At 38.7% G+C, this 72,089-nt stretch overlaps 3 protein-coding genes across 7 annotated transcripts; 1 reads left to right on the forward strand and 2 right to left on the reverse strand.

Annotated features, from left to right (window-relative positions):
- Positions 1–15,066: 15,066 nt before the first annotated feature.
- On the forward strand, positions 15,067–17,956 carry LOC131002490 (protein SCARECROW-like). Of its 4 annotated transcripts, none has more exons than XM_057928970.1 (3): positions 15,067–15,352; positions 15,678–17,276; positions 17,360–17,956. In XM_057928970.1, exons 2-3 carry the CDS (start codon positions 15,775–15,777, stop codon positions 17,799–17,801), a joined length of 1,944 nt encoding a protein of 647 aa, XP_057784953.1. In that variant the 5' UTR covers positions 15,067–15,352; positions 15,678–15,774; the 3' UTR covers positions 17,802–17,956. The 4 variants fall into 4 exon arrangements, with proteins under 4 accessions (XP_057784953.1, XP_057784955.1, XP_057784952.1 ...); XM_057928972.1 differs by having other exon boundaries at positions 15,742–17,276; XM_057928968.1 differs by having other exon boundaries at positions 15,081–15,352; positions 15,738–17,276.
- Positions 17,957–18,016: 60 nt separating this feature from the next.
- Positions 18,017–28,137, reverse strand: LOC131002491 (uncharacterized). 2 transcript variants are annotated; one of them, XM_057928973.1, is made up of 15 exons: positions 27,742–28,137; positions 27,539–27,666; positions 27,341–27,473; positions 21,476–21,632; positions 21,320–21,398; positions 21,103–21,143; positions 20,851–20,967; positions 20,677–20,757; positions 20,492–20,554; positions 20,352–20,403; positions 19,945–20,019; positions 19,165–19,212; positions 18,959–18,994; positions 18,807–18,881; positions 18,017–18,273 (listed from the first exon to the last, which is right to left on the reverse strand). In XM_057928973.1, the coding sequence occupies exons 1-15, from the start codon at positions 27,899–27,901 to the stop codon at positions 18,217–18,219; spliced, it is 1,302 nt and encodes a 433-aa protein (XP_057784956.1). In that variant the 5' UTR covers positions 27,902–28,137; the 3' UTR covers positions 18,017–18,216. The 2 variants fall into 2 exon arrangements, 1 of the variants encoding a protein (XP_057784956.1); XR_009094319.1 differs by lacking the exon at positions 18,017–18,273 and having other exon boundaries at positions 18,843–18,881; positions 18,959–19,035; positions 27,742–28,051.
- Positions 28,138–40,643: 12,506 nt separating this feature from the next.
- On the reverse strand, positions 40,644–42,349 carry LOC131002492 (uncharacterized). Its single transcript, XM_057928974.1, has 2 exons — positions 41,164–42,349; positions 40,644–41,068 (listed from the first exon to the last, which is right to left on the reverse strand). The coding sequence occupies exons 1-2, from the start codon at positions 42,345–42,347 to the stop codon at positions 40,657–40,659; spliced, it is 1,596 nt and encodes a 531-aa protein (XP_057784957.1). The 5' UTR covers positions 42,348–42,349; the 3' UTR covers positions 40,644–40,656.
- Positions 42,350–72,089: the final 29,740 nt, after the last annotated feature.

Below are 72,089 nucleotides of genomic sequence, written 5' to 3' on the forward strand. Positions count from 1 at the left end.
GGTCAAGGATGGGCATTTATTATAATTTCATGTGTTAATGGCGATAACTATACACCGCATAAATTCACAAAAATGCTAATGGAGAATATATATATATATATATATATATATATTTAAACTTTTTCCGAGTTCAATTTACTTAACCGAATTTGGTCTTATTGAGATATTTAATCACATAATGGTTAAACACATAATGGTGTCATTTAGTATTATGTGAATTATCGGGAATGTATTTAAAAAAATGTGTTATAATGCCATAACTTTAGTATGTGATTGTTAGATGTTATCTGGGTTTGAGTATCTAGGAGTTTGTTCCTTAATAGACTGTTTAGACTTAAAAATTTGGTGATGAGTTGAGAGTAGAAACGATGAATATTTAGGAAGTATTATTATTATTATAAGAGTAATTAGTTACAAGGAACCAATGGGAAACGAAGAGTAGTACTAAGATGAGAACAGTGAACCTAGTGAGGATTTGTCTGATCGGCGTTTATTTTATTACATGAACCGTCTACGTCAATGATGATAACTGAAGATACGAGTCGAGGGAGCAATTGAGATCACTCCAAAGTACGAGAACCAAAGCTAGGATTTCCAGGTGGGCATTACTTTCTAATAACCTTATTACTGATTTTCTAAATGATAATTATGTTGATGTTTGTGAGCTTTAAAAATGATTTGAGATAAATTGATGTTTGAACTAATTAACTTGCCAAGTTTCGATGACGACGAGCCTGTACGTTACCCTCTACGGATGAAACGATTTCGGGTCCTGCCAAAAGCGGGATTGTGTACACGGAGGTAACCGTGAGCTGTATACCGGGTTGGCCTGTCAGAAATTACTGTGAGCCGACTGTCAGGTCGGTCGGTTACGGTACTTGAGAAGGAGGCCTATTTCTCAGTACCTTGATGATAATGAGTTGTAGAAGTGGTACTATATGCTAAGTATTTTTTACTGCAGTCTATCATTCATTACTTTATGATGCTCATAATTTATCAGTTGCTTACACAGGTTCTTTTGAGTAAAACCCCTGTGTAAAGTATAAATGGCAAGTTAAATTTATAGCTCTAAGAGCGAGATTGTTTATTCTTCGACTTATGTCCACTGAGTATTTTATACTCAGCCCTGCATGTATTTCTAAATGTGCAGGATAAGCAAGGAGAGAGATTGGAGGACTGCTGGAGGGTTTGTTGTTTCATACGATTTTTGAGTACCGTATTCTGCTCGTATACGGTAGTGTGAGTAGTGGAAGACTATTTCCTTTGAACTTAATTAGGATTGTCACTCTCAGCTATATGTCTTCATACATATAATCTGATCACGTTTTGCTGTGCTACCCTGAACAATAAGAATCCCTGTAAATATTTAGCTATACTTCCTTTGTTTTTGTTGACTAGAATACTGATGCTTTTGGTTTTATAAAGCCGACAATAGTTCTATTAAGGTTGATGATATTTTATTTATTTTAGCATTAATTATTAGTAGCTTCCGCTTGATGAGTCATCTAGTTTCACTTGTTTTACCTTATCATTTTATTAGTCGTATCAATACCCGATCTACGCTATCATTGGCTAGATGGCGGGCTGCGACAATCAGATAAATGACTATTTTCATACATTATAAGTATTACATTTTCTTGACGTAATGTTTACTTTCATTAAAAATAAGTAGTACTTTTCATATTATTAATTAAAAAGTGCAAAATACTAAGAAATTTTAAATTTAATTTATTAAAAGAAAATTTTAAAAAATTACATTTATGCATATCAATAATTACTTTTTTTTAGTATAATATAATATTTACTTCACCAAATAAATAACAATACAATTTCTCATTCATAAAAGCAATAATTGTTGTGAACACATGTAGTAATTTTAAAAAAATTACATTTATGCATATCAATAATTACTTTTTATTATGATAATACTTCATCAAATAAATAAAAGTACAAATTCTCATTCATAAAAGTAATAATTATTATGAACAAATGTAATCATTTTAAAATATTACTTTTTTTCATGTTAATAATTACTTTATATTACAACAATAATTACTACATGACAAAATTAACACAAAAAAAATTATAAACCACAATAATTTAGAAATAAACAAAAAATTATCCCCCAAAATCAAAGCAATCCAACACTAGCCAAGATCTATTCTCAAAAAAAAAACACTAGCCAAGATCTATTCTCAAAAAAAATTATAGAAACTGCAGATTGCTTGAATTGGGGCATTTGAAACACCATCCTCACTTTTCATACCAACACTAAAATAAAGATCTTGCTCCGCCACTCCAAATTCACTTTTCATACCAACACTTTCCCATTCCAGTAAAAAATCTAAGTAATTCTTCTTGTTGTTTCTAATTGAAGAAAAGAAGGGAAAAAGGGCAACAACCAAAAGATAAATTGAAAAAGAGAGTAAAATTGAAATATGTATACTTAAAAATCTGAACTTTGTACCCATTTATTTCCAAGCTAATCAAGACTTAACAAATATAGTGAGAAGGAAGCTCTGCAAATTGGTCGATTTCCAGAAACTATCGTAATAAGTTGGGTCGCACGTCGCCCAGAACGAGCGGCTCCCTCTCCAATCCGTTGTCCAAGTCCTTCACTACGAGCAGCTCCGCATCCGCAGCCCTTGTTGTGCTCTTTCCAGACGAAGACGCCGCAAAAATTAACAGAAATTAGGAAAAAAAAAAGAAATACCGTCGCGATCTTCGTGACTTTGGTGAATCGAGAAATCGAAGAACAACAAACAACAATTTTTCGACACAGATTGAAGAACAAGACGAGCGAACTCTGGAACGAAGAAGAAGACGAGAGAATTCTGGAAGGAAGAAGAACACGAGCGAATTTTCGGAAGAAAAATACCCACAAAATGAGAAGAAAATCGGAAAAAGGCTTTTATATTTTACTATGTTGGGTCGGGCCGGGTCTGTATTCGGGCGCGGGTCAACCCGTCGCATACGGTGCGACGGTCGCACACAATATTTTGCGTAGTATACCACTCGTGCGATGCACACAGATTATATATTTAAAATATAATAGTATTAAATTTATGTTTTTAATATTTATGGATTTGAAATAATAATAAGAAATAAATACAAATCATATATAGATACATTATTAAACTATATTTTGTAGTGATTTGTTGTGTTTGATGGTACTGCTGAAATAGAAATTTTATTAAAGAAAAAATAAAACCCTTGAGATGGTAATGTTACTTTGTCCTATTAATAAATTTTATACATTAAATAAATCTAAATGCATAATATAATAATCAAAATGTCATAAATAAAAATTAAAAATTTGAACCCTGGTAAAAATTTTCGCCCTCCATATAAATATTAGTCATAAGATAATTTTAGAAGTTTTTATACGATTCATACATGATATTTTTTCTATTCTGCTTTTAATTTCATTGACTCAACTAGAACACCTCTAGATTGACTTGCAATAGGACAAGGACACTCTAGCAGTGGTAAGCTAACCCAATGTCGTCTCTCAAGAAAGATCTTTAAGGGCTTTTAACTATGTCACAAGAAAACAGTAAACTATGGATTAAAAGTTGTAAAATTAACTAACACTTGGAAAGTAAACTTAACGTGAATTTAAACTTAACTTGAATTTAAACTAGAGAATTAACTAGGCAAATTAAACTATTAAACCCTAGGCAAGATTAAATGGACTTAAAGTAAAAGCAACTTGGAATTTAAATACTAACTAGGAATTTAAAGACTTGTAAATTAAAACTTCTAATCTAATGAGCATAAAACTAAATTGCATAATTTAAAGGAAAGCATTAAAAAGCATAATTGAAATTGCATAATTGAAATAGCAGAATTTAAATAAACGCATAATTTAAACAAAGCAAGTAAATTAAATTAAATACCGAAATACCGTAAAACGTCTCGAGAAGCAACCTGTCACGTGATTACAACTCTAAACGGGAACTAACTAAAACATGAATTGAAAGAACTATAATAAACTAACTAGAACAGAATTCGAAACTAAGAACTAAGAAAGCAATAAACCTAAGTATTTGGTTGCCTAGCGGAAACTAAAGATTAGGGCAGAGGGATTAATTTTACAATGAATAACAAGGCCCTATTTATAGACTTCAATCCAATCCTGATCACCATCAAACTTGCCATGCAAAACTGGACTCTTAAGGAAATAGAATCGTGCAAGAGAAGGAAAGTCCATCTAGATCGTGCTCTGCAAGTCATCTTAGCTCTGGCGAGAATTGGCTACTCTGGAAGTTCGGCTCTGGAAAGGGTATGATAGAGCTAAAAGTCAGCTCTGAAAAAGGCAGAGCTAAAAGTTAGCTCTGATATGTTCAGATCTGCAAAGTTCAGCTCTGGAAAAATATGTTGACTCTGGAGAATAGTCAGCTCTGTCGATTCTTCCCAGCTCCGCTCTGTCAAGTTTACTCTGGCGCGTAAGTCAGCTCTGATGATTTAGCTCTGCTCTATCGAGTTTAGCTCTGCTCTGACAAGTTTGTTCTGCTCTGGAGATTTCAGCTCTGATAGGGAAGTTCAGCTCTGGAGATTTCAGCTCTGACTATGAAGTCAGCTCTGCTCTGGCATAGACTCATCCGCGCAGCTCTGCTCTGCGCGGGCTTTTTCAGCTCTGGCTCGGGCTTTTCAGCTCTGACGCGGGCTTTTCAGCTCTGAACACCAGAGTGCGCCTAAAAACGCCATTCTAACCCAAAATCTCCAAAATTACACTATTCCATCTATAAAACCTAAATCTCCTGCAAAGCATAAAACAAACCATAAAACGCATCAATTTCCAGAATATTTAACTTAAAGCATGCACATGCAAACCCCTAAAATTAGAACAATTAAGCATAAATCATTCATATTCTAACATATTGTGATAAGCTAATCGTTTAATAATTAATAACTAACCATCGTCATTATTAAAACCTAATTTCTAGTAAATATTTCATGTTTTGTGCTTAACTTCTTTTAGTTTAAATGAGTGATTAATCAGTTAAAAAAATGTGAGCGCTATTACTATTTTGAAATGCATCAACGAACATTTTTTAGTTTACAATGTGACACTTTTATAATTTTTTAAATAAATTTACAAAATAATCTATATATCTTTATATTAGTTACATTGGGTTCTATTAAAAATAAATCATTACTATAACATAAATATAAATACATAATTTGAAATTAAAATATTATAATTACAGAAAAAATGGGAGGACAAAAATAATTTTTTTTAGTTTTTAAAAAATATCAATACTTAAAAATATTATAACTTTAAATTATCATTACATGCTTATTTCATATGGTGTAACATATATCAAATTAATGATAATTTCGTGATCTTTCATTTTAAATAGGGGGAAATCTTTTTAAATACCTCATATAAAAAGTTAGAAGTTTTTTACACCCATTCATAAGAGATTAAGAGTATAAGCTTTTTATACCAAAATCAATGAAAAGACTAAAACACCCTTATTATATATTAAAAAAGAAAGAAAAATAAAGCAACAACTCACAACACACAAACCCTGCGGTCCCCCCCACCCCAAATCCGTCCCCACCCTTTCTCTCTCTCTTTTGTTGAGTTCAATTTGCAAACACAACACACGATAGACTTTAATGAGTAGAAATCGAGCAGAATCCGACCATTAATTTGAAGTTGAGAACAATGTACATGATTGTATGAGTATAGGAAGTGTTATTGCTAAGATTCGTTAATGAAATTTGGTGTTGAATGGTTGAAACTGTGGCTGCACATTGTAGGAGTTTATCTTCACACGATGGTCGTGAGAAGATAAACCCACCGTGGGCACCCATCGTGAGGAAGAGTATAAGGAATATTGAGGTTTGCACACGATGGCAAGACACTGTCGTGTAGTCACCGTGTGCACAATTAGAGGTTCTTAATTATGCACATGATGGTTGTACACGGTGGATACACGACCGTGTCTTAAGTCATCGTGTGCACAATTAGGGGTATGTATACGTGCACACGATGGCTACACGGCCGTGTCTTGAGCCATCGTGTGCAGGGCAGACTTTGTCTAATTTGTCTATATTTTGTCTTTTGTTTGGTTTGAGCACTTGATTTTTATTCTTATGGTTTGTATGTTTATATTGTAGCTTAGTCTTCAATGGATGAGACAAATATTGCGCTGTGTTACGCTATAATTAAATCTTTACATGCTTGAGGCCTGAAGATGGTTGATGGGACGGAAGGAGGGTCAGCAAATTCTTGGTTTAATTCTAAACATGTTAGTTTTTTATTTTTAAAAATTAATATTGTATTTAAGGTTAATTATGTTTTTATTTATTTATTTATTATCATGTTCAGGTTATCATCACAGTTTGCAACGTGGGAGGCAATCGTTGGGTCACCATACGTATTTGTCTTACAGATTGGACTATTGAGTTGTACGACTCATTCATTCACTACAATAGAGGGACTTAAGTTCGTGATCAACAATTGGAGTGCGTGACACACCTCTCACCTCGACTCTTGGAGACATCACGATATTGGGAGCAAAAGAGCAAGGCACTATTCAAGCTAGTGAAGATGCTAGAGTCGGAGCAGTTCCTCCAGACTAACGGTACTAATTGTGGCCTCTATGCCCTTATGTATGTTGACCGTCTCATCAATGAAGTAGCCCAACATCGTGATGTGTCAACTGATGACAAGTACATTACGACCTATAGGAAATATGTGGCAACTAGAATATATTGGTTAGCCGTTAATGGTTCTCAATGGGTTTGAGAACAAGATTTAGGTGTTTTTAAGTATTTGAACTTGTAATTTTATAAGTATGTGCTCAATAACTTTTTATGACTAGGTGTTTTTGAATATATTTGAACTTCTTATGACTTATGTGTTCTATAAGTATGTGTTGTTTGTATAAATGGGCAGAAATTATACGTTATGATCTACACACGAAGTATGTCGATCGTGTGCAGAGACCGTGTGGACAATGTTGGAACCCTAATTGTGCACACGATTTTTGCACACGATTGGTGCACACGGTTTCATTACACGATGCAATATATCGTGTACACGGTAGTAGCCTGCATCGTGTGCACAATAAATCTCACCTAGCGCCATTTTTGATTCCTTGTGTTATCGATTTAAGTGTTTGTCGATTCTCTTATAGATTATTTTAACATTTATAACCACATAACATCTAATTTCGAACGTTTAATGCATAACCTTCGTCAAATTCATTAGTATAAGTGTTACTTTGTACATAACAAGATGTTATACTATATTACTAATTTTCTCATTATCTCTAGATTATACACTATATGCTATGAATTTTGTTAATTCAACATATAATGCTACAATATATAAATATTTGTTCGAATTAAACGCACATACATAGTCAATCACACGTAAATTTGTTATTTGGCATCTATTTAATGAGAATTTGATAGTGTTCTTCTGCACACCGTGTAGGCCACCACCGTGTGTATAAGAAACGTAGTCGTATGAACACGTGGCACATAAGGTTGACGTGTGCCCACACCGTGAGCATCTAAGAAAATGCCACATTGCACACGACCACTGTACACGATCTCCTTTACCGTGTGCTTGTGTCGTATTAATCAATCATGCATACGGTTCACGCACACCGTGACACGTGGCACACAACCGCATGACACAGTTGTTCCGATCGTGTGATTCACGACCGTGTGCATGGCAGGGACAAAACAACACAATACATCCATAAAATGTCACATAATGTCTGAAAAAGTCAATAAAAATCACAAATAGTTGCCTTTAAATATGTAGCACAACGAACCCTCACTATTCAAGTCCTCAAAATAGATTGAAGTCCTCGTGACATGTGTGATCCATGCTCAACTTAGCAATCCTCCAAATGGATGCACCCTCTACAGCACACACTCTGAAGTTGCAATTATGTCTACCACTCTTGCAGTGGAACGTCATCCGTTTCGCAGTGAAACGCTTAGCTGTGCACTGTAAAAACTTTTCCAAATGATACATTCCAATAGTGATCTTCAACTCTTCCTTCGATCGAAATAAGGCCCCCCACTGCGAGTTCCCCACGTACTGGTGGAGGATACTCGACCCAATCTAAAGTCCTCACATTATCACGGTCAGGGAATGAAATTATCTAATTACGAATTGCACACATATGCTCAATCTCACTTGTGGAATGATGGTTCGATGAGAAGTCCTGATTACCAAGCAATGCCTTACAACATTTTTACTCTTCGTCTTCGGACGATGACGCCTCTTCATCTTCCTCATCTACGTTATAATCATCATATTCGTCATCTTCCTCATCTCGCTCATATTGCTCATATTTGGATAACATATAGTAGTTCTCTACTCGGGAGCTACTACCACCTACTTTAACCTCAGTGGTGGATAAGACGTCATTCTCAACATAAACCTCTGGTTCTTCTTTATGTTCTAGCAACCATCGAACTAAATCTATATCACTCCGCAATAAAACTTTTATTTTGTTGTCGTTGGCCATGCTCGTCAAGTACCATATTTTATAATCGGTCTCTTTTCAACTGCCCAAACCCTCTCCAATAAGTTCTACGAGGTTAGAACGATTTTGTTTGATCGCGTCGATGAAGATAAAAAATGAATCGTCATCTACATACATCGATCGCTTCCAACGACTACTGTGATGAATCAATACACTGTCCACGACATCTGAGATTCATAAAGAAGAAAAGAAATCATCAATATCATGATCGAACGAGCTTCTAAAATAACCTATGTATGGCACACGACAGACAACACACGGTGAAAACGACCGTGTGCATGTTTCGTGTAAACGAAATAAGCACACCGTGGCTAGCCATGGCAAACAAAACCCTAGTTCTTCAACACACAATCATCAATATATTTTTACAATTTCGTTGCTTCTAACTATACTTTTAAACATGCAAATATATTGTGTTGTAACTTAACCTCAGCAATGTTTCCTATTTCATGCGATTATAATATGATCATGTGCACCATGCCTATGATCGTGTGCAGTGATCGTGTGCAGAAGAACTCTAAAAAAAAATAGACCTTTGCGTCGTAAGTTTAGTTGCATACCTTCTTTATGACCAAGAAACATGATACAATCATCCTATTTACACTTCAACACCTCTTTATCTAATAATCGTGTAAGTTTTAGAAATATTTAGAGAGACCCATTTTTCATCTCTTTTTCTCTATTTACATGCAATCAATTTTGTTTGGGTTTTATATGTATATACAATTTTTTTAAAAAAAAAATGAATAAGTCAACAAATAACTTTATTTAGGGGTGTTTTAGTCTTTTCATTGATTTTGGTATGAAAAACTTATACTCTTATGGATGGGTGTAAAAAACTTCTATATTTTATGCTTTGGTATTAAAAGATATATTCTCTCTTTTAAATATATATTCATATTTTTATCTAGAACATAATTGCATTATAATGTGTTCATATATACAATTAAATAATTAATATTCAATTAATTCAGTAAAAATATTATTTAACATTGGATTAGTTCAATTTGTTTAGAGAGATAACAATTGGATTGGAGTTTAATAAAATGTTAAGTTATTTAATATATATATATATATATATATATATATATGTCATTTTGAAATAAGTTATCATTTATTATTCCTAATAATGAATTAATTTTATTTTATGAAATAGTTGAATTAGTTTATTTTGTTTAGAGGATGTAAAGTGCCGGCGGTTTTCAAGCAATCAATGATTAGAATTAATATATTTTTATTTTTATGGTTATTATTAACATTTTACTAAGTAAATTGGTTATTTATAGCTATTATTAGCTTTACACAATTTTCAATACACTCAACAATTTTTTTTCCACTCTTAATACATTCAACAACTTTTTAAAAAAAAATTTGGTGTCACTTCCTTCTAGAAAGCAGTTTTGTGAACGGGTGAAACAAAAAAAATAAATTTTTGTGTTTTTATAATTTTAATCACATGCAAGTTCTAGGAATTGCATACAGATAAAAGATCACCCAATTCAAATAAACAAAAGATCACCCAACTTCTAAATAAGCAAATTTTTATTTAGCTGGTTGGATGGGCCAGGATTCAGAATGGGCTTAATATGCCAAGCTGACCACATAATTGGTCCATTAGTTGGGATAAGTGTATACCATAATTTTGTGTGTACCAATATTATATTTCATTATTATACCATTTATTATTTTAATAATTTTTTATATTACTATTATTTAAAAAAATTATATACTATAACTTTGAATTTATGGACTTATTGTTAACTAAATAAAGTGAAATTAAATAATAAAAGTAATTACATAGCCTAATTAGATGGAATAAACTCTAATTAATAATCATAAAACTAAACTCATACAAAATTAAAATTGTAGAAAAAATATGTAAGAAAAAAAAAATTGAATGTGATAAACAAAGTAGGACACTAAATGTGGTACGTTGCATCTCAAATGCCATGACTGTACAAAAAACAAAACTGAGTTGAGCAGTGAAAGGTGGTTTAATATGCGCATATGATCTTTATTTGGTGATAGAGTCATGGATTAACTTGTGATAGAATGAGTGATGTAATTTGAATTTGATGGTAGGGTTCGAATTTTTGTATGGCATGTTTGTCACGACTGCCAATAATTAATAGTCGAGCTCGCCAAGATCATGTTCATGTATATAGATGGTGTATTATTCTGCAATTTTGCTATCGACCTCTATTAATTGGTTCAATTCGTTCATGCCTGCCAATTAGGTTGCACATGCGCAAGGTTTTTTCTTCTTTTACCAACATGTATCAAAACTCGAGCCTTGTACAAACGATCAAGGAGACTGGTCTATTTTTGTGATTCACCACGTACACGCATAATTATATGTATCGCATTACCACTCACATTTATATATATCTATATATAAGAGAGATATTGATTTTGGTTGAGAGATATCTATATATATTTACACATGTAATATTACGAACTTTGTCCGAAATTCATATTCCCTACGATCTTTAAAAATTCTATTTTTTATCAAATATTTTGACATTTGTTTAATTTCTCCACGATTTTTTTACCCTCAAATCGAAATCAACGTGGCGCTGATGTGGCTCGTCGGCACACGCCATTCCAATAAATTAAACGATGCGTTTCAGTTTAAACTTTAAAACCCTCGTTTGTAATCAGTGCCACCAATGGGCGAAACACCGTCGTCAACAATCGGCGCCAACAATTGGCGCCACTGGTTTGGAAGACTTCTACACTGGTCTGAAGAGGAACCCTTCGACAGAAGTGGTGAAAAGGACAGGTTTTTTTCTAGTGCCAAAAGCAATCTTTGATTTCCTTTTACCCAATAAAAATAAGAAATTAAAAGAAATTAGGGCTTTTTATTACTTCCTCCGTCTACGAAAGAACTTCCTATCTTTTCTTTTTGGGACGTCCACAAAAGAACTTCCTACCTATTTTTGGACTATACCCCATCACTTATAATCCTCTTACTTTTCACTTTTCACAACTCCTAATATTAATTATAACACATTTTCACCACTCCCAATACACTCAACTACCTTTTATGCACTCTCAATACACTCAACAATATTTTTTCTTAAAACTCGTGTCACTCCCTCCTAGGAAGTTCTTTCACGGACGGAGGGAGTATGATTTAATATTATTTGTGTAATTTAAAATTCATATATATTCCATGTTACTGCTATGTTATTTTTTGATCATAAAAAAATATTATAAATTGAACAAATATCAAAATACTTGATAAAAAATAAAATTTTTAAAAATCATGAAAAAAATAAATTTGAGGCAAAGTTTGTGACATTATATACCATTAACCCCTAAAAATATATACAAGGCATATATAGCTATATAGTTCGTGCGTCTGACAGCAGCAATAATAAGACCAAGACTGGTCGTAAAAAGAAGTTTAACTTTTACGCATAAAAAATAAGTCCGGAAATTAGATCCAAAAATCTGAGCTAGCTAGGTAGCTTTTTTATTAAAGACTGTGCCAATTTAGTGTTTGCAGATGTACAATAGTTATTTTTTTCCGAAAAGCTATAGCTACAGTAGTATAGGAAATTAAGTTTGTACTCCCTCTGTCCCATAATAAGTGGCCACATTTCCTTTTTCGTCTGTCCCACTATAAGTGGCTGCTTTCTAAAAATGGCAAAAGTTTACTTTAATTAAGTCAACAATTACTCACTAATTTGGTCAACAATTGTAGGCCACTTTCTAAAAATGCCAAAATTACTTTAATTAAGTCAACAATTACTCACTAATTTGGTCAACAATTGTAGGTCACACTCTATTAAAACATATAACACTCAATTTCTTAATCTCTGTGCCGAAAAGAATGTGGCCACTTATTATGGGACGGAGGGAGTAGTATATATGTATGGTGTGTATAGATATAGATGAGGCGAGAAAACGCAAAAAAGTAGTAGAACATGTGTGTGCATAGATATAGGTGCAATGCAATAATATTGCATAATTAATTAAGATAGTATAGTAGATGTAGATGTAGATGTAGATGTAGATGTAGATGTAAAAAGAGTCAAACAGAGACAAAAGGCAAGAAAGGACCAAATAAATAAAACCAAAAAGGGAAAAGCTGCTAGCGATGATGCCGTTGAAAGCAAAATGTCAAACGCTACGTTGCATATTCTAGGTAAATGAGTTTTGGACAGCTTAGCTTACTTCTCTTCTCCCATCACATTTACACCACCCACCTGCTTCTTCTGCTTGTCACGTCCTCTCTCTCTCTACCTGCTCCCCTCACCAATTTTCACTCTCAACTCATTATCACTAATTTCACTATTACTCACACATACTATACATTATTAATTAATTGTACCCATTAATTCCACAACATTTTTGGATATATATTGAAATCGGCTAACATACATGATACATGTGCATGTGGGCTGTGGGCAGTGGTTAACTATATACTGTCTTTGGACATGATATTGACAGCTGATTTTTTTCATTATACCCCCAATCAATTAAATATTCTTTAATATAATTGCATGTGTTGCTTATTCAACCACTGCCGCATAGGGTTTCTCTCTCCAAAAAAAAAAAAAACTTTGGGTAAATATGATAACTCCTAATTCTACTGGTTCGGCCACCCAACGGGCTAACCACCAGTTAGTTCATTTTACTTTTGCCTCTTTTGCTTCTTCGTCTCAGCCGAGATTATGCAGCGTCCACTCCCTCTCAACCATTTATCCAATCTTTAAACGGTACAATGTTGAACATAAAAAGTTACTCATATTTTTATACCACATTACACGCACAACAACAACATTAATATCTATATATATTATACATCCAAAACCTCAAGTGGAAATAGATATAAGGAGTTTTTTCAGCCCAATTGTTGAAATGTGAAAATATATTACATATAAGAATAAAAATTCTAGAACAATTTACTATGTAAATCTAAGTGTGGCCTAAGGGCTCATTTCTTTGATACGAGTTATTAGAGTGTATAATATACTCCCTCCGTCCCTGAAATAAGTTCCTCTTTTTTCTTTTTGGGACGTCCCCAAATAAGTTTCTCTTTTTTTCTTTCCATTTTTGGACAACTACCCCACCACTAATAATACTTTATTTATTCTTACTTTTCACTTTTTCACCACTCCCAATACTAATTATAACATTTTTTCACCTTTTCACCACTCTCAATACTAATTATAACATGTTTTTCTCCACTATCAATACACTTTACCATTTTTCATTAAAATCCGTGCCGTCCCCAAAGAGGAACTTATTTTGGGGACGGAGGGAGTACTTAAGATTATAGACAAAGATATATATTGGGCTTGACTCGGTGATCGCTCGGGCATTTTTTTTAGTTATTATATTTAGATTGTATTTTGTATTTTATTTTCACTTTTATTAATAAAAGTATAATTTCGCCCATCCAAATTTGTTCATAAATATAAAAACATAATTTCGCTCGCCCATTTTTTAAAATCCTAACTTTGTCCCCACCTAAGATACTCAAAAATTTATTTGGTGCAAAATACCCCGTCTTTTATATATTAAAAGTTCAAAAATATTAGACAAATTTAATTGTTTGATTATGTATACCACCACCAAAATTATTTGCGTCAACTAATATACAAGGATATAGCTTAGTCCTATCCATTCTATTAATTAATATTTCAGTAAGTATCTTATTATTATCATAATATTTTATATTTTTTGTAATAATATCATATGCTTATAAAAAAACTTGACAAATTTATACATGAATATCAAAATTATTAAGAACCTGACAAAATCATACATAACGTTTCAATATTTTTGAAATACCGTGTTCATGCCAAAAACTTAACTCCTAAACTTCCACATGGTATATATACTTGCCATGTGAGATCTTTGTCGCCGAAATTATGGGCTCGAGATAATATCACAAAATGTAGAAACATTATGTGTAAGTTTATCAAGTTTTATATATGTTGTAGTAACATTATTGCAGAAATTTTGAAACTTAGTTTTAAACGTGGTGACAATATTGCAAAAATGTTTAAACATTGTATAAAATTTGACAATTTTTAAATATTTTAACATTATTTAAAAAATATTGAAGTTCTTCACAATATGTATAGAGTTAATTGCCTAAAAATATACGAACAATATTCAAATTTTGATTTTTAACCTGATCTATTTTTTTTTGATAAAAAAATACATTAACTTTTAATTATTTGAAATTTGACATTAGATCAAAAGTTTGCTATCCTATATTTAATTGTTTGCAGTCTAATGAGCAATCCGAATGTATCGTTGAACGTTATATTGTTGAGTTTCGATAATTGAAAATGGTCGGGAAAAAAAATATAGAGTTTAATGACATCAATTTTCATGCAATTTTTTGACATATCTAATTATAAAAAATCAACAATATAAATATCATTAGAAAGATAACGTCAAACTCAAATCAAATTCTCCAAAAATAAAAGTTTATGTATTTTTTGATAAAAAAAAATAATTTAATTGAAAATCAAATTCTTCAGAAATATTTTAGTGAAGTATAGATTAAATTTATTTTGGGTGAGGCGACATTAATTGAGGGTTCGCATATTGGTACGAAAGTATAGGTTGTGCGCGAGAAACAGTGATGTAAAGATAAGCTGTTTATTGGAAATCAAAAGAGAGAAAGAAAATTGGCGAGCTCGATGTCGCAGGCGTTCGAGGATTATCGAAAATGGCAAAAGCAAAATTGGAAGTTTCTCACACAAAGTCAAAAGCTCCGAGACAGAAAAACACAGTGCTAAAAGGATTCAAATCATCAAATCGTCCGTCATTTCATCCCACCACCATCAAAACCTCCTCAGGTTCAAAACTGTATATTACTAATTTCTTCATCAGAGAGCCTCGTATTTGAAATTCCCAGAATTATATATCTAATTAAATAATGTGCACCAGCATTATTTTTATCTCCCTCGTATATATAATGTGAGCCCTAGAAGGTTGTGCTGGGTTTAGTAGTTTTCTGCTTGTATCTACGTGTTGTGTTTGAGTGTGTGTGAATATATGTGTTTGTGTGCGTGTGTGTGTGTGAGAGAGAGAGAGAGAGAGAGAGAGAGTTAAGACCACAGAATCCCAATGTTAGTGTCTGAACCTTTTGCGCCTCTATCTTGTTGGATCATCTTAACGCAGACCAGCGTCCATCATCAATCAAATTAATATAATGATTGGGGGTGTTACATGTTGGTATAGATAGAGAGGTAAAGTGAATCAAGAAGAGGAAGCATCGATGGCGGCAAAAGCATTTGGTTTAGTGGGTGAGGGTGAGAGCTGCGGCGGCGAAGAGGTGGGCCTAATGAGCGTTCAAGGGCAAGGTGGCAGCAAGTTGGTGCGGAAGAGGGCGGCGTCGGAGATGGAGTTCCACGGCGGCGGTAGGTTAATTTCTCGGCGGACAGGGAGTAGTGATTATTCGTCAGCGGTCAATGTTGGTCCTAATCCAATACCCAACTACTCCACTAGCACGAGTATGACGATGGTGGCGCCATCGTCGGCATCGGCGAATATATTAAGCAATTTCATAGATTGTCAAGAAAGCGAACCCTCCGTGTGTGTCTTCTCCGGTTTGCCGCTATTCCCTCCCGACAGAAACAAGCAGTCTCCGATGGAGGACACGGCGGCATCGGCATGGATCGACGGCATCATAAGAGATCTCATCCACTCCTCCAACCACGTCTCCATCCCTCAGCTCATCCTCAACGTCAGAGAGATCATCCACCCTTGCAACCCCAACCTCGCCGCGCTTCTCGAGCAGAGGCTCCGCTCTCTCGACGACACCCACACCCACAGCCACAGGAGGAGAAAGGGATCATCGCTCAACACCACCAACAACAACAACAACTTGTTGCTCTCCCATTCCCAGGGGTTTAGTGCCGACCCATTGAATGACTTATTCCTCCTTCACAACACTACCACCACCTCCTTTGTGGAGCATGCTCCTCCGCCGGAGACCACCACCCAGCCACAAGAGCAGCAGCAGCAGCAGAAGAGCCCCTCCACTTCCCCATCAACCACCTTGGAAAGCATAAGGGAGAGGAAGCAGGAGATGCGTCAGCAGCAGAAAGATGAGCAAGGCCTCCACCTCCTCACCCTATTACTGCAATGTGCGGAGGCAGTATCAGGCGACAATCTGGAGGAGGCTAACAGGATGCTGCTCGAAATCTCCCAAGTGGCCACCCCGTTTGGGACTTCCGCCCAGCGCGTGGCGGCCTACTTCTCGGAGGCAATGTCTGCTAGAATAGTGAGCTCCTGTTTGGGAATATATGCAGCGCTGCCGACGGTCCCACACGGGCAGAAGCTGGCGTCGGCGTTCCAAGTGTTCAATGGGATCAGCCCCTTCGTGAAGTTCTCGCATTTCACAGCCAACCAGGCCATTCAAGAAGCTTTCGAGAGGGAAGATAGAGTGCACATAATAGACCTGGACATAATGCAGGGCCTGCAGTGGCCGGGTCTCTTCCACATACTCGCCTCCAGGCCCGGTGGACCTCCCTTTGTCCGCCTCACTGGCTTGGGCAATTCCACCGAGGCCCTCCAAGCCACTGGCAAGCGCCTCTCTGATTTTGCCGACAAATTGGGACTGCCCTTCGAGTTTTGCCCCTTCGCTGACAAAGTGGGTAACCTCAACCCTGAGAAGCTGAATATCAGCAAGAGGGAGGCTGTTGCTGTTCACTGGCTGCAGCATTCGCTCTACGATGTCACTGGTTCTGACGCCAATACTCTCGGCCTCTTGCAGAGGTATGTATGCATTGCTTGTTAGCTTAGATAGTTAGTGGATGGATCGATTGAGTTATATATGTATATGTTTGTTGGCACTGCAGATTATCTCCCAAGGTGGTTACGGTGGTGGAGCAAGACCTGAGTCATGCGGGGTCGTTTCTGGGGAGGTTCGTGGAAGCAATCCACTATTACTCGGCACTGTTTGATTCGCTGGGAGCTTGTTATGGGGAAGAAAGTGAGGAACGGCATGTAGTGGAGCAACAGTTATTGTCGAGGGAGATAAGGAATGTGTTGAGCGTGGGCGGTCCATCAAGGAGCGGCGAGGTGAAGTTCAACAACTGGAGGGAGAAGCTTGAGCAGTCTGGATTCAAGGGTATATCTCTGGCAGGCAATGCCGCCGCCCAAGCTACACTCCTGCTAGGGATGTTCCCTTCTGATGGTTACACTTTGGTGGAGGACAACGGCGCCCTCAAACTCGGCTGGAAGGATCTCTGCTTGCTCACTGCTTCTGCGTGGCGCCCCTCTCCTCTCCTCATTGAATAACTATAACTACCTGCGTTTTCTTTTCATTTCCCTTCAAACCCATCTCAGTTATAATGTCATGTCACTACTCTTCGTTTTACTTGTTTTTTTTCGGGAACATTATACATTTACCATTTACCTTCCCTCTCTATACATCATAACATATTTGCAAACAAGCATCACCTTCCCACATTTACTATTCAGTATTTATTTAACCCAACACAAACAACTTAGTATGCAGTTGCCAATCAGGAATCTTTTCATATATACACAACTTTCAACCAACACAAATCAGGTTTAGAAAGAACAAAAGTGAAATTACAACTCCGTAGGCTACACCTGTAAAACTGGACCAACTTTTGCAAGTAGAAATACAACATGTCCAGGTTCACAAAGAAACACATTGGTGAAAACAAGTAGAAACACATTTGTGATCCTACTCATCTGCAGCAGGTACAACTGGTGGAATACAGTCCACCCTGTATCGTATGACCTGTCCAGTCCAAAGCCAAAAAAAAATAGGATAAGTTTAAGTTGCATGCAATCACCCACTTCAGATTCACCAAAGCTGGTAAGAGGATTCACAATGAAAGGCTCAAAGCAGGTGGGAGGAAGTCGGTCAGAAAGAACATTTTTATTCATTTTAAAGCAAGTAACATTTTTATTCATTTTAAAGCAAGTATATGTTATGATCAATAGAGTAACGGGTAACTGTAAATCTTATGTTAAGTTGATAGCCTAAGTTCAGAAATTATGATGGAGCTATTGAACAATAGAATATGAGAACAGCAAAAAACAGATACGCTGAAATGCTTTTATGACCAAAGATTGTGATACACCATAGGTCAGTGTTCTGGAGCTGCTAAAAATTACTACAAATTAGTTCAGTTTTGAATTATTATTAGCAGCATGTGTCCTAAGATGCTTCAACAAGACATCATATAATATACATGAAGTATGGTACTGAATCAATTTAGCATGAAGTAAGGTTTTCAAGTAATGTATTGATGCAATTATGTTACAAACCTTTTTAAAAAAGCTTGAAAATGAATTATCCCATATAAGCTTGTAGTCTCCAGACACACATGTGCAGAAGTTACCCTACAATGAAGTTAAAACTTTTGAAACTTTCACAAAGCAGTATTTTGAAATGCTTAAAGAAAGAGAGTAAGACTCACTTGATCAGCTTCATAACGCCGATAAGGCAAGATCAACTAGAGTTCAGCAATAGCCAGAATCAAACCATAAACAAAGTCTAAATGAAGTTAGAACAAGGGAGGAAAGGAGGAAGACAGAAGGAGGAACGGAGAAAGTAACATAAAACGCACAACAAATGGTGAATAGTAAGAATTAAGAATTGAGTTGCAATAACACAAGAGCTTACAGTTTTTCTCCCAGAGAGATCAATGCATTCTACACTAAATCCAATGTCCTGCCAGAACATTATAAAAAGGAAAAAACACAATATTATTGACAATCTAAATGGCATAGTCTAAGATTCTCAGAAAGCCTAGTTGTGCCTCAATTACAATTAGAGGGATATAGTGGACAATCTTTCTAAATACTAATACAGAATATTATGCATGAAGCCCTGTGCAATGAAAATAAAATGACCACAGATAACCAGTGCACGGTCTCGTATTGCAACCATTAAGATTAAGTAGTATGAGACACCAGGATACATGTAATGATGCCCACATCATTATGAGTGCATGGTTTCAAAGTTTTATACATGTGAAATAGCAATACTTCAAAAGGGAGCAATAAGCTCCATGTGAAATAGTTGAAGGGGCTAAACCGACATTATCTCTTCAAAATGGCATTTTTACAAACAACCCTGCTGCTCCGTCTAGGACTTGGGAAACACCTCAGAAAGAGCTCTGATAAAATCAGTAAATCTGAGTCTGGAAAGCAAAACAAGAAGAAATGCAACTCCTTTGGATCCTAGTCACTAATTTTTTTTTCTGAAACCTTTCAAAACACCCATAATCTACACTTGGTCGGTTTTGTTCATCCTCCACAATTTATCATATATTCACGTTTTCCGTTAATTTCCAAATTTTGAGGAAGCTTATCCAAGAAACACATTAAACATGTAACACAATATACAAAAATACTAAAATGAATTAACATTAATAACTAGAAAAGGTTTGGTGAAGAATACCAGATTCAATTTGCCCTGCACCACTGAGAAATCCCAAGCAATGTATGAATTTATTGACTCCACTGTTAAAGTCACCTAAAAGAACAGAAAACTCTATTCAAGCAGAAAAGGAAAGCTAACTCACTAATTAATGTATCAAGCCTAATTTAGCTTCAATTTCCACTGGGGTCATCATGTTCATGCAATGCAGCTACCACCAAGTCATACAGCAACCTCATTTTTAAGAGTACTTCGGTCATTTTGGCTAAAAAAATCATATTATTAGTGGTGGCTAAAACAATATTGGGCGTAATGCAGTAGCAAAGTTGCAAATTGAATTGTAGAGAATGAATGCAGATGAGATAATATGATGCATTTGGTTAGTGCTCTGTGAGCTATAGATCAGGAGCATGTGCTAGAAAAAATACCTCGTGAGTTTCCCCTGCTGGAACGCTTATTTCCTTGTAGTCATCATTTTTCCTGCATACATCAATCTGTCAAATTTCCCAAAAAAAAAAAGAAAATGATTTGCAAAAATTCAAGCAATAGCACAAATTTCAGGGCAGACCTAGCTGCTAATGCACCAGCATCTTCTGCAGTAATAAAAAAGGGGGAATTTGAGAAAACCTCCCTGTAAAACAGATATCAGAGTGCCAAAAAATGTTAATTCCGATCTAATTAAGTTCTCTTGGAGTACCATAAAAGCAGTTTTAAACAAATGAATATTACTAGAGGCAAAATAATACATAGTACCCAATAAATTTGATAAAGGTTTCCAACTCAGAAGTATAGACGTTAGCTGCTTCTTCCAAAATAGAAATTTGATGTTTCTGCCTGAGAATTATAGGAATGCCACAAAAACATTACCAGACTTTCAACATGTTTGAAGCTGAACAACTGAATGTATAAGAACCTTAGCAAACTCACAATTTTCTAGTTTCAAGACGCCCCCAAAGCAGAGAAAGGAGCAGTCTAAGATTATGCACCATTCTTGTAAGACTATACAGAGGCGGTCCATATCGTTGTCGCTGCTCCTCCATGGGCCTGGTGGTAACTTGAGTTCAGAAATAATTGGATGTAATGCTATTTGATCCAATGAACTTCGAAATAATTGGCTCAGTGATATAATAATTGAAGAACTGGTTGTCTTTAAAAAATCTATTAGACTCAAGTATATACCCTTGATCATCGTTTATTTGCCTCACAAAATCCATCAAAACCTGCAACACTTACACCATGGTGAGACCGATAAACGAAAGAAAAACCAATGAAATGCTTTGCAAAGATCAAAGACAAATACAAAAAGAGGAAGTCACGGAAAATGAACGACTCCGACTCAACACAAGAAAAAGGATAAACAACACTGTGCAGCTGCATTGAGTGAATTGAGACCTACTTCTGGTACTCCAACCAAGTACTTCATCAGCGTCTTATAGACACCAGTTGCAGAACCAAGCTCGGCTAACTGCCTCCTCCTGCATAAAGAGGAATTAAGATCAAATCAGTCATTTTCATGTCCCAGTAAAGAGACGCGAGCTACAAAAAATCCCACCTTTCCATCTGCTGTTTCCACAGGAGAGCATATTTATCACGTATGCTTCCACCAGAGCTGATTAAAGCATCAACAGCAGCCTGTTTGTTTCTCTCGGAGCGCTCTTTCTGCTGCCTGATTATAGTACCCCTAAAATCTTGCGGCATGTAGGTCATAACTGCATTCAATACATGGATCAACAATACTGCCGGTGACTGCTTGTCTATGCTTAGTATTGAATGTAACGAGTTTTTGTTAAATTTGTTAAGATGTAACAGTAGCAGCTACTCTAGTTAGTTACTTTAGTTATGGTGTAATTATATTGTATGCATGGTGCAGGAACACCACAATGTATCAAATCCTTTATAAAAGGAGAAATGCAGAGAAATGAAAAATCTAATCTTCAGTTTCAAATCTCTCTCTCTCTAATGGAGTTTACTTCATATTTCAATATGGTATCAGTTGCTCTCGCCTAACCGCTCTCTTTCTCTCTCTCGATCTAGATCTCACACTCCACACTTCCGCTCCAACTCATTTTTTTCATTTTCTCTCCTGCATTTCTCCGCCATGGATAATACTTCTACCAATCTTCCATCACTTCATCCAGTCAGTGTAAAGCTGGATCGATCGAACTACAACTTCTGGAAAACTCAGATCTACGCCACAGCATGTGCCTATGGCTTCAATGATCTTCTCCTTCGCGATACATCTCCTTCACCGACTCTATCCTCCACATCTGATGAGATATCTCCAAATCCAGAATATCTTGCGTGGTTACGCAAGGATCAGTTCGTGTTTAGCTGGATCTTAGCCTCTCTATCGCCATCAATGATAGGCTATGTAGGCCGTTGCACCACATCTATGCAACTTTGGCAAGCTTTTGAAAAGCTTTTTCATTCTCAATCGAAGGCTAGAGAAGCGCAGCTCCGTCTTCAACTTCAGACATTAAAGAAAGGCGATTCTTCAATTGATGACTACATCCTCAAATTTCGTGGCATCTCCGATCAAATGCACAGCATTGGCCAACCTATACCAGAATTTGATCTGGTTAATCACATATTGGCTGGTCTAGGACCAGAAATATGAAAGTATATCTGTGTATCTTCAAGCTAGGTGTGAAGAAATCACCGTGGATGATGCTCAGTTTGCTCTGCAAACGCACGAAATTCGGCTTCAAACTCAAGCCTCTACAACTGCTGCTACAGCATTTGCTGCTACTTCTACTCAGAATCAGTCAAATCCTCAGGCAAACATTGCCTACAATCATCAAAACAATCGCGGCAGAGGTGGAAAATCTGGTTATCGTGGTGGATCTGGAAATCGTGGTGGCCGAAGTGGTGGCAGGTATTATAGCAATAACAACTCAAATAAACCTATATGTCAGCTGTGTGGCAAACCAAATCATGTTGCTTTCAAATGTTTTCGCCGGTTTGATGTAAGCTTCACCGGACCTGAGCTCACTCAACCTCCTACTAACCAAGCTCATTTTACTCACACCGATTCATCCTCTGTCACACACACCACCACAAATCCATCCACTCATCCACCCTCTACATACACAATCTCTCCTATCACTAACAATTCTGCAGGCATGGATTGGTGCCTTGATTCTGGCGCCACTGCTCATGTCACCTCTGATTTTGCAAACCTCCAAATCCAAGCTCCATACACAGGATCAGAGACTCTTACTGTCGGTAACGGTTCTCACCTTCTCATTACTCACACTGGATCTAGTGTTCTGCCTTCATATCACAACTCAAAACCTTTGCATCTCACTAAATATTCTGCTAGTTCCACATATAACTACAAGTCTACTGAGCATTTCAAAATTTACATCTGATAATGATGTTTATCTTGAATTTTACCCTTCTTGTTGTCTTGTTAAGGACATTCACACCCACAAAATCCTACTGGAGGGCACTCTTAAGGAAGGACTTTATCATCTTCCCAACACTTCAACAATCCAGCCATCTCTCCTCCAAAATAAGGCTGCTCCTGCTGGCTGCTTCCTCGCTCAGAATAACCTTGTAAATCTTTGGCATTCTAGGCTAGGTCACCCTTGTAGTAGTGTCTTACATCATACTTTGAAATCTATGAAAATTCCTACTGCCAAGACTGTTTTCTGTGAAGCTTGTGCAATGGGTAAAATTCATAGTGTTTCTTTTCCCTCTGTATCTGTAAAAACCACTGCTCCTTTTCAACTAATACATACCGATGTTTGGGGACCTAGTTCAGTACCCTCTGTACAAGGCTTCAAGTACTATGTTCATTTTATCGATGACTATACTAGATATACTTGGATCTTTCCTTTACATCTAAAATCTGAAGTTCTTCCTCACTTTATTAATTTCAACACCTTTGTAGAACGCCAGTTTCAAACTAAAATTAAAGCTATCCAATCTGATTGGGGTGGGGAATACCGCTCTCTTAAGCCAATCTTAGATAAGCTAGGTATAGTCTTTAGGCACCCTTGTCCTCATACTCACCAACAAAATGGTAGAGCCGAACGGAAACATAGGCACATAACTGAATTGGGATTAACCTTGCTTGCAGCTGCCTCAATGCCCTCTAAGTTTTGGTGGGATTCTTTTACTACTGCCGTTCACCTCATAAATCGTCTACCATCTCCCTCTCTCCAAAACTCATCTCCCTACCACAAGCTATATAAGATTCGTCCAGACTATAGTCTTCTGCGCACTTTTGGATGTAGTTGTTATCCTCTTCTTAGACCATATAATAACTCCAAGCTTCAATTTAGGTCTTCTAAATGTCTCTTTCTTGGTTATAGTTCAGACCATAAAGGATACAAATGTCTACATTCTAGTGGCAGAACTTACATCTCAAGGTCAGTTCTATTCAATGAACAAGAATTCCCTTATCTTACTCTATTTCCTTCCTTAATAGTGCCCCCCGACTCTCCCTCGGTTTCTACCTGCCCTCTTTCCCTTCCATTTCCTTCACCACATCCTATCCCACAACAACTCCACCCTCAATCACCACAACATACTTCCTCCAATTCTACTTCATCACCTGATCCCACACCTCCTCCCTCTCCATCACCTATCCTCATCATTCTCCTCCCCCAAATCCAATGTTGTGAAAATCTTAAGGCGGGATTGAGGCGTTTTGCCTCGAGGCGGTTTGAGGCGTAAGCCTCACACCGAACACAAAAAAAACTCATAATCATTTTAAACAACAAATAACACCATTTAAAAATTAAAAAAACACAAAAAAATACTCATCACCATTTTAAACAGCAAATAACACCATTTAAAAATTAAAAAATTTACTCCAAAATTATGGGTTTAAAAGTCTTAAAATAATTAAACTAAAAGCTGAACAATGAGGAGGTTGACTGCTCTGCTGCTGCTCTAGTTTACTGTTTGTCAAGTGCTTGTATCTCAAGAATACTCTTATTTATACTTTCAATACATTAGGATTAAACCATAATATTTTTAGGGCCCACTTAGATAAAAGTTGCGGCTGATATAGAACTTGCAAATAAGAGAATATAAGAAGTCAATAATTGCGGCTAATATAGGTTTAAAAGTTGAATTATTTATCACCGCCTTATTCAGAATTTAATCCTTGAGGTGGCGCCTTAATAGGACTAAGGCGCTAATTTGTAAAATATGCATAAAGGCGTATATGCGGGGCGGGTTTATCACCGCCTCGCCTTGAGGCGGCCGCCTCATTCGATTTTCACAACATTGACCAAATCCACCTCCAAATACCAATCACCATCCCATGCGCACAAGAGCCAAAGCTGGCATCTATAAACCGAAAGTCTTCACTACACTACTGTTACTGCTCTAATACCTGTATCCACTGCTGAAGCTATTGCTAATCCGGGATGGCTAAATGCCATGGAAAAAGAAATGCGTGCTATTGCTGAAAACTTAACTTGGATGCTTGTTCCTTACTCAGCTGACATGAATCTAATACAGTGTAAATGGGTATTTCGTGTGAAGCAAAAGGCAGATGGTACAGTGGAAAGACTCAAGGCTCGTCTTGTGGCCAAAGGCTTTCAACAACGCGCAGGTATTGACTTCACGGAAACGTTTAGTCCGGTGGTTAAACCGGTGTCTGTCCGGCTACTATTTTCTCTTGCTGCTACCTACAAATGGGATATTCAACAATTGGATATCAATAATGCGTTCCTCAATGGCAATCTTGATCGCCCAGTATACATGCAACAGCCGGAGGGCTTCATTGATCAAACCAAGCCAACTCATGTATGTAAGCTCACTAAATCTCTCTATGGCCTAAAACAAGCCCCTCGGGCTTGGTATGAGAAGTTAAAGCTCCACTTATTAAGTTGTGGTTTCAAATGCTCCACCTCCGATCCCTCTCTGTTTTATATGCGCAAGAATGGGAAGCTTCTCATTCTCCTTGTGTATGTTGATGACATACTAGTTACCGGCGAGGATCCTATCATCATCTCTCAGTTTATTCATGATCTATCACTGAAGTTTGCTCTAAAGACAGTCGGTACTGTCAACTATTTTCTGGGAATCCATGTCTTCAAGTCGCCATCTCACTCCTACAATCTCAATCAATCCAAGTACATTCATGATCTTCTTGTCAAGACAAATCTTCTTGACTGTAAAGCTCAGCCTTCACCTTATGATATCAGCTCCAAGCTATCAAAAAATGATAGTCCTATATTTTCAAATCCCACTTTGTTTCGCAGCACTATTGGTACTCTTCAGTATCTCACTCTCACGAGACCGGACATTTCTTATATGGTGAATCGTCTAAGTCAGTTTCTACACCAACCTACGGAGAATCACTGGAGAGCTTGTAAACGGCTGCTCCGGTACCTGAAAGGCACTATGCATCAATCTCTTGTGTTTAGTCCCTCTTCTTTTCTACATCTGCAGGTCTTCTCTGATGCTGATTGGGCAGGCTCTTTAGATGACAGAAAATCAACCGGGGGTTATTGTGTTTTACTTGGTCCGAACCTTCTTTCATGGAGTTCGAAGAAACAAAACGTAGTCTCCAGAAGTTCCACTGAAAGTGAATATAGGTCTCTTGCTGATGCAGCCGCAGAAGTAACCTGGATTCAGTCTCTGCTACATGAGATAGGTTTCACTATTTCTCACACTCCAATCATATGGTGCGACAATAAAAGCGCAGCTGCCCTCGCCTCTAATCCAGTTCTACATGCTCGCACCAAACATATAGAAATTGACACTCATTTTGTCCGTGATAAAGTTCTTAAGCATGAACTTGACGTGCGCTATGTTCCATCTGAGGAGCAACTGGCTGACATTCTCACCAAGCCGGTGTCCATATCTCGGTTCCAATATCTCATCACAAAGTATCCGATAGAAAAAGGGTAGCTTATGTTCAGTGGGGGTTGTATTGAATGTAACGAGTTTTTGTTAAATTTGTTAAGATGTAACAGTAGCAGCTACTCTAGTTAGTTACTTTAGTTATGGTGTAATTATATTGTATGCATGGTGCAGGAACACCACAATGTATCAAATCCTTTATAAAAGGAGAAATGCAGAGAAATGAAAAATCTAATCTTCAGTTTCAAATCTCTCTCTCTCTAATGGAGTTTACTTCATATTTCAATACTTAGCATAATAAGCACGAGTCTCTAAATTGTCACGAGTTCAAATTCCTTAAAAACAACTAAATTGATGTACTTGTGATCATGTTGATTTCAGTAACCCATCACGAAATATTAATTACCCAACAACTAGGTCAGTGAAAGATTCAATATCCTCAAAAAGGATTTCCAATGAATACTTTGGTGACAATAATCACATTGTTTGGTTTAAGGAGCTTCTAAAAGAAGAATGCTAAATCAAATCATTCCTACATTCCTAGACATGTAAAACATTCTTGAATGTCTAATCATTGATAGAGGCATACCTGTGTTGAATACGAAGTCCGAATTTCTGGCTTGGAAAGCTTCGAGGGTGTTGAGAGTAGATTTGAACTTGTCTTGAAGTCTCGGAAGAACGGAAGCAAGTTCCTCATCCTCAACAGTAGCTTGTTGCTGAAGCTGTTAGAAGCAAATTCATAAGTAGTGTCCGCTATTTAAAAGGGGCGGAAGAATTGGTATCTCACCGCTCTAGGCCAGTGAGGAACTTCCAACAGAAAAATGATTTCTTCGATCTGTTCTCGGTTCTTCCACATGTTTTCATCAACTTTATGCGGAGGTTCGCTTTCAGCTTCTTGAATCAGTAAGTTTTCTCCTGATTGAACAAGAGCAGACAGCGGTCAGTTGATGAGACAAATCGAGAATTGAGGAGGATCAAGGAGACTAAGACCTTGGGCAGGCGGGGACTCCTTAAGAAGATCGGTAGCCATCGCATAAATCTGGTCGGAGAGACGGGAAACGTCGGAGGATAGCGGACTGAAAGGATACTTGTCGTAGTAAGAAGCCAGAAAGGCCCTCGTGATAGGCACCAACCCCTCCGTCGATACCATTTCCGGCGTAGTAGTCCAGACCTAAATTCACAACTCTCAACTTTATAATTGCTTTTTCCTTCTTCGTAAAGTCGAACCAGGGTTGACGGCATCAAACCAGGGTTGACGGCATCATTCTTTTGTTCGCCGTAGTAGATGTAGATGCTTCCTCCCCTAATTTTCATTTATTATTTTTTTCATTACTTTTTTTCCAGGATTTTTTTTAGAGTCAATTTTGGAAGTAGCCAGAAAATTATAGTAAAATTAAAAACTAACCACACATTTTAAAAATTAAAAAAATACCCAGAATTACTAATTTGTCTCTAACTTAAAAAATTAAAAATATACCCACTCACAATTCACACACACTGAAGGTGTCAATTCACAGCAACACACAATTACTCCCCAATCTAGCAACACACAATTACTCCCCAATCTGTAAAAATTCAAATAATTACTCTCTCTCTCTCTCTCTCATTCTCTCTTTTTTCGCACCAAATTCAATCCTCTCAACTACTCCCTCCTTCTCTTACCGCGTGAATCACCGCCTCACCATCAGAGAAACGAAGCATCGTCGCCGAGTGGAGGAAGGAAAGAAAACGCCGTTGTACGGTCGCATAAATGAAATCACCAACGGCGAAGAAGAAGAATCGGAGCCGGGAAGAAAAAACCGCCATGGAAGAACAAACCGCCATGGAAGAAGAAACCGCCATGGAAGAATAAACGACAATAGATTCAAACCTTGAAGTTGTGGTATACACTGGAGATAAACCGAAAACTAATCCAGATGAAGCACAAGCAAGTAATCCGAAGAAAAAAGAAAAGGTATGTTTAGATTTAATTTTAAGTTTAAACAAAAGTTGTGAAAATTTTGAAGCACAAGCAAGTAATCCGAAGAAAAAAGAAAAGGTATGTTTAGATTTAATTTTAAGTTTAAACAAAAGTTGTGAAAATTTTCAAAAACAGTTCAAATACATGTTGAATAAGAATTTCTTCAATATTAGGGCTTCGATTTACTTTATTTGACATATATATGATAGATATGATGTTAAAGTTTGATGTAGATGTTAAAAAAAGTTATTGCATGTTCGAATAGGATGATTCTGTAAGACGTATGATGATTTTCGAATAGATTCAAAGTTTGTGTTTTAGATATTGTAAAATACAGAAAAGAAATCATTGTTGTTGATACTAGAAAATAATTACTAAGTCAAAACGTAGATATATGGTAAAACACTTGACTAATTTTTCAGATTTGTGTATTTTAGATGATCTGGAATAATGTTTGAATTTTTCAAGTGAACTGTTGTTCTAGAATTCACAACCAATACCTAGGTTTTGGTTTATGCATAGGGTTTGGTTGTGAATTCGACCTAGTGTTTTCTGTTGGTTGTGAATTGATGATTTTAAGCTTGAATTCATGATTTGGTAAGTCACTATCTACCTTGGGCAGCCAGAGCTGATTGGAGGTGAGGTGGAAACACTTGACTAATTTTTCAGATTTGTGTATTTTAGATGTTATGGAATAATGTTTCAATTTTTCGAATGAACTGTTGTTCTAGAATTCACAACGAATACCTAGGTTTTGCTTGATGCATAGTTCTTCGTTCTAAATTCGAGCTAGTGTTTTCTGTTGATTGTGAATTAAAGCTTTGATTTGCTTCATGAATAGAGTTTGGTTGTGAATTCGACCTAGTGTTTTATGCTGGTTGTGAATTCATGATTTAAAGCTTGAATTCACAACCAACATTTATAGGCAATTCACAAGCTGTCATATTTGTGAATTCTTTGAATTGGTATATAGGCTGGAACATTTCCTCGTGTCAAAGGATCACTTTGTGATCTAGGTCTGGAATACCACGTACCTTCAAATGAATTTACAACTAAAACTCTTGGTGGTTGTCAAATTATGTTTTGCTAATACATGAATTATATTATGTTGATTTTGACTGTAATTCACAACCTATCATATTTCATGAAGATAGACAGTGATTTTATACTGCAATAGACAGACAGTGTTTTTTGTTGGTTGTGAGGTTTGCTTGATGCATTCATTGAATTGGTATATAGGCTGGAACATTTCCTCGTGCCAATGGATCACTTGTTGATCTAGGTCTGGAATGCCACGTACCTTCAAATGAATGAATTCTCAACTTGTAAAGCTCCAATTCACAACAAACAATAACGAGAGATGTAAAGTACAGAATTATGTTTTGCTAACACATGAAATCTATTATGTTTTACTTGTATTTTACAGATTGAATGGGTTTACAAAAGGCCGGAAATGAGGGATGTAAAGTGCAAAATTAACTTCCACTGTAGAGAATCAATAATGAAGATTATTTAAAAAGTGTTGAAAAGCAAAGGAAAAGAAGCTGTGCTCACCTTCAAGAAAAGCTGCTTGGGGCATTTCCTGAAGCTCCCAGATACAATAAACAAATGTGGAAGTGCAGTCCACTATGTTATCTCAAGGGAGATCATAGTTGGAGAAAAAACAGACGAAGTAAATTTCTGCATAAACAACAAAAGACTGCAGTTTACAAGGTTTGAATATGCCTTAATAGCAGGGTTCAGGTTTGGAGATTAAACTTCAACAAGGAAGGAGATGCCATTATAAAGGCAGATTCACTTTTCACAAGAAGGTTTGATAATATCACAATGAGTATTGAACGGCTGAAGGACTTGTTTGAGCAGGGAAAGATAACAGAACATACATCAGATTACATAAAGGTGGCGAAGATTCTATTGCTCTACTACTTTGTGTTGGGCATGGAGCCGAAGAAAACAATAGTTGAGCAATGGATATGGGCTATGGTTGAAAGAGATGAAGATTGGGAAAATTTCCCTTGGGGAAGCTATAGCTATCAACACTTACTGCACTACATCAAAAGCATCAAGACGATGCCATCACGAAGGGCTGTAGACGGGAAAGATAAGATTGAAGCGATACATATCTTTGGATGCTCCACTGCATTCTTGGTAAAATTCTAACAACTACTGAATTATGTACTATTTATAATATTATGATTTCAATTCTAACTTTATATTTTTACTGTACAGGCATGGATATACTGTGCAATCCTAGAGTTGGGGAAAGCTTGTGGTCATGTAAGAAGTAAAACTGCAAGTCCAAGGATTTTCAGGTTCAACTACTACAGAACGAACATGATGGTGACGGAGGTTACAGGAATGGTAAGTATGATGATTCCTTGACAAGTATGATGATTTACTATCATAATAAAATATAAATCTTTCAAATATTAGAAAAAGATAAACAAACTGTCCTGCTGGTTGTGAATTCGATGTTTCAATAATGAATTCACAACCACCAGTAGTGTTGGTTGTGAATTCGACACATTGAATTCACAACCAACAGACCTGTTGATTGTGAATCGATGCTTGAAAGATAAAATTCACAACCAACACTACTGGTGGTTGTGAATTGATGCTTCACACATAAAATTCACAACCAACACTGTGCTGGTTGTAAATTAAAAATTAAAACAAGGAATTAACAACCAATACTCATGCTGCTTCTGAAATAAAGTTAAAATATAACACATTGCTTTTGTCAGAAAATACTATGTATTAATTACGTACTATTTACTGCAGTTGCATGAAAGAATGATTCCAGATTCTCAAGAAAGTGAAACAGAATATTGGCTCTCCATAGATGATATAAACTTTACCGGTAATTACCAGATGATATAACCTTGGCCGAAAGATGTTAAGATCTTACCGAGAATTATGGAGTTTCACCGGAAATCACAATAATAACGTGAAAGGTATGGAATTCACCGATCTAATTGATTTGTATGTGGAAGACTGAAATTGAACGGGACAAATTGAAATTACAGATAAGAGATGGAATGCCTCAAAACCCCTGGATCTAATCTACGAAATGATCTAGAGAACGGATCCCTAAACCCCAACGTACGATTGACACAGTAACTCGGAGACGCTGAATGACACACGGCGAGGGATGGAGATCTCGTTGATTCGTCGATAGGTGGAATGAGAAGATGGAAATCCCAAAACCTCTGAATCTAAACCACGAAATGATCTAGGCGAACGAATCCCTAGACCCCAACGTGCATTTGACGCAGCAACTCGGAGACGCTGAATGACACACGACGAGGGATGATGAACCCGCCGATACGCCGATAGGTTGGATTTGCTTGGGCAAAATCCAGGAAGAACTCAAAGTTCTCAAGAGAGAATAATCTCACAAATTTCATATATCATCAAAGTTTTTTTTTTCGTTCCATACAGCCGCCATATATATAGGCAAAATAAAACCTTAATTTAAAATAAGGACATAATCGTAAAAACAAGGAAACAAAAGGAAACTTGATTAGCAAGCTAAAATAAACCCTAGTGAGAAAACCAGCTCCGTACGCTCTGCTCCGCACGTCCGCCCTCTGCTCTGGAAAGCCAAGATTCCTCTGGCGGAAGGATTCCTCTGGCGGAAGGATTCCTCTGGCGGAAGGACTCCACTGGCGGAAGGACTCCTCTGGTGGGAGGATTCCTCTGGCGGGAGGACTCCTCTGGCGGAATGACTCCTCTGGCGGGAGGACTCCGCTGGCGATATGACTCCGCTGGCGAGATGAGTCCGCTGGCGAGCTGACTCCGCTGGCGAGCTTGAGTCCGCTGGCGAACTGACTCCACTGGCGAGATGACTCCGCTGGCGAGCTGATTCCGCTGGCGTCCTTGGCGAGCTCGATTCCTCTGGCGTCCTTGGCTCTGGTCTGGCGCGGGATTCAACTTTGTTTTGGCGCGAGCTTGGCTCTGTTCGGGCTGCATCAGGGCTGCATCATTCCCCTCTTCTTGAAGAGGATTTGTCCTCAAATCCAATTCGTGAATGCTAATACCTGGATCAAAAACAAAATCTTCATTGGCTGCTAGAAACAAGTGATGGACCCTATCTGTTCGTTCTTGGTCATCATTCATCTTGCCGGGATCAAAAACCAAATGCTTCGATTGATGCATCCATTTTAGCTTTGGTTGTTGTAACAAGATCATCCCTAACTTATTGGCAACATCACAGCGCTGCTCCTGTTCAACGCTCTTATCATGATTCAACGCCTTTGCTTCCAAAATAGATGAAATAGACTTCTCAAACACTTCCGCACGTGAATCCTCATCCTTGATATCCACCACGACTTCTACTTCAACCTTCGGCTCATTTGGATTCATACATGCCTCATCTTGGATAGCAACAACCTCATGAGCAATTTCCACTTCAACCTGCAACTCCATGTTCTCTACCGGCTGCGCCTTAGACTTCACCTCATTCGCCTCCATGTGCCGTTGCTGCAGTTGCAAGTGATCCTCATAAATTTGTTGAGAACTAAGAGAGACAAGTGCCACCTTCCTGTGCTTATACGCGAAGGAGTACTTGTTGGTGACTTCATCATGAATAGCTCGTCTATCGACCTGCCACGGTCTACCCAACAAAATGTGGGTCACCAGCATGGGAATAACATCGCATACAACCTCATCTTCATACTTCCCAACGCGAAAAGGCACTTTCACTTGCGTGGTAACCTCGACGACGCCAGTCTCATTCGGCCATTGCACACGATACGGCTTGGGGTGTAGCACCTCGGTCAGCCCCGATTTCTCCACCATGTACCTACTCGCCACATTCGTGCAACTTTGTTCATCAATGATCACACTGCACACCTTGTCGTGGACAAGACATCGCGTGTGAAAGAAATTTGCCCACTGCTCACTCTCATGGAATCCGAAACCGTGACATGTGCGACACTTTGTATCTCGATTGCAACCATCAAAAACTGCCGGATGGCTGTGATTTGCTGAAATCACACTCATACTCTGTTAAGAACAGAAAGACCCAAACAGAAAATACCAAACCCTGGATAATTTCTACCCGTACGAAATCTGGAAACGCGACCAACAAAACCCAATAGAACACCCTGAAAATTTTGAACAGAAACCAACAGAAAACCCTAGAAAACGTCTACCCAAACTGAAATTCGGAACAGGACCCAACAGAACACCATGAAATTAAGAACAGAACCCAACAAAACCAAATGATCAAACCCAAGAAATTTCGCCCTTTCGAAACCTGGAAAACTGATACCAACTGATATAAACTTTACCGGTAATTACCAGATGATATAACCTTGGCCGAAAGATGTTAAGATCTTACCGAGAATTATGGAGTTTCACCGGAAATCACAATAATAACGTGAAAGGTATGGAATTCACCGATCTAATTGATTTGTATGTGGAAGACTGAAATTGAACGGAACAAATTGAAATTACAGATAAGAGATGGAATGCCTCAAAACCCCTGGATCTAATCTACGAAATGATCTAGAGAACGGATCCCTAAACCCCAACGTACGATTGACACAGTAACTCGGAGACGCTGAATGACACACGGCGAGGGATGGAGATCTCGTCGATTCGTCAATAGGTGGAATGAGAAGATGGAAATCCCAAAACCTCTGAATCTAAACCACGAAATGATCTAGGCGAACGAATCCCTAGACCCCAACGTGCATTTGACGCAGCAACTCGGAGACGCTGAATGACACACGACGAGGGATGATGAACCCGCCGATACGCCGATAGGTTGGATTTGCTTGGGCAAAATCCAGGAAGAACTCAAAGTTCTCAAGAGAGAATAATCTCACAAATTTCATATATCATCAAAGTTTTTTTTTTTTCGTTCCATACAGCCGCCATATATATAGGCAAAATAAAACCTTAATTTAAAAGAAGGACATAATCGTAAAAACAAGGAAACAAAAGGAAACTTGATTAGCAAGCTAAAATAAACCCTAGTGAGAAAACCAGCTCCGTACGCTCTGCTCCGCACGTCCGCCCTCTGCTCTGGAAAGCCAGGATTCCTCTGGCGGAAGGATTCCTCTGGCGGAAGGACTCCTCTGGCGGAAGGACTCCTCTGGTGGGAGGATTCCTCTGGCGGGAGGACTCCTCTGGCGGAATGACTCCTCTGGCGGGAGGACTCCGCTGGCGAGCTGACTCCACTGGCGAGCTTGAGTCCGCTGGCGAACTGACTCCACTGGCGAGATGACTCCGCTGGCGAGCTGATTCCGCTGGCGTCCTTGGCGAGCTCGATTCCTCTGGCGTCCTTGGCTCTGGTCTGGCGCGGGATTCAACTCTGTTTTGGCGCGAGCTTGGCTCTGTTCGGGCTGCATCAGGGCTGCATCAATAGAGCCTGAGCATAAGCCACTGTCGCTGAACTATGCAAAAGACAAATACAATGTGGTGCAAATCGAAGAGGGGAATAGTCAGTTGACACAAAAGTCGGTGAAGTTCTACACACCAAAATCAACACCAGCTGAAAATGAAGAAGACGAAGAGGAAAGTGAAGAACAGCAGGAAACACAAGAGGAGCAAACTGAAAGAGAAAAACAATTTGATGAAGACATTGACACAGAAACAGAACAGCAGACACAGACAGAAAAAGAAACAGAACAGGAGACACAAACAAAAAAAACTCAAGGGAACAAACGCAAGAAGGTTGAAAAAAAGAGAACAGAAGCGACAATTGAATCAGAGATAGGAGAGGACTCGCAAGTAGGCAAAAGTCAAGGCAACAGAGAGAAGAAGGCTGAACAAAAGAGAAAAAAAGGAAGAGTTGAATCACAGACAGAACAGGACATTGAAATAGAAAAAAGTCAAGGCACAGAGGAAAGAAGGTGGAGAAAAAGATAACAGAAGCAACAACTGAATCTGGAATCACGCCAAATTAGATTGAAGAAATTGCAAAGAAAATTCATCAAAGTGTAACTGGAGATGTTGAATTTATCAAGGCAATTGCTCATAGCACATCGACATACATGCTCACGCAATCAGTACTGAGTGAACAGATAGCAGAATATGTCGGAAAGCACATAGCTCAAATGCTACAAGAAAAGGAAAAGGAAACACAAGAAAATACGGAGGTTAGTATAAATTATAATTTCTTAAATTCAAATTCCCTTTTAATACATAATTACACAAATTGTTTTTTTATTTTAACAGATGGACATTGATTTGGAAACGACACAAGAGCCTCACCACTCACCAATCAAAACTCCAACTGATGACAGGAGCTTATTTAACCTGGGAGACATACCGGATGATGATCCATTTTGGAGCGAAGCTGGAAAAGTAGCTGATGCAGAAGCTAGGGCTCATGCCGACTATGCTGAACAACAATGGAAACGTGCAAGAATAGATGGTGGATACGGCGATTACCCTGAAAAGCTTGACTTCATCACAGTGAGGGCGAGAGCAGCGTCTGCTGCATTATGCAGTCCATTCCGTCCATATGACAGAAGAGGGGCAAACTTTGGCAAGTTTCTGAAAACAACAAAAGACAGGTAAGTATACTTCCTTGTACATTTCATATAAAATTCATAACTAATAACTTGAGTTGGTTGTGAGAAACATTGATGCATACTTGGCAGTTACTTGTACATTTGATTAATAAACTCATAAATAATATGAGAAACATTGGATCGCCATTGGCCGTTACTTCAGCATTCTTCAAGTATATAGTGGACCCAAAAAAGGAACTTGAAAACATGCACATTGATGCATACTTGGCGGTGCTGTACACATCCCTGGAGATGGCCGGGATCAGAAGTTTCAAACGAAGAGTCACAATAACTTCTACAAGCTTCATGGTAAGCAAATAATTTAACATTGTATTTTATTATGTTTTTAACACTTAAATTGAAAATATATTCATAATGATTAAAAAATGTTAATTTTACAGGCCACTATCTTCCGAATGTGGGTAAAATACAATAATGAAGAAGAGACCCCTGAATCAAGCACACAAAATGACATTAAGATTGAAACGGAGGACTTATTCGAACTGTCGCAGTTCGTAGTTGGAGAGCAACCTGCCTGGGGCCATATTAAACCATGGCATGATTACGACAAGGTAAAAATTTCATCAAGAAATTAGTTCTTTGTTTTTTCCTTTTTTGAGAATAACTTAGAACTTAAAAATTCATATCCAACATTTCTGTTGGTTGTGAATTAACGATTCAAAGCTTGAATTCACACCCAATAAGAATGTTGGTTGTGAAATATAACTTTGGATTTGATATAAAAAAACTGTTTCATTTCAGGTTATTGCAGTGGTGCATATTCTGCATCATTGGAACACCATATGCATAAACCTAAAGGAATCATGCATCACCATCTATGATTCACAGCAGCACAAATGGGCAGAGGATGACTATGCACTAAGCATACAAAACATGGTGCCCCTGGCTCGTTTGCTTCCCCATGTCCTCAAGTATGCAGGTTTCTATGATGCAAGACCAGATATTGAAGAATCAATGATGCAGTGGAAGATAGAACACCCAAAAGATGTCAACCTGTATGAGCAAAGTGACGATGTCAACTGTGGACCATTCGCACTCAAGTTTGTTGAGGCGATACTGACAGGCCGGTGGGAAAATGGATTCAATGCGAAAAGCTTGAAGAAGTACAGGACTGACATAGCGATGAACATCTATGGCTTCAGCACTGCATTTGATGAGTGAAGAAAAAACTTAAAGTTTTTAAAGTTGGTTTCAAATTTGATGGATGAAAGTACTTAAATACTTTGAATTTACTTGCTTTGAATTTGTGGTTTGCAGGGTAGCTTGAAACTATAAACTACGAATTGCTTGCATTTTGTCTATGTTAGATAACTATCTTTTGGGCTAAATTTGTTTTGGAATTTCAATGTTTAGGTCTGTGCAGGATTATGTACTTGAATGGTTAAGTATCTAGGATATGTTGCATGCTATTATGATGCTACTGTTACTGTTTAAATTATGGCTTCCAGGCATAAATTTACAAACACAAGTAGCCGATGGCTGTGAATTCCATTAATAAAGCTTCAATTCACAACCAAGGCTAGTGCTGGTTGTGAATTGCAGCTTTCAAGCATGAATTCACAACTAAATATATAATTATTTGTGAATTAAAGCTTTATAAGTAAAATTCACAACCATCGGCTACTTAGAGTTGTGAATTAAAGTATTCAAACTTGAATTCACAACAATTTTTTTTTTTGTTGCTCTTGTTGTGAATTCGAGTTATATAACTTGAAAACACAACCAAAACTAGCCGTTGGTTGTAAATTCAAGATAGTAATATTTAATTCACAAACAAAAATATTTTCAGTTGTAAATTGGTTGGTTGTGAATTCGAAATGAACAAATGGAATTCACAATCAACAACTGTTAGTAGTTGTGAATTCAATATATAATAGTTGAATTCACAACCAGTACTAAGTATTACGATTGTGAATTATTACGAATGTGAATTCATAACTTAACTGAACTGAAACACTAAACCTAAACCCTAGTTGTAAATTATCACAATTGAATTGAAACGGTAAATTCACAACTGAACTAAATTGAAACCCTTAACGCTAAACCTAAACCCTAGTTGTGAATTATTACGATTGTGAATTCACACCTGAACTAAACTAAAACCCTGAACCCTAAACCCTAAACTTAAATTTTTAGATGTGAATTATTACGATTGTGAATTCACAACTGAACTAAAAGCCTAAACCTAAACCCCTAGTTGTGAACCCTAAACCTAAACCCTAGTTGTGAATTATTAGGATTGTGAATTCACAACTGAAACTGAAATTGAACTAAATTGAAACTGAAACCGAACTGAATCCTAAACCCTAAACTCTAAAACCTAAACCTTAAACCCTAAACCCTAAACCCAATCTAAACCCTAAACCCTATTTGTGAATTCACAACTGAACTGAACTGAAAGCCTAAACCTAAACACTAGTTGTGAACCATAAACCCTAAACCCTAAACCTAAAACCTAGTTGTGAAACTGAAACTAAAACTGAACTAAATTGAAACTGAAACTGAACTGAACCCTAAAACCTAAACCCTAGTTGTGAATTCACAACTGAACTAAAACTGAACTGAACTGAACCCTAAAACCTAAACCCTAAACCCAATCTAAACCCTAAACCATAGTTGTGAATTCACAACTGAACTGAACTGAACTGAAAGCCTAAACCTAAACACTAGTTGTGAACTAAAACTGAACTGAAACTGAAACTGAACTGAACCCTAAAACCTAAACCCTAAACCCTAGTTGTGAATTCACAACTGAAACTGAAACTGAACTAAATTGAAACTGAAACTGAACTGAACCCTAAACCCTAGTTGTGAATTCACAACTGAACTAAACTGAAAGCCTAAACCTAAACACTAGTTGTGAACCATAAACCCTAAACCCTAAACCCTGAACCATAAACCCTAAAACCTAAACCTTAAACCCTAGTTGTGAATTCACAACTGAAACTAAAACTGAAACTGAAACTGAAACTAAACTAAATTGAAACTGAAACTGAACTGAACCCTAAACCCTAAACCCTAGTTGTGAATTCACAACTGAACTGAACTGAAAGCCTAAACCTAAACCTAAACCCTAGTTATGAATTCACAACTGAAACTGAAACTGAAACTGAAACTGAACTAAATTGAAACTGAACCCTAAACCCTAAAAACTATACCCTAAACTCTAAAACCTAAACCCTAAACACTAAACCCTAGTTGTGAATTCACAACTGACCAAAACTGAAACACTAAATCCTAAACCTAAACCCTAGTTGTGAATTCAAAACTGAACTAAACCCTAAATCCTAAACCTTAAACTTAAATTTTTAGTTGTGAATTATTACGATTGTGAATTCACAATTGAATTGAAACTGAAACTGAACTAAACTGAAACTGAAACTGAACTGAACTGAATTGAACCCTAAACCCTAAAAACTAAACCCTAAACTCTAAAAACTAAACCCTAAACCCTAAACCCTAGTTGTGAATTCACAACTGAACTGAAACTGAAACTGAACTGAACTGAACCCTAAACCCTAAAATCTAAACCCTAAACCCAATCTAAACCCTAAACTTAAATTTTTAGTTGTGAATTATTACGATTGTGAATTCACAACTGAACTGAAACTAAAACTGAAACTGAACTAAACCTAAACACTAAACCTAAACCCTAGTTATGAATTATTACAATTGTGAATTCACAACCAAGGCTAGTACTGGTTGTGAATTCCAGCTTTCAAGCATGAATTCACAACTAAATATATAATTAGTTGTGAATTAAAGTTTGAGAAGTGAAATTCACAACCATCGGCTATTTAGAGTTGTGAATTAAAGTATTCAAACTTGAATTCACAACAATTTTATTTTTTTTGGTTTCTCTTGTTGTGAATTCGAGTTATATAACTTGAACATACAACCAAAACTAGCCGTTGGTTGTAGATTCAAGATAGTAATATTTAATTCACAACCAAAAATATTTTCAGTTGTAAATTGGTTGGTTGTGATTTCGAAATGAACAAATGGAATTCACTATCAACAACTGTTAGTAGTTGTGAATTCAATATATAATAGTTGAATTCACAACCAGTACTAAGTATTTACTTGTGAATTCAAGTTTTAAATCTTGAATTCACAACCAACAAATACAAGACCATATTGAATTCACAACCAACTAAAACTGCTCAGAATTAATTTTCTACATGTAATATTTCTGAAAAAAAATATATCAATTTAATTATACATCCATGCAAAATATAAGACTATGTAGAATAAGCATAAAAAAAGTACGGATTGAATAGTACATAGAACATAATCATATCTAGCAAATGTCACCAATATTAATAATAAAAGTGTTAGAATAAACATCTCATAAATTTTTCAAAAACAGTAAAGACCAACAAAAACCAAACACCACAATCAAGCATTAGGATCAAACAATTTACACTTCCTCTTTGTATGTCCAGTCTCATGGCAAATACTACAACGCTTAGCTCGACGAGGACGATCAACTTCTTCATCTTCACTTTGTGGTGGAATTGGAACTTCTTCCTTGCATCTGGACTTGTAATGACCTGATTGATGGCATCGTGAACAAACACTAACACGTGATTTAGTAGAAGATTCTGCTGCAGATGGAATTCTTGAAGTTCGTGGACGTCCTGACTGTCTAGGATTCTCAGGAACACCAACAACCCTTGTCCTCAAATCTAAAGGAACATTCCAATCGTCTTGATGTGGAATATGATTCACATCCATAGAATACATATCACGTAATGTCTCTGTGGTGTAGTAACTAGACACATATGGAAGGCAAGACTGTTTGGACTTTCTGCAATATTATAAAAAATCAACTTCAAAAAACAGAATATACAACTAAAATAATAAAATAAAACCAATAACAAACAAAAAAATTTGAAAACTTACAGTATAGCAGCAGCAGCATGAGAGCAAGGGATCAAGTCAAGATCAAACTCAAGACAAGAACAACTCTTAGTGCGAAGATCAACAATGTACTTTCGATCACTAGAAGAAACGGTGAATTTGAAAGTATTGATGGGATTCACCTCCATTGTTCGACCTTCCTCAACTGAGATATCCAATTTTAAAGCAGCATACTCGGTAAGTGGATGAGTTCTTGCCATAGCTTTAGTACGCCTCTCTACAAACCAATGAGCTATCAATGTCCTCACAAACTCCAACAAGGTACACATGGGCAATCTCCTACCCCATCGAAGCCGACCATTGAATACTTCGGCACAATTAGATGTCATGAAGTTATATCTACGAACTCCACAACAACTACGTGCCCATCTACAAGGCTGAGCATCCACCAACTTCCTATATGCACCTTTGTCTTGAAGCAAACCCAACTGACCAAAATGCAAATCAAACTTGTCCCTCTGGTAGCTATTTGCAGCCCTTTGAAACATAGCTACAATATTAGCACCGAATCTTGCAAGGTTCTTCTGCAAATGATAGGTGCAAAGACCATGAGGAACTCCAGGAAAGATAGCTTCAACAGCATTCTTTATGCTCATATGCTGATCAGAGACAAATAGCAAGTTATCTGGAACACCAAATGCACGTCTCAAACGTGTAAAAAACCATGACCATGAACTATCGTTCTCCTTATCACCAAGCCCCACAGCTAATGGAAAGACTTGTTCATTTCCATCCTTAGTCACAGCAACAAACATCACACCCTTATACTTTCCTTTCAAATGGGTAGCATCAACAACAATAATAGGTCGTCCAGATGATAAAAAACCACAAATACATGCACCGAGAGCCATAAAACAATACTTAAAGACAGCATCACCATCAGTCTCTAGATCAATTATGGTGTCCGTGTTGCAATGCTGCACCATATGAAGATAAGAGGGGATCATCTCAAAAGACTTATCTGGATCACCATAAATAAGCTTGATGGCGTGATTCCTCCCAACATATGCAACTGAATAGTCTACATGAAAACCATACTCTCGCTGCAATTGAGCTGCCATCTCCTTAGGCTTCAAAACTGCACCATCGTGCATCAACATTGGCGCAAAAAAAACACCAATAATCTTCGAAGAAAGAGTACGTGGCCCGTGGTAGCGATAATCCATCTGACAAGTATGGGGTCCAATCCATTTGAACACCCTCCACACTGTACCTAAAGCCCTGGCACGCATCATAAACTGACACTGATCATGATATTTGCAAATAGCTCCAAATCTAACAGTGCATGACCGGTCAACAACATATTCAACTCGATTCTTCAAGTGATACAGACCCACAGCAGCAAGCAAACTGTCTTTATCCATATAAGTAGATCCAACAGACAAGGAATCCCTAGAATACAACTCAACATCAACAGCTCCATCAACAGCCAATGAAGCTTGATACAATGCACCTGGGATAATCCACTGGCGTCGAGTGGTAGTATCAACACTCAAATTACGATCATCAACACCATCATTACCAGAAGAAAAAGATGGCAAAGCTGGAACTATATGTCGACTACTAACTCTAGAGGGAACATCATCCTCTATTTCGTCATCAAGACTATCTTGATCATTAGAAAGCCCATCACCATCATCAAAATTAAAATCAATATCATCAATATTTTGATTCAAATTATCATCCACAACTCCATGTCCAACAGTAGGTGCAGCCAACAAAACAGGTGAAACGGTCACAAACACTTTGGGCACTTTAGAAATGTCCATAACATATTTCAAATCAAAATCATTCATAACATTCATTACAATGTTATCTCCATCTGGTGCTGTAACAATAGAACTCAATACATAAGACACCAAACTTGTATCAGCTGCAACCATCAAGTGTATATAACTAATCAAACTTGAATACTTCAATCCATCAGCAGGGATTAAGTAGAATCTTCTTTGTCCTCCAACATAATTGTCATTAATCCATTCACCACCATAATTTATGATAATCCCAGGTCGATTCATCTGTATTAAAAAAAATCTAAATAATAAAGAAATTCAAAACTTATAAATGAAAACAGGGAATTCACAACCACCATTCAAAATATAAACTGTCTGTCTATTATTGGTTGTGAATTGAAGATATAAACATATAATTCACAACCACACCTAAATGCACAATCATGGAACGAAAATGAAAGTGAAAACAACTGTAACAGAGTTGTGAATTCAAAGAAGTAGTTGTGAATTGAAGAACATTCAAAAAATGCAGAAAACAAAAATCTAACTTATGCCCTATAAAATCGTTGGCGATTATCGACGATAATATATACAACCGAAGAATTAATGGCCAGCGAACACAAACAATATATAAATTATAACGAAAAACCAGGAAAATCAAAGATTGAAGATTGCGAAAATATGAAAATTCAAAACTTTAAAATCGAAAAAATTGAAGCTCACCGTCAAAAATTTGAAGCTGCGAATCACACGAGACGTCGAAGACGATGAAGACGCCGAAGAAGATTTGAAGATTGCGTTTGAAGATTTGAAGTTGCCGTTTGAAGATTTGAAGATGAAGATGAAGAATGTTTACGGGTTTGAAGCAGCGGGCTTCAGCGAAAGTTTCCAAAATTGCAGCAAGGGCAAATTAGTCCATTCAACAAAAAAGTGGGTAAAATTTTAAGTTTTATTTTGAGTGGGTAAAATTTATTTTTGCTATAAGAAAGTGGGTACTTTGACATATTAACACTTTTTTTTATAAGTAAATAAGAAAATTTAAAAATGGAGCCACGGTGGACTCAAATCCAGACCTCATAATCCAAACCTTATTCCTTAAACATTAACATCTACTGTTAGACCAACACATGCACACTTATTTCCATACTTTTAATATATAAATTATAACGAAAAACCAGGAAAATCAAAGATTGAAGATTGCGAAAATATGAAAATTCAAAACTTTAAAATCGAAAAAATTGAAGCTCACCGTCGAAAATTTGAAGCTGCGAATCACACGAGACGTCGAAGACGATGAAGACGCCGAAGAAGATTTGAAGATTGCGTTTGAAGATTTGAAGTTGCCGTTTGAAGATTTGAAGATGAAGATGAAGAATGTTTACGGGTTTGAAGCAGCGGGCTTCAGCGAAAGTTTCCAAAATTGCAGCAAGGGCAAATTAGTCCATTCAACAAAAAAGTGGGTAAAATTTTAAGTTTTATTTTGAGTGGGTAAAATTTATTTTTGCTATAAGAAAGTGGGTACTTTGACATATTAACACTTTTTTTTATAAGTAAATAAGAAAATTTAAAAATGGAGCCACGGTGGACTCAAATCCAGACCTCATAATCCAAACCTTATTCCTTAAACATTAACATCTACTGTTAGACCAACACATGCACACTTATTTCCATACTTTTATTTTCCCACAAGTATGTTAGAGAGTGTTTAATTAAATTTATTTTAAAGAATTTATAAGCTCTTGAAGCTTATAAGATGTTTCAAAAGTTTATAAGATGTAGTTTCATAAGAGCTTATAAAGATATCAAAATGTTTGCATAATTGAGCTTATAAGCTAAAAACAAAATATTTTAAATTAGAAAGGGAAAATGAAAGAGAGATAAAATTAGAATGATATATGATGAAGATGAAGATGAAGATGAAAAATTATAGTTGAGTTATTTTTGTAAAATGAGTGTTATTTATAAGATATGAGAAAATATGTCATACCCCGACTTTTAACCCCTGATTAAGGGCTTAATTATTAATAATTAGGGTTCGGCATCCATTAATAATAAAACTGGTTTGATTTATCTGATGTGACTTAATCGTTATATATGTGATTTTCGTTACTTGTGACCTTATGAGCAAGTTATTATGATTTTTATCTGAGGATATTAGCACTTGGAATTTTAATTAAGTTTCTAAAGCAAGTGCAGTTTATTTTTACCGAGAAATCAAAGAATGCCGGTTTATGAAAATATTTCCAAACACCTCAATCCACTCTTAAATCTTCCATAAACACATTCTAGCTACTTATATTCAAGAGAATCCTTGAAGAAGAGCTTCAAAGCTAGAGTGAGAAAGTGTGAATTTTGGTAAGAAATTTGGGTAAGTGACCATGTATTCCATAAATCTTGCTTGAATGATGTTGTATGTGAGTATTCTTGAAAGATTGAAGCAAGAAAATCACCCCTCCCTTGTTCTTAAAATTTTCGAAAAAAATGGGTCTTTACCCTTCAAAAATTTTCTTTTTCTTTCTTTGATTTGGGGTGAAAAATGAGATCTATGTGGTGTTTGTTGATGATTGATGTGTGTTGTGAAAGTATATGCTTTGAGATGTGAAAGTCGATTGAGTTTAGTTTACCCAAAAATTGGGAAATTGTGAGTTGATGATTAAAATGATGGATTGATGATGAAGATGAGTCTATGAGATGTATATGATGATGATTGATGGAGTAAATTGAGTATATGATGTCTAGGGCTGGTAAATCGGTCGGTTCGGTTAAAACCGAACCGATTTACCGGAACCGATTAAGGGCCATTTCCCTAACCGATAACCGAACCGATTATTGGAGCGGTTAATCGATTAACCGGGCCGGTTAACCGGCCCGGTTAATTGGTTAACCGATTAAACCGATTAATCCATGATTTCTCAATTTGTCCGAATTTAACCAGTTAATTCGGTCAGATTTTATTTTAAAAAAATTCAAATTTGTAGAATGTGTTCAATAGGATTTGAACTCTTAACCTTTGAAAGAAAGAATAAGGTCTTATCCACTGCACCAACTCATAACTTATAATAATCTAGAACAAATTTTTTGTTATAGATACTTGAAATATTAATGTATTATTTAAATTAAAATATTAAAATATAAATTAATTAATTTAATGTAAAATAAATCGGTTAATCGGTTTAACCGGTTAACCGACCGGTTAAACCGATTAACCGATTAGTGATGAACACACTAACCGATAACCGAACCGAACCGGTAAAAACCGGTTATCGGTTAACCAAAAACCGGTTTTTTCGGTTCGGTTACGGTTAAAACCGATTAACCGAAACCGTTTTACCACTCCTAATGATGTCAATTGATGATTTTGATATGAGTTAGTTTAATAAAATTAGGGATATGTGTATTTATGCCCTAAATTATTAATTGATGGTTTATATGTGAGTTTAAAAGGTTAAAATTGGTAGATCAATGATTGGATCAAAGTGTCATGTGTGTTTATAAAATTTCAAAGAGTTTAGTTTAATAAAAATTAGGACTTTCTTGTCTATGTGTTTATTAAGTGAATTGGCTTAAGATATATATAATTGAGAACCTATTGAGTTGATATCCATGAGTTTTTAAAAGGATTAGAAAGGATTTTGAATTTTCAAAGAGTTTAGTTTGCTAAAATTTGGGAAGTTTTGATTGATGATGAGATTTGATGAATTGATGTCTTATATGTGCTATTAAATGACTCAATTTGATTAATCTAAGGTTGGATTAATGATTTATGCATGTTTGTAAATTTTCAAAAAGTTTAGTTAGATATAAAATAGGGCTTTTTGATTTATGTGCTAATTATTTGAATTGGCTAAGGATAATTGATATTGAGCATGATAGTAATGATAGTTAAAGGTTAATTTCGCTAATTGTTGATTATATGTGAAATTGCTTGAGTTAGTTTACTAGGATTTGGGTATTTTTGAATTATGAGATCAATGTTTGGATTAATGATGTCTATATGCTAATTGGACTTTATAAAGGACTATGGCATGATTAAATTGTGAATTTTGAATGAAATGAAAAGTGTTAGTTTGAGGAAGAGGATGACATATATGTGTATCTATATGTGTATGATGAATTATGTGGTGTATGAGATCATATTTGAGTATGATGAATATTATGTTGTACTTGAATGTTTTTTTTTTGAATGCTATAAGTGTTTAAAATGAGCTTTGATGAGTTTGCATTGAAGAAATGTTGAGTTGAGCATGTTTGCTTGTGTGATGGAGTTCGGAGTCATTTTTGTCATGCACTGACCTACTGTTTCGAGGGGTTTGTGTTACCTAAACACCATGAAAATTTTATGGTAAGTATATTTGAGAGTCTTAAGCACACCGGCAAAATTTCAAGTCATTTGAACTTCGTTTACTATTTTTATAAAATACAAAACCGAAACTGCACATTACTACCGAGAGTTTCAGAGAGCAGGGGAAAGAGTCATTCATTTCAGTAGCTTCCTGTGTGATCTAGCTTTCCAAAATTTTATGGTATTAACCTTATTGTGTTAGCTAGATATCCGCCAAATTTGAGCCCAGTTTGACAACACTTACTATTTTTCAAAAAAATCCAAGTTTTCGATTGCTCAAAACTGCCGAATATGGTAGACTGTAGTAAAACAGTCATATCTCCTACAATACTTGGAGTTTTTGACTCCACTTTTTTTTTATATGAAACTAGACTCGACGACCTTTCTTTTGGTATGAGTTTCGAGTCCAGGAGGTGTCAGAGGCAGAACAGGTTATATTTTGAAGTTGAGTCAGTGTAAAAACAGAGCATGTTTTAATGATGTTTGATTGTGATTCTTATGTGCCTTATGTGATTGTGTTGTCTATGCGTTTGAATGAGATTAGACGAGCCTTATATGAGAGATAAATCGAGACTTAGTTCCATGATTTTCTTGAAACCTATCCTTGAACTTAAGGATTTGAGATGAGTGGAGAGTTTATATCGAGTTGAGTAAAGAGATAGAATATGAGATAGAGCATGAGTTAAGGCTTTATGAGTATGGATTTTAAAAGGATTAAAATGTTTTAAATCAATTCCATTTTAATGGAGTTTAAAATGCTTATTTAAGTCATTTATAAATGAATAATGGAATTTCGTATTCATTTATGTTAGGTCCGGGGGGTCTCGAATAGGTGTATGGGGGGGGGGGGAAATACACCTATAGGCTATTTTTGATCTATCTACCAACCTCAATCAGAGGGATCTCAGTCAGAGATAGAAAAGAAACTTTACAAGCAAACCAGACACCTGTTTAACCGAAATTAGTTTTGACCAACAGGGTTGACGACTGATACTGAAAGCTCTTCAGTAAAGAGTTATCAGTTAAGTCACAAGAACTTAACTGATCCACGTAAGGGCTTCAGTCGTGTTTGCAAAGATAGAGATGATATCACTCTTCCTTACTATCAGAGGATAGTTCAGTCAGATTGATATCACACGCAGCGGAAATTAAACTTAGTTTCGAATAGCCTCGGTGGAGCAGATAGATGGATTAGGGTTTCTCTAGCAGTTAGTCAGTGTTCAGTTTTATCAGTATTAATAGCACAGTAAAGAATGTAAAACTGAAAGCTGTAAATAACACCGAGACTTTTACGTGGTTCGGAAAAACTCTTTCCTACATCCACGGCTGGTTGATCAGACCAACAATCCACTCCGCAAGTGCTTGCCTGGTGCACTGCAAACCGTAAACTGAAGATAAACTCTCTTCAGCACCTATACACCTCGCGTAGGGTTTCCCTACCTACACACCTCGTATAGGATTTCAGCACCTACACAACTCGCGTAGGATTTCCCTGCTAAGCACACCTCGTGCTCAGACTTCCCTTTCAGAGTTCAGAGTACCTTCCTGAATCTCCGAATCACTCAAACACTCTTATGGGGGAGAGGTTTAAACGAGTGCCAACTATACTTACAAAGAACAAGTTCTTTGAAGCAAGTTTGACCTTTTAGCTTCTGGGTACACAGAATATATGCCTAGGGTCTAAGAGAATGTATGTAATCAGCAGTGACTGATTTTGGCTTTGGAATTCTCTTCTTCGATTCAAGCTTTGAGCGTTTAAGCTTTTCGGCTGAGTAGCTATTTCGGCAGAGCTTCAGCTTATGTTGTTGAATCGGTGAAGATTGAAGTGATCCTCGAGCGCTATTTGTAGGAGAACTCTTGAATAGATCCGTTGGCGTAAATCGTCCTCAAGATTTCTTCCGTTGGAGAGCAATTCGAATTTGGGCTGAGGCTTCAATCTTCGAGGTTCCTTGTCTGTGTGGAAACGGCTCTCTTTGAAGGACAGGAGATGTGACATCTCTGAAAAGTAACCACCAGATAGGAATGACCTCTGCAGAGATAAGATATGAAGATATCTCTGCATTTAATGCGGCTGTACTTGAGCGTACGTGGCTTCCTCTGAACGTTGGAAGATCAGTCCTAGGAGGAATGTTCAACTGATACTTGACTTTTGTATCAGTCTATGGCGCACATTAAATAATCAGTCTTCAACTGATTCTTCAACTGATACTTCAGTTGGTAACTCCAGTCTTCAGTCTTCAGTCTTCATTCTTCAGTCTTCAGTCTTCAGTCTTTGACACCGCAACTAAACTAGAAACGAACTCTAACACTTGAGTTCAAAACGATTCTAGTCTATTACATTTAAGTCCTATGAATTTTGGTATCATCAAAACAAGGGTTAGGATATTCCACAAGGTTCCCAACAATTTCCCCCTTTTTGATGATGCCAAAACCACACAGCAGTTCTAGACACTAAAAAGATTGAGCTCTCAGTACAAGTTCTAGACGAGGGGTGAAAACAGTTCCCCCTTAACAATAGAACCTAAACAACTTATACTTAGAGCAAGAACGAAAACAGTTCTAAACACAGAACTTTAAAGAAGACAGAAAAACCATAAATCAGAGCCTGGACAAAGAGTCATTGTCTTTAGGGTGAGATCAATAAGAAGTTCATTTCATTAAAAGGACTGATAAGCCATCTGATATGATCTTTGCCGATCAAATCGAATACGCAAGCGGAAGACTGAAAAACGAACAGAAGATGGAATCCCAAAACCTCTGAATCTAACCCACGGAATGATATAGGCGACTGAATGCCCTATACCCCAACGTGAAGTTGACGCAGCAACTCGGGGACGCTGAATGACACCCGACGAGGGTTGGTTGACTCGCCGTTACGTCGATAATTGAATTCGTCTTGGAACAATCAAGAGGAATTCGGAATTCTCAAGAAAGAAATAAAACTCACAAGTTTATTGATAAAAGTAGGCTAATTTTCGTCCAACATAAGAAGGCCTATATATAGGCAAAGACTAACCCTAATCTAAGAAGGAAACAACTTAACTACCAAGCAAAGAAGCCCTAATTTTCGTCCATCATAAGGACTACAAATAAGGTATGCGAAAACCTAACCAAACTAGGAGAATAAACATGGAAAATAACTTCTAATCTAATAAGGAAACATATCCTTAGTCAAAACAAGGTATAAAACTCAAAATTGACTCAACTAAGGCCTAATTTCAGCCACCCTAACATAACCCACGAAAATTATAAGATAAAACAAAATAAAAGACTCTATTAAATCAGCCCACATATGCAACGTAACTTGGGCCTCCATGGCATGCATCATTCCCCTCCTCTTGAAAGGGATTTGTCCTCAAATCCAAGTCGTCAATCCAAATGCCGGGATCAAAAATCAAATTTTCGTTCCTTGCATTAATTGACTGTTGGACCATAGCTTTTCTCCCTTGTGCATTATTCTTCTTCTTCGGCTCTAACTCTGACTTCTCTTGAACCTTGAACCGCAATACAATGATCAACCTCTCCTCATTCACGGCCCACATCCAATCACAAGCCCTTGCAAGAAATGACTTCTGCATAAACCCAATCTCCTTTTTATCTATGGGCTGCTCCTTTTCAACGCCCTTAGCTTGCGTCAAAGCCTTTGCTTCATCGGTCTCCTCCAATTGTGGCCTATCGAAATCGGTCTCCTCACCTTGGAGAGTAACAACCTCTCTATCAATCTCCACTTCAACCTGCATCTCCTTTTTCTCTACCGGCTGCTCCCTAGACATCTCCTCATCCGCCTCCATGTGCAGTTGCTGCAGTTTCACGTGATCCTCATAAATTTGTTGAGGACTAAGGGAAACAAGTGCCAACTTCTTTTGCTTATACGCGAAGGAGTACTTATTGGTGACTCCATCCTGAGTAGCTTGTCTATCAAACTGCCACGGTCTACCCAACAAAATATGGGTCGCCTGCATGGGAACAACATCGCACAAAACCTCGTCTTCATACCTCCCCAAGCTAAAAGACACTTTCACTTGCTTGGTGACCTCGACGACGCTGGGCGCATTCAGCCATTGCAAACGATATGGTTTGGGGTGATTCAACTCGGGCAGCCCCAATCTCGTCACCATGAACTGACTCACCATATTCGTGCAACTTTCGCTATCAATGATCACACTGCACAACTTGTCTTGGACAAGAACTCTCGTGTGAAAGAGATTCTCCCATTGCTCGCTCTCATTGGATCCAAAACCTTGACATGTACGACACTTTGTATCTCGATTGCAACCATCAAAAACTGCCGGATGGCTGTGATTTGCAGAACTGACACTCATACTCTCTCAAGAACGTAAAGACCCAAACAGAAAAACAAAACACTGGATAATTTCGACCCTTACGAAACCTGGAAAACTGATACCAGATGATATGATCCTTGCCGATCAAATCGAACACCACGCAAACGGAAGACTTGAACAACGAACAGAAGATGGAATCCCAAAACCTCTGAATCTAACCCACGAAATGATTTAGGCGAACGAATCCCTAAACCCCAACGTGCAGTTGACGCAGCAACTCGGGGACGCTGAATGACACTCGACGAGGGTTGGTTGACTCGCCGTTACGTCGATAAATGAATTCGTCTTGGAACAATCAAGAGGAATTCGGAATTCTCAAGAGAGAAATAAAACTCACAAGTTTATTGATAAAAGTATGCTAATTTTCGTCCAACATAAGAAGGCCTATATATAGGCAAAGACTAACCCTAATCTAAGAAGGAAACAACTTAACTACCAAGCAAAGAAGCCCTAATTTTCGTCCATCATAAGGACTACAAATAAGGTATGCGAAAACCTAACCAAACTAGGAGAATAAACATGGAAAATAACTCCTAATCTAATAAGGAAACATATCCTTAGTCAAAACAAGGTATAAAACTCAAAATTGACTCAACTAAGGCCTAATTTCAGCCACCCTAACATAACCCACGAAAATTATAAGATAAAACAAAATAAAAGACTCTATTAAATCAGCCCACATATGCCACGTAACTTGGGCCTCCATGGCATGCATCAGACAGAGTGGTATCAGAGCAGTTCGTTTGCTCTGGCCTAAGAATTTTCCTTCAAAGCCAAGTCTAGATCGAGTCAATTGACTTAAATGAATTCATATGACACCGCTCAACGCTCCATTGCATCACGCACAATCAGGAAAAAGGTAATTGTGGTTTCAATCTTTAATAGTATTATGGTTTCAACAGTTGCAAGAACATGATTGTGAAAATATGCTATGAATGAATGTTGAATGCTTTTACGTTGGTATGACAGATTTGGTGCATATTATATTGATATGATTAGATGAATGAATAGTAATGAACACGTTTTTCAAGGATGTAGATTATTATAAGTTTCTGTTGGATCTGTATACTGAAAGCAAGAATGTTTTATGCTTGTATACAATGTTTCCTAAGTTCACTATTGACTCATCCAAAAACACCTAACGGATGGACTCGAATTTATACGAGGTCGTCCTAGGGTGGTAAGGTGACTCAAGTCGTCTCACAAGGAAGACTTAGCAGGGCTCTAACCGTATTGCTCACAAGAAACTTAAAAGAAATCTAAACACTCTAATCGGGTAATTGGGTCTGGCACTCTCTCCGATTAACTAGCGCGTAATTAAATAAGCTTGTAATTATCTAATGCAGAATCAACAGAAAGCATATAAATCTATCTAGGCGGAATGAGAAGGAAGCAGATTAAGAACGCAGGAAACTAAGAAACCTAGGGTTTTAACTAGCAATCTAGAAAGCATTAGATAAATCAATCAATCAAAAACAACGATTATCTAGGCGAGATTAAAGAACAACGATTCATCAATTGAACATGGAACAACGATTATCTAAGCAATGCAATAACGAGAAAGCTTGTAAAGATTAACTAATCAAAATGAAAAACTTACAATCGATCCAATGAAATCAACGATCTAGCGGAATCCACAAGTATCTAGAATGTTTCTATCTATCTAAACTATGGGAAAAAGCATAAAATCGCAGGTGGAGGCTGCTGGAGTCGGAAGTGTGAAATAAAACCCTCAAAATCGGATTTTATAGCAATTTCCGTAACTGCCAGATCTGCACAGGGGCGGCGGCCGCCGTGAGACGGCGGCGCCGTGGACGGCGGCCGCCGTGGGACGGCGCCGCCGTGATGCCCCTTCGCGGTTTCTTCCAAAAATTGTACGGCCCGCGCCGTGGGGCCGCGGCCGGCGTCTGGACGGCGGCCGCCGTGAGACGGCGGCGCCGTGGACGGCGTCCGCCGTGACACGGCGGCGCCGTGGTCCGTCTTCGCAGATTGCTCCCAAGGTTGCACGGCCTGCGCCGTGGGGCCGCGGCCGCCGTCTCCACGGCGGCCGCCGTCTCCACGGCGGCCGCCGCCTGGCGGCGGCGGCCGTGAGCCTGACTCCAAAACATGCTCGAAACAATACCAAAACGCTCGGCAATTCGCGAATCCTGCACGCGACAATAGTACATCCAAAAAGATCATCAAGCACGTGAAATATAGAGCAAAAAGGTACGAAACGAGCTCGAATGCACAGCAGGAAAACTCATAAAATCATCACGAAATAGGGCTAAACAACCCCCCCACACTTAAATCCTTGCTTGTCCTCAAGCAACAATCACAACATTGACAGAAAATCCACAAGCGATTCTCCTCACCAAGCAAACACAAACCAATCCAAGTCCTTCAAGAAATCAATGTCCCCAATCAGATGTTCAAAGTTAAGGTTTAAAAATGCAACAACAAGGTGATACAACTCAATCCGATCAGACCCAATTCTCCGCTAGGGGTGAATTTCCTAATGCAATTTCCTTTACAATCATAACTCATTCCTTTTTCACATTCGTTCATTTTTCACATTTCACATTTCACTTCTCTCTTTTTTTTTTTTTTTTTTTTTTTTTTTTGGGTCAAGTTATTTTCGCTCTTAATAGATGGGCCATAATTCACGAGATTGAACTTTTGGAGGTGATCCAAAATATTCTCGTGTGGTTTCCCATGCTCATAATGAAGCCATTAGAGGAGCAGAGACCCAGATCTATCAAAAACTCAACAACCAACCAAACAATAAAACACAGAGAATGATATTAGGAATTTGCACTGAAAACACTCCCCCTAGCTTCTACCGGACAAATCACGTCAAAAGTTGCTCATCAGGGTGTTGCACCAAAACCTTAAACTAATTACACCATGTTGGGAACAAATCAATCATGACAAACAAGGACAACAAACAACACAAACACAATCCAGAATCGCCAATGAATCACTATCAACATGCGATGCACTTAAAAACAAGCAAGAAGACAAGATAAGGGGACCATTCGCCCCAACACAAGAAAGCCCAGGAATACAACAAGGAAACACCCACAGGATTTACAAAAACCAACAAACACCCCCCCCCACTTAAAATCTGGCACTGTCCTCAGTGCAAACAAAAAGAGAGGTGAAAGAGGAAACTTCCCTAAATACCGATCCAGTAGTGAGTCTGTAGTGTCCCACGATGTCTGCCTCTCTCTTATCCAAAGAACAAGCAGTCTCCAACGCAACAACCTGCACCAAACAGCAGAAGCAACAAAACACAACACAAACAAAACGAAAGAAAAATGAAACAAGAAAAAGCAAGAAAACATGGGTTGCCTCCCATGCAGCGCTAGTTTTTAAGTCGCCAGCCCGACTAAGAGAACCCCTTAACCAAAATCCGATTGAAGATCCAGCTGCCTTAGCGCCCTTGTAAACACATCTTCTTGAATTGCAGCTGCGGGTCCTCCAAATGAGTCCTCCATGCTCGTATCCTGGGATGGCCCTCTATCCACACATCCCACGAGATTGAATGACCCAACCTCATCAAGCTTCTCTTCTAGGAGCAAGGCACACAGAAAACCTTGCTCAATATCACCTTCCTCGTGCAGCTTATCCAGAGATTCCTGCTCAATGTCAGCTTCATCCTGCAAGGTAGCAAGGAATTCCTCCACAATCTCGTCCTCCTCCTGAAACTTATTAAGGAATTCCTGCACAATACAATCCTCATCCAAAGCATCAAATGTTTCAACATAAGAGCAGATATGAACTAAGGAAGTGGGGGTAGTAGGTTTTTTATCAAAAACTGAGAATGTTACCGCTTTACCTACCCCTACCATACTTACAGTTCCCGTACCCACATCGATGCGAGTATGGGTGGTAGCCATAAAGGGTCGGCCAAGTAGCACGAGATGCCCATTCTCGCTTCTAATCCCTTTTCCCACATCTAGGACGACAAAATCAGCCAAAACTCTAATTCCCCTCACAACAACCTCAACATCCTCAACCAGGCCCCGTGGGCTACTAATAGAGCCGTCAGCTAGCTCTATCTTCATATTCGTGCATTTCAGCCTTTTATTACCCAATTTCTCAAAAATATCAAACGGCATCAAATTGACTGCCGCGCCCAAATCAAGCATCCCAAACACCTTTTCAACCCCACCTAAGCTAATATCAAAAATAAAGCTACCTGGATCTCCTTGCTTGGGTGGTGGTTGGTCTCGTGCAACAGTGATGGGTGGCAATGGCTCACTGGGGCATTGGGTAGCCTTGCTTGCCTGCACAGTTTTGCTTCTCCATCTCCCCATGGTTATTTGGGCCTTGTCCTTGACTACCTCAACGGCATGAGCTTGATGCGGCTGTTTGTCCTGGTTCGGGAACTTCCCGGTCGGCTGTTCTTGCTGCAGCTGATTCAGGGCTCCTGTTAGTTGCCCAACTGTAGTCTCGAGGCGCTTGATGGTAGCACTCTGAGACTCCATGTTCTGTTTGGTCATCTCCATGAAGGACTGCATGGTGTCCTCGAGAGACGGTTTCTGCGATTGAGCTTGCTTCTGAAACTGTTGGGGGGCATTCTGGTATTGCTGCTGCTGCTGAAAATTCCCTTGTTGCATAGGGAACTGTTGATACTGCTGATACTGCGGGGGCTGCTGCTGCTGATAAGCTTGAGTGTAGTTCTGCTGCTGAGCTCTCCAACCCGAATTGGAGCTTTGTTGCCCTTGATTAAAGATAGGCCTCTGTTCAAATTGAGGCCTCCCCGGATAGCTCTGAGCAGCATAGACCTCTGCTTCTCCTTCAGGTGTGAATCCCCCCATGCGATGGCACGCGTTGGTTCCATGACCAAAATCGCCACAAATTCCACATCCTTCTGCTGGTGGCGCGTGAACTGGTGGGGCTTCTGCCTGGTTCATCTTGAGGTGCTGAACTTGTCTCATCAATTCTGCTACTTGCTTCTGAAGCTCATTGTTGGGAGCAACTGCATTGGCTTCAACCCTCCTTCCTCTAGCTGATTTCTGTTGAGAACTCGCTGCAAGTGTGTTGAAAATCTCCTTGAGCTCATCAGCTGTCTTCCGGGCAATGTTGCCCCCTGCTGTACTGTCCACCATAAACTGTGCCGTCTGAATCAATCCGTCATAAAAGAACTGCATCAACATGACAGGTGATAACTGGTGCTGTGGGCACTGGCGGAGGAGCTCTTGGAATCTCTCCCAAGCCTCGTGGAGAGGCTCGTCAGCTCCTTGCATGAAGTTCATTATTTGGCTCCTAATCTCTTGAGTCTTGTGATTAGGGTAGTACTTGAGCATGAACTTCTCACACGCCTCTCCCCATGTAGTGATGGAGTTCGGCGGTAGGGACAGCAACCACGTTCTCGCCCGGTCTTTGAGTGCGTAGGGTAAGCACTTGAGTCTCAACTGATCCTCGGTGAGTTCCAGCAGTGGGAAGGTCTGCACTTGGGTGCAAAAATCACGGATGAACTGCAAGGCGTCCTCACTGGGCATCCCATAAAAGAGCGGCAACAGGTTTGAATTATTGGGCTTCAGATTATAATTCCGGACCGCCGTGGGAAGCACTATCGCAGAAGTGCTAGTGGTCCCAATAACTGGCCTGGAAAAATCTCCCATGTACTGGACATTCTGCTCCGCCATTGCTTCTTGGTCAGGATTAGGCCGAGCCTCTTCTTTTTCTTCTTCAGAATGCACTGAAGGCGTCTCCTCCACGGCTTCCAGGATGGGATCGGAAGCAATTCTCTCTTCACAGTTTTTCTCTTGAAACTGTGATTCCACAAAACTTCTCGAACTGGACTCGGACTCCTTCTCTAGGCTTGAAAGAACCTCCCGAGGTCGATGAATGTTGTCGTAGTAAGGTGCAAGCTTTCTCTTCAAGCTTCTACGTCCTGCATACACAACACAAACAAACAAATCAAACGCACCGGAGGGAGAAAATAACCGAGTCAAAAGAAATAAACAAAAATAAACACGGAAAACAATGCAACACAATCAAATGCCTAAAGCCTTCCCCGGCAACGGCGCCAAAATTTGACTCATCCAAAAACACCTAACGGATGGACTCGAATTTATACGAGGTCGTCCTAGGGTGGTAAGGTGACTCAAGTCGTCTCACAAGGAAGACTTAGCAGGGCTCTAACCGTATTGCTCACAAGAAACTTAAAAGAAATCTAAACACTCTAATCGGGTAATTGGGTCTGGCACTCTCTCCGATTAACTAGCGCGTAATTAAATAAGCTTGTAATTATCTAATGCAGAATCAACAGAAAGCATATAAATCTATCTAGGCGGAATGAGAAGGAAGCAGATTAAGAACGCAGGAAACTAAGAAACCTAGGGTTTTAACTAGCAATCTAGAAAGCATTAGATAAATCAATCAATCAAAAACAACGATTATCTAGGCGAGATTAAAGAACAACGATTCATCAATTGAACATGGAACAACGATTATCTAAGCAATGCAATAACGAGAAAGCTTGTAAAGATTAACTAATCAAAATGAAAAACTTACAATCGATCCAATGAAATCAACGATCTAGCGGAATCCACAAGTATCTAGAATGTTTCTATCTATCTAAACTATGGGAAAAAGCATAAAATCGCAGGTGGAGGCTGCTGGAGTCGGAAGTGTGAAATAAAACCCTCAAAATCGGATTTTATAGCAATTTCCGTAACTGCCAGATCTGCACAGGGGCGGCGGCCGCCGTGAGACGGCGGCGCCGTGGGACGGCGCCGCCGTGATGCCCCTTCGCGGTTTCTTCCAAAAATTGTACGGCCCGCGCCGTGGGGCCGCGGCCGGCGTCTGGACGGCGGCCGCCGTGAGACGGCGGCGCCGTGGACGGCGTCCGCCGTGACACGGCGGCGCCGTGGTCCGTCTTCGCAGATTGCTCCCAAGGTTGCACGGCCTGCGCCGTGGGGCCGCGGCCGCCGTCTCCACGGCGGCCGCCGTCTCCACGGCGGCCGCCGCCTGGCGGCGGCGGCCGTGAGCCTGACTCCAAAACATGCTCGAAACAATACCAAAACGCTCGGCAATTCGCGAATCCTGCACGCGACAATAGTACATCCAAAAAGATCATCAAGCACGTGAAATATAGAGCAAAAAGGTACGAAACGAGCTCGAATGCACAGCAGGAAAACTCATAAAATCATCACGAAATAGGGCTAAACAACTATCTAATCTCCTATCTGATTGTGTTCATGATTGCATATGTATGTTCTCTCTCTCTCTCTATATAAGTAGATTATATGGTGTGTTGTAGATCACAGAAGACCATATAATTGGAATAACCTTAAGAGATATAAAATGATCATAGCCGAAATAACTCTAGGACAAGTTATTGGTTTAGGCTGCAGTATAGATGGAAGTAGTTTGTCTTGACTACCTGTCTATACTGGTTAGTGGTGCCGTCGGTTCAGGAACCGCCGGTTCCGGGCCCGAACCGGCGGTTTAGGGTCCGGAATCCGGCGAACCTGAACCGGCCCGGATGAAATTAAAAGGGCCGGTTTTCTGACCCTGAACCGGCGGTTCCGGTCCGGGCCGAGAACCGGCGGTTCAAGGGTCGAAAACCGGCGGTTCCGGGCTTTTTCGTTTTTTTTTATATTCGTTTTTATGAAATTAAATGATTTGTGATGAGAAAATATTTTCTTCTATTATTCCTTTTTGCAGATAAGAAAAACCCAAATACCCAACACTGTGATTCACAAAATCAGATGCCCTGATAAATTGAACTTACTTAATCTAAAATAGAATAAAATCAAATTAGCAACCCAGAATGAAATTAGAAGAGTATTGGAGATGAAGGTTGGTGAAACAGCTGTTGTCGAATCGGAGAGGCAAATGGAGGTGCAGCGGCGGCGTCGCTGCTGTCACGGCCGCGCTACTGCCGGCGCTGACCTGGCTGAGAAAGCGAGGGAAGAGAGAGAGGAGGCGGATAAGCGGTGCTAGATCTGGAAAAGGGGAGGCGGCGGCTGGGCTGTGCTGCTGTCGACGCGGGGGCGGCGATGGCGGTGCTGCTGCTAGCCGGACGAGTGACAAGGGAGAAGCGTGGTTGTGGCGGTGGCTGGCGGAGGTTTCGCCGGAAGAGGGGGCGCGCGGTGGCGCTGGGTGTGAGAAGAGAGAAGGAGATAGAAAGAAAAGGGAGAGGAGGAAGAAGCTGGTGGTTGGCCGCGATAGGGCTCCGGCGACGGCGTAAAGTGGCGGCGGCAGGAGGGCCGAGAAAGAGAGAGGGTGCGGCTATAGGTGGGTGGGTGTGTGTCTGTGTGGTGTTAATTGAGGAAGGAGAGGGTGATACGTATATTAAGAGAGAAATAAGAAATTGGGCCTTTTAGGGCCTTAGTTTTAAAAGTATAATAATTATAATGTTGAAAATTTGAAAAATAAATAAATAAATAAAACAATTCAAATTTTAAAAGTAAAGTTTGAGTTTGAACTTTGAAATGGAGGAGAGAAGGCCGGTCAAAAAGGCTAGGCGCCTACTCCTAGCCCCCTGCCCCCTCTCCCTGGCGCCTGTTGCGCCTGCCCCCCCTGCGCCCCAGCTGCTCTCCTCGGCCCCCGCGCCGGAACCGGCGGTTCCGGGTCGAACCGGCGGGCCGGACCGGCGGTTCAGGGTTGGGGGAAATGGGAACCTTAACCGGCCCTGATAACTGGCGGTTCGGCCCTGAACCGGCCCGTCGGTCAACGGTCCGGGCTGGAACCGTTGACCGGCGGGCCGGTTCAGGGTCGAACCGTCGGTTCCGGGTGGCCCTTGGCAGCACTAATACTGGTACGTCATAACGTATTGATAGGACCACAGTGAGATGTATTCTTCTGTCTGACTTAAGTGAAGAATCAAGATCTCGGTGACTTAATAGAATCTTAATACTAATAAGTTTTCAAATATATATGTTAATTCGTATATCACTTTGACTTACTAGGGTGAGAGTTATATAGTAACTTGAGTACTCTGTATCTTGGGTGATAGCGGTTAATATATGATATTTGATTATCTGTATTAGTAACCGTATCCGTATAGGATAATGACATCCCCTTAAGGAGCTCAATAAGGTTTATTGCGTTAAACCCTGCAGGTTGATTAAATTCAGGCGTAATAATAAGGTTTGAGTGGTACTGCTTAAGGATTATAAAAAGATTAATTAATTTAAGCTGTCAGAGCTCTAATTAATTAATGGATGTCGGATATTTTAAATACGGAGATTTAATAAGTCTAAATACAAGCCTCGACTCATCACCGGCAATAAAGGGGTAAGTCAATATCGGTTCTCTAGTGGAATGAACTGATATTTATAAATTAATTATGGTCTGGGCTGACCATAGATAAATTAATTTATTTGATGCCCATCTTTATTCCTTGTATCTGGTTCCTGGACTGACCCAAAGTCTCCTAGCCCTAGAAGAAGAGAAAAACCCCTCCTACACTAATTCTGTGCCTACACGTATTTATTTTATTATAAATACAGCTGTCAGCTCTCAGGAAAACACACTGATAAAATATTAGGGTTTTGGAGAGCTGTGGGGCGCAGGAAACGTGAGGAGCTTTATTTCTCTCTTGGGACTTTCATAGTTCGTTGTCCATCCAACGGTGAAAGCTGAGCGGGATACAGTTCAGAAGATCAGAGCTGGAGTCAGATTTTCGCAGGAAATCAAGTTCTGGCAGTTTCCGAAGAACGGCCATAACTTCCTCCACAGAACTCCGATTTAGATGAAATAGGCGGCCACGGAAAGCACTTTCGAAAATGAAGAAGTCGTATCTCTGGACAAAATACGATTTGAGGACGTTTGAGGCTCCAAACGAAGGCTTGAAGCTGAAGTGTCTGTTCAGCTGCGAGTTTGACGAATTCTTCTGAATTCTTCAGGTATTTCTGAACTCCAACGTGCAACACTTAAATTCATAGGAGCATGTTAGGATTAATCGTTGTATGATAAATTAATAATAATCCAAGAAACGATCATCGGGCAAACGGAGCATTAATTCAGTTTAATATTCCTTAAATTGGTATCAGAGCCCAGGATTAATTTCTTGGCTCTATTATTAATTTATGTACGATTAATAATGTGCGTTGTTTTTACTGCTGTTGTTCTTCGTGATCTGTTGATTCGTGGGATACGTCGTTTTGACGTTGTAATCGTTTTTCACCACGAGAAAAATCCTTGGTCAGATTAGGATTTCAAATTGTATTTATTTTTCCTTTGTAGTCTGTAAATCTGAGGAACGAGACGAGAACGGCGATGAATTAACAACGAAAGAACGATGGAGGAGATGCGTCGGGCACGGAGCAAGCAAGGCTGCGGCGCTGAGGGCAGCGCGCGCACGAGCGCTTGTGCGCCGTGCGCCGCGCGCCTGGTCAGGCGCCGTGCGCCCTGCTGCTGCTGCTGGTGCGGGTCAGGCTGGCGAGAAGGAGGCGAGCGACGGGGGCGGTGCGCGCTTGGGATAGCGCCTGCGCGCTTTGCGCACGTCGCGCCCAGCGGGCGACGCACTGCAGCTGCCGCCGCTGCTGTTCCACCCACGCCGAGGTCTGCTGCTGCTGCGCCTGTGCTGGAGACGCCGAGGTCGACCGCTGCTGCTGCTGTGCTGCTGATGCTGCTGTGCGCCGGGGGCCGAGCAGGGCGGCTGCTGTCGCTGCTGCACGCTGAGGCTGCTGCGAGCGTCGGGGCGTTGCGTGCGCCGGGCTACTGCAGCGCCGGGTGGCTGCTATGCGGCGGGGAAGGCGCCAAGGGAGGCGGCGGCGCCTAGGGTTTCCAAACCCTAGGTGGCCAATTTTCTCAAACCCTAGGGGGCCCAAACCCTAATTCCAAAGACGGGCCTAAAGTGTTAAGGCCAAGTTTATGTTTTTGGGCTTTCTTTTCTGTTTTTATTTTAATAGATTAGATGTTGGGATTCCACGAATGGGTCACGAAGAATTTAATTCTTTTATTCTGTTCTTTGCATGCTGTGGTGTTAATCCCTTATGCTCTTTACCTGCTTTTCTTTGTCTCTGCTTGTTAATATGTTTTTATTAACTGCGCTTAGACAAGCATGATAGTAGGTTTATCGTTTTCTTAAGCATGTTTTAGAATTCTGCGAGCATGTTTTACATGTTGCGTTCTAGATGAGCATGTTTAGGATTATGTGATTGAGCATGAACAAACCTTTTGAAAGAAAAAGACTAAGTTGTATTAATAATTTTATAGATGATTAAAAATTATTTGGATTTCCACAAACGGTCTCAAGACATAGTGATTGAGAATATAAGTAAACGTCCACACATCGTGGCTTACTTCATATTTGATTTCACAAATTTGTTAAGTTGAGACTTCTATTAAAAATATTTAAATCCATTTAAGTAGTGGAAGTTATGCGGTAAACGTCCACACAGCGTGGCTTACTTGTATGATTTTCATAAGTACTTTAGAGGATGGATTTTAAATAAGATAACTAAGAAATTAAATTGAATGCGGCATGGTCCTAGTGAGTGTGTCAAGATTCGAGAATTTAATTTCAAAGTTAGATTGTGGTTATTACTTAATAATTTTTATTCTTAAAATTATGTAGACCTCCACATGCGGTCTCTAGACAAAATGATTGGCGATGTGAGTAAACGTCCACACAGCGTGGCTTACTTCATATTTGTTCTTTCATAAGTTTATCAGATGAGGTTTCTATTAAAAATATTTAAATCCATTAAAATAGTGGGAGTCATGCAGTAAACGTCCACACAACGTGGCTTACTTGTATAATTTTCACAAGTACTTTGGAGAATGGAATTAAATAAGATAATCAAGAAAATTAAATTGAAAGCGGCATGGTCCGAGTGAGTATGTCAATTTCGAGAATTTAATTTTCAAAGTTAAATTATGGTCATTGCTTAGATATCATATCAAGTACAATGTACAACTCCCCGAGGAGTCCCTTCTTGATGATGATATGGTCTAGTTAAGGTGCCAACTATTAATTTCCTTTGTCAAAAGGTTAAGTTGACATGGATGAAAATTAAATGACTAGGTGAATAGTCTGGTTGAGGAGTTCGTGTGTAAACGTCCACACAGCGTGGCTTGCACATGGGATTCCTTGAGCGGTTGGAGGTTTCATTAATATTGTTTTATCAAAAGGTTACAATATTATTGTTACTAATTATGTGCTTTATGTTAGTTACTTTCAGATATGTCTATGTCTCTTATTGTTTATTATTCTTGCACTAAGTTCTTTTTACCGGTCCACATATATAAAATGGAAACGCAGTTTTAGATTTCTATCTTTATCACAAACTAACACAATTTTTGTGTTGCTTACTACTCCACGTTCTTATGGTCCGAACAATAGTCAACTGATGAGAAAAAAGAATTACATAAAAGGTGGCATAAGACGAATAATGTGGCTATATGCTATATTATGAGTATAATGTCACAAACCTTGTAGCTCCAACATCAGGGCATGGACGATGCTATTAGCATCATGCTAAATCTCAAGAAAGTGTTCGGAGAGTCGGACTGAGCTGCTTATTTAAATTTGATGAGAGTAATCTTGTTATTTTTATGAGTGAGCACAGCTCAGTGCACGAGCATGTCATGCAAATTTTGACGGACTTGACTTGCTCAGTGGGAGTATCGACGGTGAGGCAGAAGTCGATATTATCCTGTACTCTCTTCCCAAATCTTTTAATTAAGAACTTCCACCTCAATGCTGTTATGAGCAAGAAAGATAATACTTCTTTTGAGTTGATGAATGCTCTAGTTACCGCTAAGGAAGTTGTGGAAAAGAGATGTGCAAGCACTTGTTATTGCCAAAGGTGAGCCATCTTCTTCGTCGAATGACGGGAAGAAGAAGGGTCCAAAGGGGCAAGAAAGACAAGGGAAATAGTGGAAGTAGGGGCAAGAAGAAGGGCCATTCTGGACAAGAAGATTCAACAACTACGAAGCAAAGCAATTTCATTGGTGAAAGTACAATGGAGACATCACGACCAAGAAGAAGCAACATGGGAACTTGAGGAAAAGATGAAGGAGAAATACCCCGAGCTTTTTCCCGAAGGTGAGTAACACAAATTTCGGGACGAAATTTTTCTTAAGGGGGGTAGGATGTAACACCCCGTATTTAGTTACCTTACAATAGTATCGAAATACTATCGAGAGTTAAGGACTAACGTACTAGAGTCGAGAGGAAGTTGTCGATGGATGGTAATATGAGTGAAATAGAGATGTTAAGAGAATTGAGAATGATGTTTAGAGTTAAGATGGAGAGGTTATTTACCTTCGAGTTGAGACGAAGTGCGAGAGATAGAATCGAGGTAGTGATTGAGAATTTCTCTAGAGAAGATTAATCTAGACTGACGATTAGAGTGATGACGAGTGATGATCTGTTTTTAATGTGATAACCTTGTGAGTTATTTATTTGACGATTATGTGATTTATATGATATGTGCGCACTTAATTATTTTTGAGTCTGTGTATAATTTTTCAAATTAGCACAAATGTTTGATTCCCGTCGCACACTTCTATATTCACCACCATTATTTTATCCTTTTTCCCACATGTGGAAATAGCCGATTAGACTTGCTGCTAAGGGGGAGACAAATTACTATTGAGCATTAAATGCTACTTATCTTATGGAATAAGAATTTTGATAAAACCGAAGCGTCTCTCTCTCTCTCCGTCATTTCTCATCACCTTTCGGCCCTTCAACTTCTTCTCTCTCCCTCAAGACATTCACTCTCTCCTCCATTGGAGACTAAGCTCGAGGCTTCACCAGTCATAACCGAGATAGAATACTCCGCAAAATCTAGCCTTAAACACTTTCCACGCTTGTTTCAAGAGGATTTGTTGAGTAATAACCTGAAGAAACCGATAAAGACGCCCTTTTTCTTGAAACTTTTTGAGTAAGTGTTCTGATCCTTTGAGTTTAGACTTGCTGTGAGAAGTATGTGGTGATATGTGTGAGTAATAAGATGTTTTAAGCATGAGAAACTTCCCCTTCTCCTTTCTTCTTCATTTTCGAAGAACTTGGGTTCGTACCCTGTAAAAATCTCTTTTTTTTTTAAATGGGGAGGAGAAAATGTGTTTTATATGTTGTTTTGAGTGTTATGTGATGTTTTGAAGTGATTAACGTGTTTTTGTAAAACCGAGTCTTGAGATATGAGTTTATACAAAAAATTGTTGAGATAAGTTTTTGGGAAAGATCTGTAAAGTGATATCTTCCATGATGTTTTGATGATTGAGTAAGAACTTGTGATAGGATTAACGTGTTTTTGATGATTTTAGAGTTATAGAGTTCGTGAGTGAGTCGTGATGCTGCATGATGTGTATTTTGATGTTTTTGAATGTTTGATGATGTTGAGAATGAAAAAGTTGATAAGTTTTTCGAGTTACTCTTGACTACATCGTTCTGTCTTGAGTCTTGCTTTGCTCGAAACCGAGAAGTCATTCCCCGGGTATGCCCGAGAATTCGTTTCCCCGCTGGCACGCCCGAGAAATCTTTTCCCCGCTGCTCTGTCAGCGAGTTCGATTCCTCTGGAGTTCGATTCCTCTGGAGTTTGATTCCTCTGAGTTTGATTCCTCTGAGTTCGATTCCTTTGAGTTCGATTCCTCTGAGTTCGATTCCTCTGAGTTTGATTCCTCTGAGTTCGATTCCTCTGAGTTTGATTCCTCTGAGTTCGATTCCTCTGACGATTGATTTCTCTGATGTTGATTCCTAGGGCGACCGCGAGTTCGCCATTCCTCTGGCATTTCTTCGCTGCTATGCCAGAGAGTTCATGATTTCGCTGCCTTGGCAAGTTGATTTCCTCTGCCCTGGCGAGCATTTCTCCATTGTTCTGCCGAGCTATTCCGCTCTGCTCTACTGAGTTTTCCCACTTCGACCACCGAGCATTCTATTGCTCTGGTCCCCGAGTCAAACTTGTGTTTGCTTACTTGTGATGTGCTTTTAAGTGAGTTGTATGCTTAAGTGTTTATGCGTGCCTATGTGCTTGATTGCTCTTAATCTAGCCTTTTAAGCTTTAAGACGAGAGTAAGATTAGAATTTTATCATAGAGTCGAGTGATTAGACGGAGATAAGCTGAGAAGGTTTATGATGAGTGTTATTATAGGATTAAGGTTAACCTTTTTGTGAGAAAGTTTCTAACAAGTTCCTCACTTGTCACATGCACTACTCCGACGTTACAACTACAGAGACCAGTCGAGGACGTAAGTGAAGATCTTCCCAAGTACCACCTCCAGTAAAACGAGCGTTACAGGTGGGCAGTATGTTGAGAATATGTTGAGTATGAAATCACCGAGTTTTCTAAAATGAATTATTGATGTTATGAGCTTATCAAATGTAGTTAAACTGATGTTTATGAACTGTTTGACTTGCCAATATTTCTGATGATGAACTTGTGTGTTACCCTCTACTGATGAGACGAATTCGGATCCTGCCACAAGCGGGGTTGTGTACACAGAGGTGACTGAGAGCCGTCTTCGGGTCGGCCGATCACGGTGCTTGAGAAGGAGGCCTACTTCTCAGTACCTTAATGATGATAAGTTGTAGATGCGGTACAAGCATGTTGATTATTTTTGTCTGCAGACACTTCTTTATGATGTTTGATTATGAAAACTGCATACACAGCTTCTTTGACGTTAATTAAAATTCTGTGTATTGCTGATGTTATGGCAAGCTTCAAACATATAGCTCTAAGAGCACTTTTCTTGTCTTTCGGCGCCTGTCCACTGAGTATTATGTACTCACGCCCTGCATATATTTCTAAATGTGCAGGTTAAGCATGGACGGAGGATGGCATGGTGTTGGCGGGGAATCGTTGTTTCGAGTGATCACCTTTTGATGTCTTTCCGCCTTTATGGCAGCATGATGTTTTGAAGTTGTCCTTGGCTTATTTAAGAAATATACTCTCGGCTATATGTCTCCATACATATAGTTCGATCACCTTTTGTTGTGTAACTCTGTATATATATTAGAATCCTTGTATATATTTGAATTACGACCTTTTGACTGTGTAACACAAAATTCCGATGCTTGACTTTTATAGAAATACCGATGTTTATAATCTAGAATAATGTTAAAGTTATTACGAATTGTTTACGCTTCCGCACAAAAACGAGATTAGTTTTCCAGCCTTTGTTACCTTCTTTCATATAGTCGTATCGATACCCGGTCTACGCTATCAATGGCTAGGCGGCGGGCTGCGACACAAGGCAAAGGGTTAAGGTACTTCACTTGCTATAGTAACTGAGACATATCAGCTCATTTTCTACTCAGTTATGAGTAGTGGATAACGAGAGAAACTGATAATGATTGTTACACCTTGCATGGCTTTTTATAAGCTGACAAGGAAGCTGAGAAGTGATGAGATGTTTGTCTTCGTAGGCAACGTGACTAGAGTCGTAGTTGTTGCAATTGGAGACTTGTCTTTAAGTTCTAAAGACATAGTTTAGTTTTTGAGAGTTCCTTATCATGTTCCAAAATTTTGAATAGATGGATCACATGTCATTTTTGATAGTGGTGTTTCTATCATAAGAAATGACAAAGTTGTCTATTCTGGTATTTTTGAACATCTCTCTTCATACTATAACTTGTCTACAAAATACCTTTATGTTGCATTTACATCATCGAACAAAAGAAAGAGAAAAGTTAAGGCTAATCTCTCATGAGGATCTTACACATATATTGATACCCTAGATTAGATCACATCTATCTTAACAGGATCCAAAGGCTCGTGTCTAAATAGTACATTGGATTCAATCCAGGTGGTACCATTTGGAACCTGCGAATCCTGTATAGAGGAAAAGATGGAGACCAGGTCATTCATGGCAAAGGGGATAAAGGACCAATAATGTGTTAGGAATGATCTCTTCTGATTCATTGTCAGTGTTTGGGATTCCAACCCAGTTTACTACATCGTGTAATCCCTATATAATATGGTGTGGTGGAGAGAAGAAATAGGTCACTCTTGGAAAAATATGTCCGATGATGAGTTATGCATCTTTGCAATTAGTCCTAAAGAATCAGAAGGTGGTTATTAGCAATGACACACAATTCTTAGAAGTGGACTACGGGAATAATCACTAATCCAAGTCAGATAGTGTGCTTCAAGAAATTGAAGACATTAGACAGGCGATTCCATCACCTAAGCCAAGTGTGCAAGAGTTTTTGTACCACAAGACACTGCATGCACTGTTGACACACATGTGCCACCACAGATCCATTGTAGTGGGAGGGTTGTGGGACAACCCGATCGATTTATGTTCTTGGGAGAATCTTTGGATTCACTCCCTGGTAGTGAATATAAGAGAATCGACCCAGATATTGGAATTAGTGGAAGACGAGAATGTAGATTCCTAGCACGCCTCAATGGAGCAATCCATTAAGAATATGGGTGTATACTAGAAAATCTTGCTACCAGGAGGCAGTAAAGCCTTAGGTTGTAAGTGAGTATACAAGATAATGACAGGCCCGAATGAGCAAGGTCGTAGCTTTCGAAGCTAGACTGGTGGCAGGTTATGCCCAGTGTAAGGGTATAGGTTATGATGATATTTTCGCCAGTGCCATGCTCAGAACATTCAGACCATTTTTCCCATAGCAGCTCACTTAAACCATCGAGGTCTGGCAAATGGATGTCATATATATTACCTTGAAAAAGGTAAGGACAGCCATGTGCAACAACCTGAAGGTTACGTGAGGGAGGGAGAGAAGCATCGGTGATGTGGTTTATCTTGCATTTTATGTAAATAATATCCTCCTAATTGGCGACAATATGGAGCTATTGTTAAGACATAAAGTAATGGTTATCCGAACAGTCTCAAATGAAAGACTAAGGAGGTACAGTATACGTCTCTGTGATCAAGGTTATAAGGGATCACTAGAAAAAGATGTTGGGCTTATCTCGAGTGTCTTACATTGATACTGAGAATACTCGTTGTAGTATGAATACCGCCAAGAAAGGATTGCTACCTTTTAGATATGGCATTCCTTTATCTATAAAGACTATGTCTTAAGATGCCTTTTAAGGTTGAGGAAATGATGGCAGTATTCTACGTTTCCGCAGTAGATAGATTCATGTATGGATTGCTATGTACGAGATCTTATATTTGCTATGCAGTTAGCATGGTTGTAAGATATCTGTATAGTCCTAGTTAAGGACACTGAACTGTGGTAAATTATATTTTCAAGTCCCTGACTAGAGAATAAGGATAGTTTACCAGTTAGACAGTTTAGTTCCTTTTTAGATTATACGATTTCGGATTTCCAGGCTGACCGGAACAAAGAATAATTATCTCGAGCTATGTGTTTTCCTTGGGAGGTAAAACCTTTTGGTTTGACCACTACCTCCAGGATCTAAGGGTGATTCCTAGTTTGCGTGAGAGCATCACCTTCGTGATACCTCAAGTGCAGTTGCAAACTTTAAGGAATCCAAGAACCACAAGGGGTCAAACACATGGAGCAGTACCAAGTTATACGATTATTCGTAAATCGAGGTTTTTGTGCTCATAGAATGAATTAACATGTATTGGAGAAACTAACTAATCCTTTCACAAAAGGCTTATCTCAAATGGTCATTGAAAGATAGGAATGCGATTAATGCCACCCACTTAGGAAACTTTAAGTATAAGTGAGAGAAGTGTTAGGTGATTGGTAAATAGACACATTGTATACTAAAAGTTTGCTTTAGTATAAGTGGGAGATTGTTGGATTTGCATACTGAAAGCAAGAACGTTTTATGCTTGTATACAATGTTTCCTAAGTTCACTATCTAATCTCCTATCTGATTGTGTTCATGATTGCATATGTATGTTCTCTCTCTCTATATAAGTAGATTATATGGTGTGTTGTAGATCACAGAAGACCATATAATTGGAATAACCTTAAGAGATATAAAATGATCACAACCGAAATAACTCTAGGACAAGTTATTGGTTTAGGCTGCAGTATAGATGGAAGTAGTTTGTCTTGATTACTTGTCTATACTGGTACGTCATAACGTATTGATAGGACCACAGTGAGATGTATTGTCGCAGCCCGAAATCCCGACGCTAGTAATAGCGGGGTACGAGTATTGATACGACTATTTTTAAAGAATAAAAGATAAGAAGAACTAGGTGAACGTCATGCGGAAGCTCACATCAAAGCATGCTAAGGAAAAACTTCATAAAATTTGCCCAAGGGTAAAAACGTCAACATTGTCATAACTTTTTAATTATCAGGAATTTCACGAACAAAAACAAAACGGGTATAGCTCATTTTTCATAAGGAAGCATAATATGCAGAGTATCGCAGCAAAAGGCGAACCGATTATATGTATGAAGACACATAACCGTGAGTGTATTGCTTGATCTCAAAAGAAAACTAAGTATCTCACACATCAAGACTCTAATATCATAAAGGCAAAGTAGAAATTCAAAATACAACGATTTAAACTCTCCCCCACCAGCACCAGACCAATCTCGCTCCCTGCTTAGCCTGCACATTTAGAAATACATGCAGGGCGTGAGTACATAATACTCAGTGGGCAAAAGCCGAAAGACAAGAAAGGTGCTCTTAGAGCTATAGGTTTGAAGCTTGCCACATCTCAGCAATACACTGATGCAGCCCAAGGTTCGTTGGTGCAAGACCCGGTGCATGTTCCTGTTGGTCCGGTTACAAGAGCACGAGCCAAGAAGTTCAAGGAGAGCTTGATGAGCTTAGTTCAAGAAGTGTGGGCTCAAGAGTTGATGAAGAAACCCATTGGAGATGGTGGAGTCGGTCCAAGTCTAATTAATCTCATTACATGCGAGTGGGCCGAAGCTTGAAGATTTGATTTATTTTGAAGACTTCATTTATTTATTTCAGTATTGTTATTTTTCGCAGCCCATTAGTTTAAAGGGCTTGTTATTTTCGGATTTTTAAAGTAAGGGCCTTGTTTGGCCTATTAGGGCTTGTTTTTAAGTTGTTTCCTTATTAGACTAGGTTTAGTTTTGCCTATATATATGGCTGCTACATGTTGGACAAAAATTAACCTATTTTTATCAATAAACTTGTGAGTTTTATTTCTCTCTAGAGAATTCCGAATTCCTCTTGATTATTCCAAGACGAATTCAATTATCGACGTAACGGCGAGACAACCAACCCTCGTCGGGTGTCATTCAGCGTCCCCGAGTTGCTGCGTCAACTTCACGTTGGGGTTTAGGGATCCGTTCGCCTAAATCATTCCGTGGGTTAGATTCAGAGGTTTTGGGATTCCATCTTCTGTTCGTGTTTTCAATTCTTCCGTTTGCGTGGTGTTCGATTGATCGGCAAGGATCGTATCATTTGGCACCAGAGCCGCGTTTCGTATCCAGGTTTCGTTTTCGTTTCTGTGTCAAGGGTAGAATTTTAGGGTTTCCGTCTTCTGCGTTTTAGGGTTTCTCTACGTCCGAGTTTCCTGTTCCGCTTTCTGCGTCTGATTTTGTTCTGCTGTGATTTCAATACCATAATATCTGCGTGGTTTGAATTACTCATAAACATACATGCTTATACACATCTATCATCATACGACTTACACACATCCATATAAATCCATA

This window comes from Salvia miltiorrhiza, unplaced genomic scaffold (assembly GCF_028751815.1).
Source record: "Salvia miltiorrhiza cultivar Shanhuang (shh) unplaced genomic scaffold, IMPLAD_Smil_shh fragScaff_scaffold_141_1, whole genome shotgun sequence".
Lineage (NCBI taxonomy): Eukaryota > Viridiplantae > Streptophyta > Magnoliopsida > Lamiales > Lamiaceae > Salvia > Salvia miltiorrhiza.

Bases quoted from the DNA above. Each gene is read 5' to 3' on its own strand.
- LOC131002490 (XM_057928970.1), top strand. From the start codon at position 15,775: ATGGCGGCAAAAGCATTTGGTTTAGTGGGTGAGGGTGAGAGCTGCGGC. The intron at 17,277-17,359 runs GTATGTATGCAT...TTGGCACTGCAG, and splicing joins ACTCTCGGCCTCTTGCAGAG to ATTATCTCCCAAGGTGGTTA.
- LOC131002491 (XM_057928973.1), bottom strand. From the start codon at position 27,901: ATGGTATCGACGGAGGGGTTGGTGCCTATCACGAGGGCCTTTCTGGCT. The intron at 27,667-27,741 runs GTCTTAGTCTCC...TTGTTCAATCAG, and splicing joins GGAGTCCCCGCCTGCCCAAG to GAGAAAACTTACTGATTCAA. The intron at 27,474-27,538 runs GTGAGATACCAA...TGCTTCTAACAG, and splicing joins TTCCTCACTGGCCTAGAGCG to CTTCAGCAACAAGCTACTGT.
- LOC131002492 (XM_057928974.1), bottom strand. From the start codon at position 42,347: ATGGATTATCGCTACCACGGGCCACGTACTCTTTCTTCGAAGATTATT. The intron at 41,069-41,163 runs GTAAGTTTTCAA...ATAATATTGCAG, and splicing joins CATGCTGCTGCTGCTATACT to AAAGTCCAAACAGTCTTGCC.